Source organism: Lactuca saligna, chromosome 6 (assembly GCF_052625555.1).
Source record: "Lactuca saligna cultivar CGN05327 chromosome 6, ASM5262555v1, whole genome shotgun sequence".
Classification (NCBI taxonomy): domain Eukaryota; kingdom Viridiplantae; phylum Streptophyta; class Magnoliopsida; order Asterales; family Asteraceae; genus Lactuca; species Lactuca saligna.
This window is the reverse complement of record NC_136422.1, coordinates 171,436,262-171,508,350: the sequence shown is the minus strand read 5'-3', so window position 1 is coordinate 171,508,350 and position 72,089 is coordinate 171,436,262. Positions and strand designations below refer to the sequence as shown.

At 36.5% G+C, this 72,089-nt stretch overlaps 2 protein-coding genes and 1 long non-coding RNA gene across 4 annotated transcripts; 2 read left to right on the top strand and 1 right to left on the bottom strand.

Moving 5' to 3' along the window:
- The first annotated feature begins 41,100 nt into the window (after positions 1 to 41,100).
- On the top strand, positions 41,101 to 42,516 carry LOC145002094 (uncharacterized). Its single transcript, XR_013661801.1, has 3 exons — positions 41,101 to 41,271; positions 41,361 to 41,581; positions 41,654 to 42,516. It is a non-coding gene; the product is annotated as an uncharacterized LOC145002094 (long non-coding RNA).
- Positions 42,517 to 42,825: 309 nt separating this feature from the next.
- Positions 42,826 to 46,910, bottom strand: LOC144999943 (endo-1,4-beta-xylanase 1-like). Of its 2 annotated transcripts, none has more exons than XM_078959091.1 (7): positions 46,458 to 46,910; positions 45,821 to 46,183; positions 45,608 to 45,758; positions 45,183 to 45,529; positions 44,811 to 44,988; positions 44,184 to 44,720; positions 42,826 to 44,090 (listed from the first exon to the last, which is right to left on the bottom strand). In XM_078959091.1, exons 2-7 carry the CDS (start codon positions 46,150 to 46,152, stop codon positions 42,972 to 42,974), a joined length of 2,664 nt encoding a protein of 887 aa, XP_078815217.1. In that variant the 5' UTR covers positions 46,153 to 46,183; positions 46,458 to 46,910; the 3' UTR covers positions 42,826 to 42,971. The 2 variants fall into 2 exon arrangements, with proteins under 2 accessions (XP_078815217.1, XP_078815216.1); XM_078959090.1 differs by having other exon boundaries at positions 45,821 to 46,170.
- An 8,392-nt stretch (positions 46,911 to 55,302) lies between these two features.
- On the top strand, positions 55,303 to 56,411 carry LOC145001289 (uncharacterized). The gene is made up of 2 exons (XM_078960661.1): positions 55,303 to 55,670; positions 55,893 to 56,411. Exons 1-2 carry the CDS (start codon positions 55,608 to 55,610, stop codon positions 56,205 to 56,207), a joined length of 378 nt encoding a protein of 125 aa, XP_078816787.1. The 5' UTR covers positions 55,303 to 55,607; the 3' UTR covers positions 56,208 to 56,411.
- The last annotated feature ends 15,678 nt before the right edge of the window (positions 56,412 to 72,089 follow it).

The window sequence follows — 72,089 nt, the reverse complement described above, 5'->3', positions numbered from 1 at the left end:
TTGGATGAGGGATTACAGATTATAGGTCTGTAAATATGAATAAATGTTGTAAGGATTATATTATACTATTTATGCTTTTGATCTGTATCGAACATGAAATCCTGAGGTTTTTAATGAAATACATTTCTTAGGAAAAGCTTTGATAAATCTTTATCATATTTTCTTTAGGAACAAATTCCGCAACACTTTTCTTTAAAATGTTACTCTGGTTTTTCAACAAGTATAAACAAAATCGGTATTTTCTGGCCGTGAAAATAGGGATGTCACAACTGAGTCCTTGTACTTGGTGGAAGTGAAGACTTGAGTGTGATAGGGTATAGTGATGCTAGTTTTCAGACTGATAGAGATAACTTCCACTCTCAGTCGGGCTGGGTATTTACACTGAATGGAGGAGAAGTAACTTCGAAAAGTTCCAAGCCAGAGATTGTAGCTGATTCAACGTGCGAATCAGAGTACATAGCAGCGAGTGAAGCATCGAAGGATGCGATATGGTTGAAGAAATTCATCGGAGACCTTTGAGTTGTACCACCCATAAAGGAGCCTATGGAGATTTTCTGCGATAACGAAGGAGCGGTTTACTTGACCAAGGAACCAAGGGATCATGGGAGATCCATGCACATTGATAGAAAATACCATTTCATCAGACATCGGGTAGAAGTGGGACTCCTCTTGAAATGAGATTTGAGTATTGGATTAAACCAACGTTCATATGAATCACTTCATGGATTTTATCACAAGAGATTGTGAGACGATAATATCGTATAGTCTTTAAACCGAGATATATTGTAACATCCCAAGTTCAGATATCTTATAAATCCTTGACCTTTTGAGTACTTGAACATTTTGGTCATTATTAGAGAAAGTTTGATAAGCGAGTATGTGGGGTGTACTAGAGTGTACGCTCAGCGTACTCGAATGTGTGCATGAGATGCGGATGCCACCTAGTACGCCGGGCGTACGAGTATATACGCTAGGCGTACGTGGCCCAGAATGAAACCCTATTTGTGAACAAGCCCCATATTTAAAGGACATGATGGCCTCATTCCTGGCCACCATTCCCATACATAATACCCACTTAACCCAAAATATTCATTCTTATAGTTGGAGAGTGCATTTGGGAGCTTGTTAGTGTGATTGTGTGATCTTGAAGAAGAGAAGAAAGTTGGAAAAGAAGAGAGAAAGAGCTCCTGGAGTTTGGATCTGAGTTTATCTTTGAGGAAAGCTTCATAAAAAGGTATAAAGCTTTAAGCTTTCTCATTCTTTGATTAGATCCATTCATATGGAGTGTTTTAGGGTTTTGGTCCCAAAAGGTGGAGACTGTATGCAATGATGAACTCCAGAGGTCTTGATCTACCCATATTCAGTGTATTCTGTGAAGTAGAGTCATAAAAATCTAGTCTTGGACGTTAGGGATGGTCCATGCATGAACTATGAACTTAATAAGGAAAAGGGATGAGTTTTTTGAGTACTTTTGACCTAATCAACCATGGAAAGGCTTAAAGTGATCAACTTTATGGATTAAGAGACATTAGGAAGTCCATATATGTAATATGAGCCTGTGTCTTAACGGATTAAGACCAGAAACGTGAGAAGAGTGAAACTGGGAGGTACGTCGGGTGTAATCCCAGTACGCATAACGTAGGGGGCGAGCATCCCACCTCATACGACTGATCCTATCCTAAGGCCTCGCCTATCCTGGGCCTCGCCCTTGTCCTGCTACTGATGAGTCATGGAACCCCGTCCACATCCTACTGGTAGTGAGATACGGGCCCAACCAACTCTCACTCCTTCCCTAGCTTGGGCCTCGCCCCTGTTCTGCTACTAGTGAGATGTGGAACACCATCCACACTCTGCTATTGGTGAGATACGGGACCTCGCCCACACTTACCTCCCTACCAGGCACATACATGTATCACACAGACAACAAGTATAAACTATCATATAATCAAATCCTTGGGCACCCACCCGCTATTAATGGACCTCGTCCTGAATATCATAGTAGCATACTGTGCCTAGGGCTAACCCCCAGGTCTTCTACTCATAACTACATGGGCCGACATTGTAGCCTTAGATCCATTCACACAAAGGGAAACTCACCTGCACAGGCTGAACTTGTTGATGATCTCACTAGCTGCTGCCCAGTAACTCACTGAACTCCGGCTCCCCGAACTATTAATATCAATGCAACACTGAATCTAACTGACCCCTGAAAGACAACCAAGTCAACCCTGGTCAAAGTCCAAGTCCTGGTCAAGGTCAACCTTACTCGCCGAGTCACCCTACTGACTCGCCGAGTTCATATATTCAGAGTCCTTCCTTTCGCGTCTCGACTCGCCGAGTCAGTCCATGACTCTCCAAGTCTACCGATTTCTGAGTCCTGACCTGTCCAACTCACCGAGTCTCCACCTGACTCACTGATTCGAGTCTTAACTCGAAGGGTTCTGGGTTTCGCGACCTGACTCGCCGAGTCCAAGAACAGACTTGCCGAGTACATGGAAATCTTCAACAGACTCGCCGAGTTGTTCTTCCAACTCACCAAGTTACTGCCCAGCTTCATCCAACTCCGCGAGTCCACCCATGTGACTCGCCGAGTTTCACCAGTTCTTAATCCATATAGTGGCTTTTCGAGCCATGCACGGGCTCCAACTCATAGATCCATACTCCCAAAGCTCAATTCTCATGTAAAGTTGCAAATTTTACGTATAACTAAAGAGATCTAGGCTCAAAACACTCTAGGGCTAGGTTTTGGTACAAAAGGGCTTCACCAACTCCTCATCTTTTGATGCTTTATGACATATTAGACCATCCCACTACTAGATCTGAAGTGGTAACAACATATCTAGGCCCCAAACTCGAATTGGGTCTCAAACAACCATAAAAACCCCTAAATCTCATAACAAAAATAGATCTAGATGTAAAGGAGGGAAGATAGCAGCTTGTTACCTCCAAGATGAACAGAACTGAAGTAGATCTCGGATCTACACCTCTTCCTTTGAAGCAACCTTCTTGATCTTCAAGTTCCTTTCCAAAGTTTCCTTCCTCCAAGCTATTTCTCTCAAATGATGGAATCTCACACGAAATCAAGGGTTTAGTGGTTCTCTAGGATGATATGGGGGCTAAGGGAGGGACATAACACCCTTTAAATAGGATACAACTCCCGGGATTACGTTTTTCCTCGTTCAGACCAGACTCGCCGAGTCACCTTGGCTGACTTGCTGAGTCGGTCACTTACTCCTCGACCCGGATCCCGCTCGGACTCGCCGAGTTCCTCCTTGGACTCACCGAGTCACTCCTTAAAATTAGGGTTTTATTTCCTTTCTTAGCCTTCCAAACTTTGGGTGTTACATGGTGGCCCTGTATGAAGAGGGATGTTGTGTGGGTAGTCGAGAGGTGCCTGACCTGCCGTCGGGTCAAGGTGGAACATCAGCGACCGCATGGTCCTTTGCAGCCGTTAGAGATTCCCCATTTGAAGTGGGAACAGATTTCCATGGATGTTATCACCAAACTACCGAGGACGGTGCGTCGTGTCGACACGATATGGGTAATTATATACCGACTGACGAAGAGTGCTCACTTCCTTGCTATTAGTGAGAGCTCTTATGGAGAGATGTTGGCTGAGATTTATGTGAGAGGGGTGGTAGCACGACACGAAGTGATGATCTCATCAGTGTCAGATCAAGACGTGCGATTTACTTCTAGATTTTGGAAGAAATTTCATGAGGAGTTAGGCACTTGTCTACATTTCAGCATTGCGTATCACCCACAGACAAGTGGTCAGAGTGAGCAAACGATATAGACACTCGAGGACATGTTGTGTGTGTGTGTCATGGACTTTGGAGGAAGTTGGGACACCTACATAATATTGGCTGAGTTTTCCTACAACAATAGCCAACATTCGAGCATTGGTATGCCCCTCTATGAGCTTCTCTACGGGAGAAGATGTAGAACTCCCATTTGCTAGGGAGAAGTGGAACAGAGAGTCATGGGTGGCACCGAGAGATTACTGATGGCACAGTGTCTCCAAAAGAGTTACTGACAGCACATTGTTGCGAAAAGAGTTATGCGGACAGGCAATGATCTGAGCTAGAGTTTCAGGTCGGAGATTTCATACTCCTGAAGGTATGCCCTTGGAAAGGAGTGATCCGATTCAGGAAACGGGGCAAGCTGGGGCCCCGGTACATAGGTCCTTTTAAAGTGATAGCTAAAGTGGGAAAGGTGGCTTATCAGTTGGAGCTACCTGCGGAGTTAAGGCAGATCCATAACACTTTCCACGTATCTCAGTTAAGGATGTGTGTAGCCGATGAGGCGGTAGTGGTACCACTAGAGGATATTCAGTTGTATGCAAGCTTGAATTACATCGAGAGACCGATCGCGATTGTAGATCAAAAGGTTAAGGTTTTAAGGAACAAGGAAGTGCCTTTGGTTCAGGTCAATTGGCAACATCGGAGGGGGTCCGAGCTGAATTGGGAGCCGGAGTCAGAGATGCGAGAGCAGCATCCCAAACTATTTTCGAAAGCATGACTTCAAGGACAAAGTCCAATTCTAGTGGAGGAGAATTGTAACATCCCAAGTTCGGGTATATCTTATAAATCCTTGACCTTTTGAGTACTTGAACATTTTGGTCCTTATTAGAGAAAGTGTGATAAGCGAGTATGCGGGGCGTATTAGAGTGTACGCTCAGCGTACTCAAATACGTGCATGAAACGTGGATGCCACCTAGTACGCCAGGCATACCAATGTGTGCATTGGGCTTAAGTGGCCCATAATGAAACCCAATTTGTGAACAAGCACCCTATTTAAAGGATATGATGGCCTCATTCCTGACCACTATTCCCAGACACAATATCCACTTAACCCTAAATCATCGTTCATATAGTTGGAGAGTGCATTTGGGAGCTTGTTAGTGTGATTGTGTGATCTTGAAGAAGATAAGAAGGTTGGAGAAGAAGAGAGAGAGCTCCAAGAGTTTGGATCTGAGTTTATCTGTGAGGAAAGCTTCACAAAAAGGTATAAAGCTTTAAGCTTTCTCATTCTTTGATTAGATCCATTCATATGGAGTGTTTTAGGGTTTTGGTCCCAAAAGGGGGAGACTTTATGCAATGATGAACTCCAGAGGTCTTGATCTACCCATATTCAGTGTATTCTGTGAAGTAGAGTCATAAAAATCTAGTCTTGGATGTTAAGGATGTCCACGCATGAACTATGAACCTCATAAGGAAACAGGATGGGTGTTTTGAGTGCTTTTGACCTAATTAACCATGCAAAGGCTTAAAGTGATCAACTTTATGGATTAAGAGACATTAAGAAGTCCAGATCTGTAATATGAGCCTGTGTCTTAACGGATTAAGACCAAAAACGTGAGAAGACTGAAACTGGGAGGTACGTCGGGTGTAATCCCAGTACGCGCAGCGTAGGGGGCGAGCATCCCCGATGCTTGCATAGCAGCCGAGTACGTCCAGCGTAGAAGGTCCTTACGCGTAGTCTACTCCCTGACCAATGACTTTTTGTTGACTTTTAGGGTTGGTCAACTTTTTATCTATTAAGCCCATGGACGGGTAAAATGGTCTTTTACCCTTCTGTGAGTGTATGGGAGGGTTAGTCTAGCATTGAGAAAAAGAGAAAGAGATTCGTTATTAATTAAGATGATCATTGTATGTGTAAGGCGGAGGCTAGATCGGTGATTTGAGTTCAAGATTATTTCGAGTTAGTTCGAGGTGAGTCTTCTCACTATACCATACCAAGAGTGGTAATTATGTGTAACTAGAAGGTCTTATGTGCTTACATGAGTTATGTGATATTATGATGATTCTGTTTATGTGATATCTATATGTTATACTTTGAGCTTGCAAAGTAGGGACCGGAAGGTCAACATGGTTGGGACCGGAAGGTCAGTATGGTTGGGACCGGAAGGTCAAAATGGTTGGGACCGAAGGTCAACAAAATTGGGACCGGAAGGTCCATTAGCGTTGTGGGACCAGAAGATCCCACTGAGACACAATGCCTAGAAGGTCTTATAAAGTTATGGCCTCAAGTGGCTTACGTTTTGTATGTGGTATTTGGGGAACTCACTAAGCATGTGTTCTTACCGTATTATGTATTTATGTGTTTCAGGTACTTCTGAGGATCACGGGAAGGCGCCGGCATGATTCTACTCACACTGTTCGAGATGGAGCTATGCTTATGGATCCTGGATTTGATAATTACTTTTGAAAACTATTTTGGAAAAATGTTATGACATTGACACCTGTGATTTTGAGAATTTTTATAGGTGATATTGGTAATTTAACTTGAAAAATTTTGTTTGAAATTTTTACGTCGTTACATATATTAGTTATTGTTTACAAGTTGGTTGTGCATTGATAATATGTAAACGCATCTGTAACTTGATGTTATAAAACGTATTGTTGTGTATGATTTAATGAGTAAACAATACAAGCATATAAGTCAAAGTTTATCTGTTCCTTTTATCCTAAGAGGATTTAAAGCGATATCTTGGGCACCTCGATGATTTTGTGTTGACTTATGTGTCGGGCCCGGTCAGGACTGAATTGATGTGTTCAATTAAGTTCTCTATTAGACAAATCATAAATCAGGAAACAAACTGTTGGAAAATGAGTATGACTTTATTCCATGTCTTTGTCCACACGATATCTTGAGAATGAAGCACTACATGATCCCATATCTAAAGGACGCGTTATTGACCAGGTTAGAGTTCACCAGCTGCTTTTGAGAGCTAAGATTGCTAATCGGATTTTGAAGTCATACTTGCTGTTATAGTTATTAGACTTATCAAAGTGGGAGACTATTGGATTAGGTGTCTAATCTCGTAACTATAATTGGTATGTTCTTGACCGGATAGTAGCATGGTCCTTTTGGGTTGCCTTCACCATCGCAACTTGATTGGATGAATTAGAGAGAAAGAGGTTACTTGTAATTTATTAATATATTATAGGAATAATATGTTAAATGAGAAATCATATTATTTAATTGGTATTGATTAGAAATTAATTTGGAATTAATTTGGTGATCAAAAGAGACTAATTGAATTAAGGGGACTGATCTTGTAATTATAAGATAATTGCAAAGTTGGGATTATGGATCCCTAAGGAATGGATGGATGAATTCTATGAGGAAGCCCACATAGATTTCATCTATAGGGCCTTCTGGAAGGATCTTGTGGGCTGCTTGAGGGTTAAGCAACCAGATTAGGGTTTTACCTGAAACCCTAGTAGCATAGCTATATAAGGAACCCATTGGATCCCTAAAGTCGACCACTTGAACCCTAGAAGGAATACCAGTTGATTTTAAGCCTCCTAAACCTCTCTCATATTATTCCAACTTCCTACTTGGTGTTTTTGATCCATTTGAGGTGCAACAATTGAGGCACTAGGCTCTTGAAGGTCAAGATCTATAAGCTACAATCAAAAGGTATTCTTCTTAACTTGTATTATGTTATGATTTATGAAAATTGTATGCTAGTTATGGTTCATGCTTTGGATAACTTGATTTGCATGCATAACTTGAGAAAAACATAGATCCGAAGCATTAGCGTTGCATGTACACCATAGGGATGTTGTAGTGCTCAAAACCCATCAATACCAAAGTGACAGGAGATGCCACCAAGTGATAATATATGCCATTCATGATGTGGAAGCATCGTTATGGATGAAGAAGTGTGATCCATAATGCGGAAGTGCCACTCATTGTCTAGATATGCCATTCTGGAGGAAGAAATGTCATTTTGAAGGTAGATGCACCACTTATGTTCCTTGATGAGTCATATGATATGAAGTCCCTTATGATGCTCAATATTATTCAAGGAAGCTCAAAAGTTAAAGATGCTCAAGGGTTATTGCTTGATGTGCCACCATGATGGTTGATATGCCATGGTGATCATGAAGTGCCACTCTCGCATCTTGTTATGCCACTATGGATCAGGATGCTTAATCATGTGTATTGTTGATGCTTATACTAGGATGAATGGTCCAGAAGATGTTGCATGGTAGATTGTGATTGCTTGACACCTTTCATTAGCCTATGTGACAACCCTAAAGTTCCGATCAAGTCAAAGTCAAATAAGTCAACAAGTCAAACCGGTCCACTCATCTAACCTTTGTATATTAGGGTTTACATTATGTTACTATTGTACAACCCATTATTTTAATAAGAAGCTATCACTTGGAAAGTTCATTCGTTCAGAAATTTTAAACCCTAATCTGGGTAAGTGATGAAACTATTCGATAAAACGTTATTCCGTACCCCTCAGGGGCATATAACCACCATAATGAAGCTTATCGGGGTGTATGCACCTTGCATTGTGAAGCTAAACATCCAAAAATGTCACAAACGAAGTCTCTCCCAATATCTCTTTATCAATCTCTCTCACTGCCAAAACTCTCTCATAATCTCCCTCAACTTTTTATAGTCATCCGGGTCATCCCGACCCTTAACTTGGCCAAAAATCACTCAAAATGGGATGAAAACTTGAAAAACAGCCCTTAAGGACTGAAACCCTAATTAGAACTGAAGCTCCTATAGGAACCGAAACTTAGAACCGAACCTCCTATATGAACTGAACCCGAAGGTCCAGTTCAGACCTGAAGCTTATACGACCGAAGGTCCCTTTCGGACCAAACCACTTCCTTTCGCTAGTTCAGATCCGGGTTCGCTTCCAACACCATTCTTTTTCAGACCCAAAGGCTTGGTTCGCTTCTCCCCTTGGACCAAAGGCGAGGTTCGGGTCTCACCCACTAAGGACCAAACCTTCGGCTGGATTTCGGATTTTCACCGTATATCCCGGTTTTCGACCACGACTTCGTTTTAGGCTCGTTTTTCATGAGTTTAACGCAGGATTTTCACCCAATCTTGTATTTTGACATGTAAGACCCAAAAATTCCATAATCTAATCACATTTTGAGGGTAATCATTATCTAAGATTAAAATATAGTGGGTAAGTTATTTAGGTGGAGTGTTGACTTATCCTTTGGGCAAGGACACAAGTTACCTCCCATACCCACTCCATGACCATCCCCCTTCACTATTCCACCATACCTGGCCATTCCATCATCCTTATCCCACCATTTTCCTAGCCACACTCTTGATCAAAGGGTGGAAAACTCTTATCTCTCCTCCCATTTCACTCATTCTCCACCAAGAAGCAAAAAACTCATTCTCTCTCACTATCCCTCTCTAATCTTGAAAATTCAAGGTTGATTACAAGTTATTCATCTACTCCTAGTAAGTTATATCACTCCTTACATGATTATTTCTCTTTCTTTCTACTTAAATAATGGATATCTTACACAAACATCATCATATTTGTGTTAGATCTTCGAATCTTCAAGCATCTTCTAAAGTGTTCTTGAGTTGAACACTTCCTTTCCTCATCATCCACCTACTAAAACCACGAAAGGTGAGTTCATACCCTCATATTTTAATGTTTTCTTCAAGTTTTAGGGGGAGAATACAAGTTAAAACACCAACTACTTAACTAAACTCAAACATCAGCTTTCAACAGAAAAGTTAAAGTTCATTCATGAACTGTTTTGGACATCTTAAACTTTTTAGTTTTCAAAATTGTATTAGGTGCAAATATTTCAGGTTTATACCTTTAAAATGACTACTTGCACAAGTCCATACGGTTTTTCTACAATCTATGGTGATTTTTACAAAACTGTCTATCACTGTAGCTACGAATTCAGAACTGTCAGTGATTATGGACATTTTCACACCAGTTAGGGGTTTCTAAAAATGATAACAAAATTTTTGAACAAACTAGACACATTTTCTAAACACTCAGAGTTTACGGATCTAGTTTTCGATATCGTGTGATTTTTTTGTGATTTTTCTAAATCAGTGCAGAAATGGTAAAAACGAATTTATAGATTAGAACTTTATTAACACTTTGTAACATGTTAAACAAAGTGTAAATCTTGGATGGCTTCGTATTTTGCATGTGTTTTCTGTTGGGATACAATTATAATATAGAAAAAATTTCACTAAATTGTAAGAACTCCTTTTTATTACAATTAATGCATTATGAGGCATGGTAAACATAGTATTGTTTTGTTATATATATATATATATATATATATATATATATATATATATATATATATATATTAATATATATATACATATATATATAGGGAAAAGTGAATATACCCTTAAGGGTATATAAGTTTAGGTACCTATACACACCATAATACGTTGTTTTGTTTGATATATTCATTATATTGTTCTTAAACTTCAACGCTAACTTGATTTGCTTTCAAGATATTCAAAATTTCATTATTATATTTCTCTTACATCACATCTTTTTGCCGAACACCTTCTAGGTTATATATATTGTTGTTGAAAATGAACATTATTTAATAGGAACATAAATGTATAATTTATAAAATTTTTTTGAAGTAAATCAAGTTAGAAGTTAAATTATAAGAACATTGGACAATTAGAATGTATTATATGATAAAAAAAATGACGTAGTATGGTAAGTTTGGGTACCTAAGCTTATATACCCTTAAGGGTATATTCACTTTTCCCATATATATATATATATATATATATATATATATATATATATATATATATATATGTGTGTGTGTGTGTGTGTGTGTGTGTATATATATATATCGTACTTACACAGAAAGTGAATTCTACACATTATAAACTTTTGGATAAACTATAATAGGTATAGTTTTTGTTACATGTACATTACAAAAGAACAGATTTCTACAAAAAGGGGGGTTTTCCTTATCACACAACATAAATCTGTTAATGAATAAATTTGTGAGACATTCACTTCACGTTACTTCCAAGTAGCACAACAAAAATCCTTTAATTATAACCAGAATCTCTTGTAAGGAGAACGTGATAGTTGTGTATAAATCTATATTGGGTTTGACAAACCCACACCTTAGCTGCATGCAACAGCTAGACCGGAAGGTCTGGGGTGACAAATGTCATTAACATTCTGACGCCTGAAGAACATCGTATATAAGGTCAACTAAGTCATAGTATGGCTATAATGACTCACATGGGGTATTTACAAACATAAGATTTATGGGATTTCCATTTAACTAAAAAGTTTATGTCGACTTAAACTTGCATTATTCACGTGTTTATATGGAAAAAAAATACTAGTACACTATTAGTCTTGGCATTTTAGACTACCATACATTTTAAAGAGAAAATATTGGATTTTCTGGAACAAACATTACTTTTATAGGAAGGATTTCAACATTTCATTTTAATAGTTATTAATGGACCTCGTCTTGAATATCATACTAGAATATTGTGCCTAGGGCTAACCCCCGGGTCTTCTACTCATAACTACATGGGCCGGCATTGTGGCCTTAGACCCATTCACACAAAGGGAAACTCACCTGCACTGGCTGAACTTGCTAATGATCTCACTAGCTGCTGGCCGGCAACTCACTGAACTCCTGCTCCCCTTGCTCCCCGAACTACCAATATCAATGCAACACTGAGTCTAACTGACCCCCGAAAGACAACCAAGTCAAACCTGGTTCAAGTCAAACTCCTGGTCATGGTCAACCTCCCAGGTCATCCCTACTCGCCGAGTCACCATACTGACTCGTCGAGTTCATCTATTCGGAATCCTTCCTTTCGCATCTCGACTCGCCGAATCAGTCCATGACTCACCGAGTCTACCGATTTCTGAGTCCTGACCTGTCCAACTCACCGAGTCTCCACTCGACTCACTGATTCGACTCTCAACTCGAAGGGTTTGGGGTTTCGCAACCTGACTCGCTGAGTCCAAGAACAGACTCACCGAGTACAAGGCAATCTTCATCTGACTCGACGAGCTGTTCATCCCACTCATCGAGTTGCTCCTGCTCTTCATAATACTTGCCGAGTCCACTCAAAGGATTCGCTGAGTCCATTCATATCTCCTTACATGTAGAGGACTTTTGAGTCATGCATGGACTCCAAACTGTAGATCTACCCTTCCCAAGCCTATTTCTCACGTAAATTTGCAAACTTTACGTGTAGAGAAGGAGATCTAGGCAAAATAAACCATGAACTAGGGTTTAAGGCAAAAAGGCTCCATAATCAACTCAAGGGCTACTACTTTATGCTTCTCAAGACCATAATATGCTTAGATCTGAAGTAGCAACTTCATATCTGGCTTCTAACTTGAAAGAATAACATTATGGCTAAAAAGCCCCAAGAACCACACATAGATCTAGGTGCAAAAAGGGTCCAAGAACTAGTTTATTACCTCCAAATTCTCAGAGATGAACTCACAATCCCATATCTATAGTCCTTTCTTGCTCCTCCAAGTTCCTTCTTCCTTCTCCAAGCTTTAATGCGCCTTCCATGGCAACAAATGGCTCAAATAGAGGATATGGCGGCTAGGGTTTAATGTTCTGGGTGAAAGAGGCAGTAAAGGAACCTTAGGGGAGAGAATGAGACATTTAAATAGGCTCCAAGTCCTGATTTTAGGGTTTTCCTCGCACAGACCAGACTCGCCGAGTCCCTTGGCCGACTCGCCAAGTCGGTCACTTACTCCTCGACCCTGATCCCACTCGGACTCGCCGAGTTACTCCTTGGACTCGCCGAGTCGCCCTTTAAAATTAGGGTTTTTCTTTCCTTTCTTGGCCTTCCAAATTATGGGTGTTACAACTCTCCCCCACATAAACTAAACGTCGTCCTCGAAGTTTGCTATGATCCACCGCCTGCGATCTGTCTCCAATACTCCACCAATTAGTCTAACACCAGCTACCTAACTTCGCTGGCCTTCCGCTCAATCATTCAGACTTACATCAATCCTTACGGATAAAAGTCTCGAGTCCATCCTAACCCTGAACATTCTGGAAACACAACTTACTCAACCGACAATCCTTATGGTACTCTCCGAGTACTGCAACATAGGGATTCACCCCTTCTTTCCTTGCACGATTTCCTTGCCTTCCCAAGGCAACACTCCATAACCATCTATCTCCTCTGCCACTATGAAGACCCTGTCTTCACCCAATCTATTACTCCCGCTACTCCCAATACGGGTCATCATCGCCAGTATCCACTGGGAATTCTTTCTACTATCATTTGGTTTCGAGCACCCCACGATCGACTAACTGAATTCCACCATACGCTGCATACTCGTACTGCTACTGACTAGAAATTCTGCTATTCCTCATCTAGCTTCCGGATGAACTGAGACCACCCTGGTCCCTACCAACCTATCAATATTTGGATTACCGGCTCCCACCAATCGCGGACCCAACACAACCACTAGTCGCTCCCTAGCGACATTCGAAGAAACTTCCACCACCTATACTGCTCAATCTATTCTACCATGCTGGCACTACAATTTCCTGGGATCCTCGATCCCCTATCTAGACACTAAGATCCCTACCAGGTCCTACCTGTGCTGCTAAAACTCACGGGCCCCGCCTACGGGTCTCACCCGCCCATATCCTTCTAGTCTCGCTTGCCTAACTACCCTCGCACGGGCCTCGCCCACGGGTCTCACCCAACCATACTACTGAGCAACCCTGCTCTCAGACCTCACCTATACTGTTATTCTCATACGGGCCTCGCCCGCGGGTCTCACCCAACTATATCCTAGAGCATCCTATCCCAAGGTCTCACCTCTCAAGGGCTATACAGGCAATCTCCTTACCATTCTCATTCATTACCCATTCCTGATACCTATCTGAAAGCTAGGAGATAAGGGCCTCGCCCCAACTCCGCCAACGAAGCTACTACGGAATGCTACGGTTTACCCGCAGTCTTACATCACCCTCTATCGTCGTCTACTAGTGAATGCTACGGTTGCCCCGTAGTCTTACAACACTTTCCACCACTGAGTGCTAGCAACGAAAGCTGAGGCTCTCCCGCCACTCTTCCATGCTCTACATGCTGTCTCTGCCACAATCTACTAACACGAAAGCATCTCATGCTATCTATCCTCGAGATCTTCATTCCGACTCACACGAGTCCTACAGGCAATCCTTCAACCTGAATTCCGAACCACATACTCACCATCACCACTACGCGCACGACTGATGGGGAGTTTCTCAAACTCCCAACCCTGAACTACCCAATCCATCCAACGCTAAACTACCTCTTTTCCTTCTCAGAAATCGCATACTCGTTCTGGATTTACGTGCTCTTACCCTTGTACACTCGGAGAATTCTCCCCCACTTCCATCCTGCTTACACCTCGATGCTCAATGAATAGAAATCCCAATCCTTGCTACCATTCCATAATCAATCTGTTGAGGAATCCCAAGCTTACCATAGCTAGGGATCTAACCTATCCATTTCTAAAGCTTATACGGCTCTAAACTAGCGAGACATACCAAGTCCCTCCAAGGCATGCTACAGCTACTGCACCCTAAGCAACCTCCCTCAATAAGGCAAATCCCCTAACTACCATTCAAATATCCAAGGTATGCAGATGGCATATAACTCAATCGCAATCAAACCGCTCAAAAATAAAATACTCATACTGATAATGATGCAGAACCATAACAATATAACCATGCACAAATAAAAGAATTGAAAACGGAAATCGCATACCTGCAACATCCGGTGCTGCTCGCGTCTCCAAGGTAGCCATCTGAAAAGCCCTGCCTCCTACTGCAGGCGCCTCTGCACGGCCCTGACGGCCATCTGTGATCCTCAAGATTGTAGGGGCAGGTGCCATCACCCGTCGTGCTGAAAACAAACTGGGGCACTGAGCCTTCTTGTGGCCACGCTGATTGCAGTGAAAACATATCAAGTCTGATCCCTAAGTGGTGGTAACACTACAATCCCTGCTAAAATGACCAGTCCGACCGCACTTGAAGCAGCCAGACTCACCGCCGCTACCACTCCTGCACGCGCCCCCGTGCATCCTGCCAAACTTCCCGCATCGACTGCGGTCCTGATAATCCCTTGATCTCGAATCCGATCCCTTGGGCCTTTTGCCCGAACTCGCGGCTACCAGGACCTCAACCGGCTTCCTTTTCCAGATCTGCTCCAAATCAATTTCCCTTTCCCTGGCCCAAGAAATCATATCTTCTAGCGTCTTACAGCCGGACCGGCTCACGAACTCCCTGATGTCATCCCTCAGCATCTCGTGATATCGGGCCTTCTTCATCTCCTCATCTGCAACATATTGTGGAACAAGAATGGCCCTCTCCCTGAACTTGACGGTGATCTCCGCCATAGTCTCAGTGGTTTGCATCAAATCCTGAAACTCTCGGGCCAACTTCTGCACCTCAATAATTGGCGAAAACTCCGCCCTGAACCTATTTGAGAAATCGCTCCAAGTCATTGCGTCCAACGCGGCATCATCACCTAAAGCATGACCAATCTCTTCCCACCAATCCCTCACTCTGTCCTTCAGAAGACATGAAGCGAGTCTGACCTTTTCCTCCTCAGGACACTGGCTCGTACGGAACGCGTTGGCAACATCAGCCAACCATCTGCTGCTAGCGATGGGGTCCTTAGCCCCATGATAATCTGGTGCCCCGCAAGCCCTGAACTCCCGAAATGTCAAGGTATGCGCTCCCATCAATGCCATCATCTTAGTAAGGAAGGCTCCCAGCCTCTCATCCAAAATCTCCAATATACCCTCCTTGACCGTGCCAAAGATCACAGGAGTCTGAGCTAGAATATTGCGCGTAACTTCAGCTGATATCAACTCTCTCATCCGCTCCTCGAGCTGCTCGGCCCCTGAACCCGAGCCCGATCCCTCTCCGGCGCCTGATCTGCCCGCTGGTCTCTCTCGCAACATCACCATACTGAAACATATAACATAACCACTATCAGAATACTCCTCACTGCTGCGAGACCAAACATACGCACTACCAGGTTCCCGGTCTTGTCTCGGCCTTTCCAGAATCGAGTACGGATCCTCTGCTTTCAGTAGTATGGGCCCGTACTACCTTCCACATCTATCCGTACTTTCCTCAAGAACTGCTTCGACTCCACCAGGTACCTTTTCCTACTACCACTGCTCCCAGCACTACCTCATTCTAGGCTTGCCCTAGGGAAACCTCTGACTCAACTCAAACCAGCCCTCAACCGCTGAAGGTCTCCTTGTGATGCCAATTAGGCATCACCTGGATACCATCACATGTGACGAGGCTCAAATAATCCTTCAAGTAAAAGACTCGTTCCTACAACGGTTGGACCCAAACAAGAGCTGCGCAATTGGACCAAATCCAACACTCTGAGATTATTCAACCCTGATCACATGTGACGTGTCGTATCCACCTAATAGCTAACTCCCATCACTCAGAATCCCACAATGCACAAAGCAAGCAGCATTCAGACAAGGGAAAATCTAACCATAACATACTCAAGCAATCATATCCACATAGCAAGAATTTGACCTAACAGGCAACACAAACTCATAAACTCAGGCATAACCTAAACAGGCTATCCTACCACTATATATTCAGCACTATCATGCAGATCAAAAGCACATATAACAGGCACATAAGGCATCCTCCCTAGATCCTTAGTCCTAATCTAGCATGCTGTTGTATTAACTGATAATCCAAACATAGACTTGTATGGGTATTTTGGGGTACTTACTTGAGCTCGGTTGATTGCATGCACCACACCTCTTTTCTCTTTTCAAAGTTCTTTTCTTTCTGAATTCTTTTTGCTTTTCTAAAACTGTTTTCTTTCTCAAAACTCTCTTTTTACAAAACTGTCTTTTCATTTTTAAAACTTCTATACCAATTCCTTAGTTTGAGTTCAAACACACCCAAGAGCATGTCCAAATCCCTCAAACCAAGGTTCTGATACCAACTTGTAACGACCTAAAATTCAAGACCAAAAATTTCTTTTAATAAAACATTACTTTAAGCAAAGTCATCATTCCAAAACATAATCAGAGTATTAATTTTATAAACACATGTTCATTATCAGAGTAAACATTCACAGGCTGTCTAATCAATGGTGTGTGGCATGCGATCACCCTGAGCTCTTCCCTCGCTACCGGAAGTACGTGAAACCAAAACTGAAAACCTTAAGCATGAAGCTTAGTGAGTTCAACACCCTACCACATACAATGCATAATCACATACTGCACATACTAGGCCACGCCCGCTATCTTGGGCCTCGCCTGCTACAACGGCCCCGCCTGGCTTCGAGCCCCGCTCGGATACAGATCTGTTTCACTTAGGCCCCGCCTGTCACAGGGCCTCGCCCACCAACAAGTAATAACACATAAACATATCACAACACATAAGCTAAACTCATACGACTGATCCTGTCCTAAGGCCTCGCCTATCCTGGGCCTCGCCTCTGTCCTGCTACTGATGAGCCATGGAACCCCGTCCACGCTCCTACTGGTACTGAGATACGGGCCCAGCCCACCCTCACTCCTTCCCTAACTTGGGCCTCGCCCCTGTTCTGCTACTAGTGAGATATGGAACCCCATCAACACTCTGCTATTGGTGAGATACGGGACCTCGCCCACACTCACCTCCCTACCAGGCACATTCATGTATCACATAGACAACAAGTATAAACTATCATATAAACAAATCCTTGGGCACCCGCCCGCTATTAATGGACCTCGTCCTGAATATCATACTAGCATACTGTGCCTAGGGATAACCCCCGGGTTATCTACTTATAATTACATGGGTCGGGATTGTGGCCTTAGACCCATTCACACAAAGGGAAACTCACCTGCACTGGCTGAACTTGCTGATGATCTCACTAGCTGCTGCCCGGCAACTCACTGAACTCCTGCTCCCCTTGCTCCCTGAACTACCAATATCAATGCAACATTGAGTCTAACTGACCCCCGAAAGACAACCAAGTTAACCCTGGTCCAAGTCAAAGTCCTGGTCAAGGTCAACCTCCCAGGTCAACCCTACTCGCCGAGTCACCATACTGACTCGCCGAGTTCATATATTCAAAATCCTTCCTTTCGCGTCTCGACTCGCCGAGTCAGTCCATGACTCGCCGAGTCTACCGATTACTGAGTCCTGACCTGTCCAACTCACCGAGTCTCCACTCGACTCACTGATTCGAGTCTCTACTCGAAGGGTTTGGGTTTCGCAACTTGACTCGCCGAGTCCAAGAACAGACTCGCCGAGTACAAGGTAATCTTCATCTGACTCGACGAGCTATTCATCCCACTCGTCGAGTTGCTCCTGCTTTTCATACTACTCGCCGAGTTCACTCAAAGGACTCGTTGAGTCTATTCATAGCTCCTTACATGCAGAGGAATTTTGAGTCATGCATGGACTCCAAACTGTAGATCTACCCTTCCCAAGCCTATTTCTCATGTAAATTTGCAAACTTTACGTGTAGAGAAGGAGATCTAGGAAAAATACACCATGAACTAGAGTTTAAGGCAAAAAGGCTCCATAATCAACTCAAGGGCTGCTACTTTATGCTTCTCAAGACCATAATATGCTTAGATCTGAAGTAGCAACTTCAGATCTGGCTTCTAACTTGAAAGAATAACATTATGGCTAAAAAGCCCCAACAACCACACATAGATCTAGGTGCAAAAAGGGTCCAAGAACTAGTTTATTACCTCCAAATGCTCAAAGATGAACTCACAATCCCAGATCTATAGTCCTTTCTTGCTCCTCCAAGTTCCTTCTTCCTTCTTCAATCTTTAATGCACCTTCCAAGGCGACAAATGGCTCAAATAGGGGATATGGCGGCTAGGGTTTAATGTTCTGGGTGAAAGAGGCAGTAAAGGAACCTTAGGGGAGAGAATAAGACATTTAAATAGGCTCCAAGTCCCGATTTTAGGGTTTTCCTCGCACAGACCAGATTCGCCGAGTCCCTTGGCCGACTCGCCGAGTCGGTCACTTACTCCTCGACCCGGATCCCACTCGGACTCGCCGAGTTCCTCCTTGGACTCGCCGAGTCGCCCTTTAAAATTAGGGTTTTTCTTTCCTTTCTTGGCCTTCCAAACTATGGGTGTTACATGGGCTATGAAGTCTTGTCTAATATGGATCACCTAGAAGTGGAATGGAGCATCCTGGTGCATGGATGCGCCATCTATTATCAAGATGTGCCATCCTATGTGTGGATGTGCTACTTTGGAATTAGGATATGCTATGAAGTGTATTGATATGCCATGAAGTGACTTGATATGTCACTAAGTGACTTGATATGACACAAAGTGACTTGATATGTCACTAAGTGACTTAACAGGGGGATGATGTGACAACCCGAAATTTCCATTCGGTCAAACCCTAAAAGTCAACCACTTCGTGTCATAAGTCAATGTCATTATTTCTTATTTTTAAGAAAAATAAAGTTCGTTTGATTATTTTAATATTATTTTTAAGCGAACGGGCGTAAGAAAGTGTTGTCTCGGGTTTTGATTTTTGAAAACCGCAAACACTTCGCGTATTAGAAACACTCGACCAAACTTTTATGTTTGGGTCAAAAAATCATCCAAAAATCCGTAAACTCATGCTTATACATGAGTTTACTCCTCATTTGTGTTTACTCCCCAAAAGTGAAAAAGAGTAAACTCCAAGTTTTCTCTCAAGTATCATCCAAGATTTAATTCCAAATCTTCAATCTAGTAAGTGTTTCTAGCCTTTCAAGTTGGCATATCACTTAATCTAGTGATTGTACATCCTTTAATCCATTCATTTATGTGTTTTGATTAGTTTTTCCAAAACACCAAGAACACACACTATGTGTTCTTGGCGTTTTAGCTCAATTCAAGCTTCCCAATGTAAGTACTTCTATCCTAGAGTAATTTTAAGCTAGGTATGCATGTTTATACCAATGAAATATGTCAAGAACACAAGGATATGAGTGTTCACGGTCCAAGAATGTTCTTGGGCCGTAAACACCCCAAAATGCACCAAAGTGTGCATAAGTCCCAAATCCAAGCCCTAGTTGATGTATAGAACATCCATGACATGTTTAAACCTTTCCTTCTTGTATTTAAGCCTTGAAAAGTCCCAAGAACACCAAAATAAAGGTGTTCACGGTTTTGGGAGGTCCCAAAACCGTAAACACCAAGTATAGGGCCAAAATGGTGTGTTAAGGTGCTTAGATGCTTCCTTATGCCTTAAGGACTTGTCTAGATTCATCCTTTATGAGTTTGTCACCCAAAATCCACCAAAATCTTCATTTTCATGTGTTTACGGTTTAGGGATGTTGCAAAACTGTAAACACCCCAAAAGTGGGTAAATGTCCATTTAAAGTCCCATAGTTGGTTCTTATGGCTAAATCTAACCTAGACTAGTGCCATGGTTGAGCTAAGGACTTGAAAACCCCAAATACCATAAACTTTGGAGTTTAAGGTAGTAAACTCATGAGTTTAAGGTAGTAAACTCATGAGAAATGGTCCTTATAATGTAAACTCCATTTAGGAGTGTTTTGATGCCACACAACACTTCCTAAGGTTAATTCGTGAAGTAGGAATGCTTGGAATAGCCTAGAAGACTACAAATCACCAAATGGTCAAAAGATTTGGAGTTTACGGCCGTAAACTCAAGATTTTACGACTGTAAACTCAAGGGGTGTTGATCCTTAGGGAGTAAACTCATTTTAAGAGTTACCCTTGAACCCCAAACACACTAGCGTTTCCCTACAGCACTTAGATGCAACCCTTGAGACTTTTAACACTTGTATAAAGTGTTTAACATGTCCTAGAGTGTTTTAACTTTGTTTATTAGTTGTTTAAAGACTAATTATGTATATATATATATCCTTATATGTTATTAGGATCTTTGTGCGTGTCTAAGTCTTCACTTGACACCAAGCACTTATCCGACTCTTCTTTCCGATCCACTTACCACAGGTGAGTTCATACCCCTTAACTAATGTTTATAATGTTTTTAAATGTTTTATGGGGGGGGATACAAGTAGAATCATGCTAATTATTGTATCAATCACAAGTGATTAATAAGTAGAATTATGCTAGTTATTATATCAATCACATGTGATTAATATGCAGCATTCAAATGATTCACTTCACTTTAACCATTCTTACCAAACAGGTTCCTCAAATGATTTTCTTAAATGTTTTATATGTTTAAAAATCCTTATTAAACGGTTCATTACACACTGTATGATCCTATTTTAATCCATTTTACTCTGATCTGTTTTACTCCAAGCTGTTATCAAAACATTTTACTTCAAAATGTTTTTACTTCAAACTGTTTTATTGATTGACATCAAGTCAATCTTTTCTTAGGTAATAATTATGTTCAAAGGTTTTACAAAACTTACTTTATGCTTTTATATTATAAATTGCATGCCTATATATTTATAGTTATATGAGAAATGTTTAAAAGACTTATGAAGGCTATCCACCCTATTTCCTTTTCGCGCTTGAGATGTGGTCTGGTGGGATATCGGGTATCCGTCCGAAGGTCGTTTAAATATTAGTTATATATCATATGTACATATATAGTCATAAAGGCCCTTCCAGTTCATCCAATGCCCTTGGGTAGCAAGGGTATACACCCATGTTCATACGTACCAATTATATTACTAGTAAGCTACCATACGGGTAGTTTAGGAAGATACTAGAACACAATACTATACAATGAGTCAGTTCATTCATGAGTCATACTTTCTAGAACATTACAATATATTACTATACTTGCTAGATAGAGACCACGTATACTACAGCTAGAACATTACAATATATTACTATACTTGCTAGATAGAGACCACGTACACTACAGCTAGAACATTACAGTATATTACTATACTTGCTAGATAGAGAGCACGTACACTACAGCTAGAACATTACAGTACCTTACCATACTATTACATAGATAGGGTCACATGATCACATGTACATGAGTACACTTACAGGAATTACTAGTACATTTTATATTTATAGATTCTGTTATATAATCCTCATTCTATTCTTTACCTTGTGATTCAATCACATAATCGATGAGATAGATTGGATTTAATATCCTAGTACCCAAGGATACATTGTGGGACTAACCATTCCTAGAATCTCTGTTAGCTACAGAGGTAAAAGCACATCCACGGATGTCAACGGTTGATACCATTACAGGTATACTTTTGGGGACTGACTATTCCTATACCCAGCTGTTAGCAACAGAGGTAAATGTACATCTACGGATGTCTTCAGTTAACATTGTTATTTTCCCTAGTACCCAAGGGTGATACTAGAACAATTAGGTCTTGGTAGAAGACTACATTCAAAACAGTTAGGTCTTGGTAGAAGACTACACTCAGAACAGTTAGGTCTTGGTAGAAGACTACATTCAGAACAGTTAGGTCTTGGTAGAAGACTACATTCAGAACAGTTAGGTCTTGGTAGAAGACTACATAAGAACAGTTAAGTCTTGGTAGAAGACTCCTTTTGTTACTAATACGAATCATAGGGATTTCTAGGGTTTTCAAACGTTTACAGTTGTTTTACAAACCTCTTCATACTTACAATTCATATACAAATTCTTACATACAAATACTTACGTACAAATTAAGACACTAAATACTTATGATCTCACCAGCTTTAAAGCTGATACTCTCTTTCAAAATTACTTGTATCCTCAGGTCATCATAGACAGGTACCGATGCAAGGACTAGGGAAGATGGGGCTCGTTGAAGATTCATCTTTCATTTTGATTTATGCTTTAGTGTTTATCAAAATTTGGCAGAACACTTGTATAATAATTATATTATTAATGCAATGGATGATGTTGTTGCTTGTTTACGACTTTTAATTGTTGTGATACTGTACATGACGTCCTCCGCCCCAGAACGTTTCCGCCATTCTCGGTTTTAGGGTGTGACAATTTTCAAGGTGGGGCACTCATTTGTTTAGTTAAAAACTCAATAGAATCCTGGATCTTGGATTATGGTGCATCATTCCAGAGATGTGATGCAGAGCTTGAAGCATTACCACAGGAAGGTCAGATTGGCAAATAACAAGTGTTTGGATATCATGGGTGTCAGAGATGTGGTTCTCAAATGACTTTGGGTACAGATTAGACTTTGAAGAATGTCAAGATCATTCCTGATCTAAGGGGATGCTGATTTCAATTGGATAACTTGATAATGAAGGTCATCATGTTACATTTAGTGATCACAAGTGGAAAGTAAAGAAGGGAAACTTGATCATTGCTAAGGGTTAGAAACATGGTAAACTATATATGGTGGAGGTTTCTAAAGAGGAAGCAAACACTATTGAAGGAGTTGGAACATCCACTCTATGCCACAAAATATTTGTTCATATGAGTGGGGAGTGAATGAGGAAGCATGTATCTAGTGGTAGGATGCTAGATTCAAAGATTGTGATAGATGCTTCTAAGTCATGTTTGTTTGGTAAACAAAAGTATGTCAGTTTTGTGAAGATAGGTAATCCGCCAAATTTTGGGAGGTCGGGTTCAGTTTATTCTGGTGTTTGTAGTCTAACTTCAGATTCTCCAGTGGGAGGATCCTAGAACCATGCAAAACCTATCTCTGGTCAAAGGATAGGCACATGTTTAGGAAGCAGTAGGAGCTCTGATAAACCTACAAATAATGGAAGTTCTGGTGATAATGGTTTTAAGGGTGGAGTTATAGGTGTTTCAAAGATGAAACCACATATTTTCCAGAGGACCGCTAAGCAAAGTACTCTAGTAAGGTATTCTCCATCAACCAATGACACGTTTATGTGCGAGAATGGGTCAAAACTAGAGGCCTTGAGGATGAACTCCATATAGTAGGAAAAGGCTATGGATGACAGCGGACTGCAAAATAGTAAGATGTTTCAGGTTAAGGATAAGATAGATAACATTAAAACTTGCAAGGGAAGATTGATGGTCAAGGGAATCCAACAGAAGGGAGCGGAAAACTCTCCAGTTGCGAAGATGACTACAATAACTTCTATGTTGAATGCAGTGGCCTTTGAAAATAATCATCTAGAGCACCTAGATGTGAATACAACTGATCTCCTTGATGATAACATAGAAGGAGACATCTTGAAGGCACATCCAGAGAGTACTCTTACAACTAGTAAGAAAACGTCGATGTTCAATAAGAAAGAAAACAGGTATGGCATAAAGCAAACTTTTAAGAAGTGGTACTTAAAGTTTGATAACTTTGTGAAGAGGATTGGATTTAGAAGACTTGAGGTTGATAAAGGTTGTTACTTGAAGAAGTTAAGATCATCGTACATCGCTATCGTGTTAAATGTTGATGTCGTGTTGATTGTTGGTTCCAACACACAGAAGATCAATGAGCTTAAGATGCGACTGACCAGAGAGTTCAAGACAATGAACCAATGGGATAATAATTTAAAGAAAGTCCTTAGTATAGACAACTCAATAGATAAATGTACTAAGGTGTTTACCACTGAAAAGTTGAAGCTAGGCATGGCTTTAGCTGCCCTTCTAAGATTTTGAGGATGGGGATTGGCGTAGAGCGAACAAGAGAGAGAGAGAGAGAGAGAGAGAGAAAGAGAGAGACAGAGACAGAGAGGGGGAGAGAGAAAGATTGAGAAGAATGATGAAGATGAATGGCAAATAAAGTTGTTCAAGCCTTCAAGTGGGAGATTTTTGGGGTATGATGTCTTATCCAATATGGAGCACCTAGAAGTGGAATGGAGTATCCTGGTGCATGGATGTGCCATCCTATGCTTGGATGTGCCACTTTGGAATTAGGAGATGCCACGAAGTGACTTGATATGCCACTAAGTGACTTGATATGTCATGAAGTGACTGGATTTGCCACAAATTGACTTGATATGCCACCAAGTGACTTGATATGCCACCAAGTAACTTGATATGCCACCAAGTGACAGGATATGCCAATGTGACAAGAGATGTCACAAAGTGACAGGATATGCCACCAAGTGAAAAGATATGCCATTCATGAGGTGGAAGCTGTTGGATTAATGTCTAAGTCCATAACTATAATTGGTAAGACTTGACCCGACCCGGCATGGTCCATTTGGGTTGCATACCATCATGCACTTGGATAGACTATAATGAGAGAAATAAGACACTTATGGTTATTAATATATTATAAGTTCTAGTATATTAATAATAAGAATAATAAGATAATTTAATTAGTATTGATCAAGAGTTAATCTAGGATTAATTAAGTGATCAAAAGAAGACTAATTAAATATATGGGTTAATTGTGTAAATCATCCATACTTATATAGTGGGCTAATGTTCCATGCATAATCAAGTTGGGCTAAAACCCATAGGATGGTCCATGGATGCTCCATGGTGTATTTGAACCCATGGATCCAAGGAAATGGAAAGCCATGACAATTAAGGATTTACCCTAATTGTAACACTATATAAAGATCTTATTCTTGACAAAAATCGGCCACTAGAATCACATTAGAAAGTGAAGAAAAGGGCTAGCCGATTTCATGAAGTGTAGAACTCTCTCAAGTTATTCTAAGTGTTTTGATGATTGTGATTCCATTTGACGCTTCCACACTATTGGGGCTAGGCACTCAAGCTTCATGAAGACTTTCTACATCAAAGAGGTATGTATTCTATCTTGTTACACTCATTGTTCTGTATGCTAGATTAGGATAATACCTTGGATGTTCTTATTTGCATGTATAATAGAGAAAACATATATCCAAGGGATTTAGGGTTGCATGTACACTTAGGAGTGTTAGAATGCTCAAAAACCCAACAGTGGTATCAGAGCCTAGGCTTGTTTTCTTGTTATACCTGCAATAGAAGCTGAAAAAACAAATTTGTTGCTGTCTGATCATCAGACTCGGCGAGTCCATGCCTAAAAATTGATCAAAACGATCCAACTCGCCGAGTCGGTTCATGCACTCGACGAGTTGGACCCCCAGACAGCATATTTTCGAGGTTTTTGGCTAGAAATGGACTAGGAACATTACCCTAAGTTGTTTTTGAACTTATAAACTTGTTTTTAATGTGGTAATGTTCATGCTAATCCATTTTCAAAGATAATTGTCAATAGATTCATGTTTTGTATTAGTTTAAGGTTTAGACTAATTACATGAGAAAGTTTGATTTGAATTATCTTGTTCTTATGAGTTGCTTAGATTAATAGAAAAGTTAATTGAAATAGTTGTTTTCAATCCATTTTAATCTAAGAGTTGAGTATAAAATGTGTTTGTGTAACTTGTCCTCAAGTTACATGAATAGTCACATTAAAGACTCATAAAACTCATAAAAGTTGGTAATGGTTACAAAATGAAGAGTCTTGTGTCATTGAATTTTTTTTATGACTCCATAACTTGTCCTCAAGTTATGGAAGTTCAAGAGTCACTTCATTAATAAATAAATAAATAAATAAAGTGTAACCTTAATTAATTCCATAAGTTATAAAAATAAAGAAAAGTTAATTCTTTTATTTGTTTAAAGTCTTCCATAAGTTATGGAACTTGAAGAGTTTTGGATTAAAACTACTTTAAACACATAAGTTATGGAATTAATTAGTTTTGAATAGTTTCAAAACTTGCCCTCAAGTTTTGGAATTTGAAAAGTTTTCTCTTATGAATACTTTAATTCCAAGTTAGCCCTTAGAATTCTAAAGAGTTAAAATTCAACACTTATACTATTTATAACATTAATGGTTAATTATATATATATATATATATATATATATATATATATATATATATATATATATGTATAAGAACAAGTCGTTTTACCGTTAGTAGGCCTCATTCACGAAACCGGTCTATAAGGTGCGTATAAGGTTGTTGCCTATAAAATGGCGACTTAATGGGTGTCCACTCTCACCCACCGCTTGCTTGACTGGTGGAGGGTCGTTAGCCGAACGGGTAGGACAATGACTTTAAATTCTCCCTTCATTAAAAGTATTAATGATAAATACTAAGTAACTAAAATCTTAATAATTCCCAATCTTAGTTACTTTAGGAAAAATGTGAATTTGGTGCTAGCCCATGGAATTCACACTTTGTACCTTACCAAGTCGTTGGTGGAGCGTGTGTGGTTAACCAGCACACTAACTTGGACTAGTAAGGACCACGAAGGGTGACTTAATGTTTGTCATAGATCAATGGAGCGTGTGTGGTTAACCGGCACATTGATTAGGTGATAATATTAAGGGTACCAAGTGAATTGGTATGGTTATTCACACCTTGTTTTGTGATCCTCGGCATCCTAGTCACAAAATTTGAGAGGGCACACTCGAGATTGAAACATGACATTGAAAAGTTCAATGAATCTCAAAAGATCTAGGAATTTCAAATCCAATTAAAACCTAATAAATTATTTCGTTTTTCATGGTGGAAATTGGTAAATCGTCATTCGCCTACCTTCAAATATTTTATAGCTTGGATTACGGTATCCCTCTTCCAAATTATAAAATATTGTGTTGGGTCCTGGCCTTAATATTTCATATTGGGTGTCATATTAAGGACTTTAAATCAACTATCTTGAATATCTCCCAAAACATGTCTGGTTTAGACATTTATGATCTTCCCAAATCTCTTGAAGATGATGTTCCTCAACATCATGCTTCACTTCCTCTATCTCCTCCAATTATTCTCCCTCACCCACAAGTTCTTGAAAAGTTTAAAGTCACTCGAGCCCTATTGGCAAGTAAAGGTCTTGGTGTGGTCACATCTTGGAGATGTAGTCACATATTGACAAGCCAAGAGACTTGGGTGTCAAAGTCTTGAGAAAGTTGGTGGTTCAATCACTTTCTAAGTCACATAGTGAGTTCTTTTGGAACACCTATGAAAAAGACTATGACAAGACCCTTAATGATTTTATATATTTGTTAAGATCAACTTCCTCAAAACTTGATGGACATTGAAAATAGTGGCACAGGAAATCCAGAAAAGCATTATCTTCCCAATGGAAAGGGACCGGTCATAGTCAACTCGGTTGACCAAATGGTAAAGAGAAAAACTGAGTCTGTGATAGTCCCGTGTACCATTATCAAAGGGTCCATATGTTTATATTGCCAAAGAAAGGGGCATTGGTTACAAAGCTGCCATAATTTACCTAAGGATGTTAAAGTCGATAAGTATGACTCTACTTCATGTAAAGTCCACTATCTAACTCTGCTAAGTTTCTATTCTGAGATTCTTGATACATGATGTGACTGGGTTACATGGTGATGTTTTAAGAATCAAAGAAAAGGTAAAGAAACTTAAAGAAAGAATATGCTGAATCTGATCGCGTAGATGGATTTCTATCGCGTAGTTTGAAGATTGGATTCTTGAGCTACTTCTTAGGAGTTATAATATATTGCTTGTGAATAGATAACAACAAGGTTTTCATGTGGATTGTAAGGATAAGTTTTTCCGCAAAGTTTTAAAATAAAAGAAAAAAAAGGGTTTTAATTTTATTTATTTTAAAAAATATCCTTACAATGGCATCTGTGGAAAATTGTTGCTTATATGTTTCCAGTAATAGCAATATTGGAAAGTGGATTTGATTCTTTCATTTGTGGTAGTGTCTGAATTTACCAAATGAAGAAAGTTTTTCATCACCCAAGTTTCAATTGAACAGAAACTTGGAATCATACAAGTTGTATTGTATGATGAATGAAAATTTTCATCTTTGAAAAATTAAGACTAATTCTTTGATCACATGTATATGTGAGTCAATTGAAGGACTAATGAATTAGGTACACTGGGTGTGCACTGGTCAAGGTCCACCACAAAGATTGATTTGTCATGATTTACTAAAGATTAGTAAATATGATTATACTTATAAGGTTAAGTATAATTCTGTAACATTGGAAAGGTTCCAATGTATGGCAGAGCAAATAAGAAGAATCAAATTAGGCAGAAGGATAAAAGTTTCTTAAATCTGAAAAGATGGGAGAGTACTTTAGTATCAGTTTTATGATCATCTTCATGATTTAGAAACCATATCACAAATTCATACTCTAAGGACGTCTTAGTGCATTGTTATGGCTAAGAAGAGAGGTCATAAATTGTTGGATTGGTTAAGATCAAGGAGATGAGTCATACTTCGTTCCAAAACAATTCTTAGAGTCATACTCCAAGATTGTAACATTGAGTGACATAAAGGTTTAAAACACTTATCAAATGTAGTGTAAAATGTTTCTACTCTTGTATATTTGAGATTGGTAAGTTGTGATGTCTTCGATGAGACAAAGACCAACTAAGACCAATTGTGTGAAGTGTTAGTCTTGATAAGAATCCGCACTATCCCTTGAATATTTGTTTTGTCAAGGAATGGTTCTTGACTGGGGAAACTTATATGTCAAGGGGACAGTGGGAGCCTTAAAGATCCTGAAAGAGTTTCATGATTTAATCAAGAGTAAAACCTGTAATTTATCACTAGCACACGACTTAAGGCTTGCAACCTATCGTGTTGACATAATTCTCATTTCTGTACCTACTTCAAATAAGTTGGATTTGCATGTGAGTTATCAGAGTTCAACTTGGAAGCATTGGTGGGCCTTGTGCTACCAAGGTGACAAGAAAGTAAGATTGAATAAGTTTAATCCATGTAAGGCTGAATTTGTCACTAACCTTATCTTGTGATTATGGTTTTGACAAATTCGCATGGATAGGAACTCATACACTATAAAATCTAAGTGTCATAAGGTTTCTCTCCGATTCATGAAAATGATGGTGAGGAAACGCTTTCACTAAGTAGATTTTACGTAGATAGCAATTGTGTTATTTGCATTTTCAAAAGTCGTTAGTGGAGCGCGTGTGGTTAACCGGCACGCTAACATGGACTTGTGAGAAATGGCAAATGCCTACGCAATTGAGACTATGATTACGGCATCCCTTTTCATAGTTCTGAAAATTGTTTAGACACACATGTGAGCTATCTAAGAAAGGATGTATGAATCTAAATTTTAGAAGTCCATCAGATTTCTGAAAATATGTCAGAGCTAGTGGGAGCATAAGTGTTATGCTGATAATCATCATGTTAGTGGGAGCATGATTATTATGATTAGTATTGCAAGCTAGCAATGTTAATTATAGAAAACAAAGTTTCAATCCGTGAAGTTGCAGGGGTTGAAAAGTTGTTTTGCTATAATTAAGGGAGAGGAAATTATACTTCATTTCAATTCTAAAGCTTAGATTAAGATTTTAATCATCTTTAGTCAAGTATATATATGAATTTTGTGTTGGAATGGTTCAACTTGAAGAAATTCTATATATATTGCGTTTTCAAATTCGATTATGATTACGGCATCCCTCTTCATAGTTAAATTTTGAAAAACATGGCAAACAAAAATATTGTAGCAAAAGACTGGTCTAGTATCATGCCTTTATGTCAAACATCATGAATCGTATCCCATATGCTTCGGATATAGGATCGATTTCATGTGCTATAATATTCATCCTTTCTAAATTTTCCAAATGCTCAGGTCATTTAGAAGGGAAAAGTCTAGAACTGGATATGACTAAAGTGATTAAGCAATTGTCGAGGAAAATCTGAGGTTTTCCAAAGATTGGTTGCTCAAGGACATTTGGAAGTATAGTGTTAATTTTAGCAGGACCATATTGACATTTTCTGAAAAGAAGTAACTCTTGTTCGGAAGTGATATTCAAAATGGGACTATGGAAATGTCTCCATAGGTGGAAGTTATTCAATCTATGTAAGATTAGAAAACCTTAATGCAAGAAGGATGTTCAAAGCAATGTACTTTGAATATGAGACTTTCGTTCCATAGAAGTTGACCTTCTTTGGAATACTCTGTAATGACTAGTGACAAGGTTTTGGTGACTTTGTGAATAATCATTACAAGAGGAACATTGCATAAAAGTTTAAATTCTAATAGTTTTTTTTTTGGTAAATGATAGGAATTGGGGATTCTCACATTTACAATAAGGATTTGGGATTGTGAAATGAGTATCATTGGAATCATGTTCAATTGATCTACATCACAATGTAAGGATCATAGACAAACATAGTGTGCATACTTGGAGTATGGCATAACTATTGTTTAGAAAAACAAAGTGTACATGCTAGGAGCATTGGATAACTATTGTCGTATTCAAGTCTTAAGTTGATTATTTGAAATATTGAATAATGTGTAATCAATATGGTGATAAATAAAAGGTGGTTTTATTTATATTCAAAAGGGTTCTGAGACCATATTGGATTCGATTATTATTGTGTTTCACTTTGCATGTTTTGACTTCCAAAATAGCTAGGTTATTCTTTCCGAGTGACTAAGTTATTTAAACACTCCACAGTCGTTCATATGTTGGAAGTAGGTATGAATCAAGACTGTCATGAATCGGGTTTGTAGATGGCTAAATGGGTTTAGTCATGGCAATGGTTGCTACAACATTCATGAGTGCTCATAAGTTATGAGTATTGGAATAAACCCACGCTCACTTGTATCACTTCATGGAATTTATCTCGAGTGATCGTGAGACGGTAATATCATATAAATTTTCAAACCTAGAGATATGAGTTGTTACCTATGAGTTGGTTGTGCATTGATTGCACGTAAACGCATCGGTAACTTGATGTTATAAAACGTGCCTTTGTGTACAATTCAACAAGTAGTAGAACAAGTATATGAGTCGAAGTTTATCTGTTCCTTCTAGAAATAGAAGCGATATCTGGGCCCCTCGATGATTTTGTTGTGACCTATGTACCGGCCGGTCAGAACTGAATTGATGTGTTCGATTAAGTTCTTTGTCAAACAAATCGAAAATCGGGAAACAAACTGCTGGACAATAAGTACGACGTTGTTCCATGTATTTGTCCGGATGATATCATGAGAACAGAGGATTATATGATCCCTTATCTAATGGACAAGTCATTGACAAGATCAGAGTTCATCTACAAGGTCAGAGTTCGACAGAAGCTTTTGAGAGCTACGATTGCCAGTTGGTTCCTGAAGTCATACGCAATAAATAGTTTTAGAGTTATCCAAGTGGGAGACTGTTGGATTAATGTCTAAGTCCATAACTATAATTGGTAAGACTTGACCCGACTCGGCATGGTCCATTTGGGTTGCATACCATCATGCACTTGGATAGACTATAATGAGAGAAATAAGACACTTATGGTTATTAATATATTATAAGTTCTAGTATATTAATAATAAGAATAATAAGATTATTTAATTAGTATTGATCAAGAGTTAATCTAGGATTAATTAAGTGATCAAAAGAAGACTAATTAAATATATGGGTTGATTGTGTAAATCATCCATACTTATATAGTGGGCTAATGCTCCATGGATAATCAAGTTGGGCTAAAACCCATAGGATGGTCCATGGATGCTCCATGGTGTATTTGAACCCATGGATCCAAGGAAATGGAAAGCCATGACAATTAAGGATTTACCCTAATTGTAACACTATATAAAGATCTTATTCTTGACAAAAATCAGCCACTAAAATCACATTAGAAAGTGAAGAAAAGGGCTAGCCGATTTCATGAAGTGTAGAACTCTCTCAAGTTATTCTAAGTGTTTTGATGATTGTGATTCCATTTGAGGCTTCCACACTATTGGGGCTAGGCACTCAAGCTTCATGAAGACTTTCTACATCAAAGAGGTATGTATTCTATCTTGTTACACTCATTGTTTTGTATGCTAGATTAGGATAATACCTTGGATGTTCTTATTTGCATGTGTAATAGAGAAAACATAGATCCAAGGTATTTAGGGTTGCATGTACACTTAGGAGTGTTAGAATGCTCAAAAACCCAACAGAAGCAACGTTATAGATGAAGGAGCGTCATCCATAATGTGGAAGCACCACTCATTGTCTAGATATGCCATTCCGGAGTAAGAAGCGTCATTTTGAAGGTAGATGCACCACTTATGTTCCTTGATGAGTTGTATGATATGAAGTCCCCTATGATGCTCAAGATTGTTCAAGGAAGCTCATAAGTTGAAGATGCTCAAGTGATATTGCTTGATGTGCCACCATGATGGTTGATATGACATGGTGATCTTGATGTGCCACTCTTGCATCATGATATGCCACTATGGATCATGATGCTCCATCATGTGTGTTGTTGATGCTCATACTAGGGTGAATGTTCTAGAAGATGTTGCATGGCAGATTGTGATTGTTTGACACCTTTCATGGGCCTATGCGCCAATGGGTTTGACCTATTAGGGTTTTAGGTCTGATCCATCAAGTATAAATAGGTACATATTCCATGATTGAAATGTGCAGAAATATCAAGAGAGTAATCATTGTGATGTTGAGAGCACTCCTTTGGAGCATATAGTAAGCAAGATAGATTCTTTTGTTTTGAGAGCTCAAGTAAGGTGTAACATTTGTGTGTGATTGTAATTGTTCTTGGAAGTTAATAAAATACTCCTTTCTCTCTCTCTCTCTCTCTCTCTCTCTCTCTCTCTCTCTCTCTCTCTCTCCCGTGGATGTAGGTCACCTAGATCAAACCACGTTAAATATTGTGCTCACTTTATTTACATTTTCAAAAGTTTTATTTCCGCAAGTTCACCGAAGTTTGGTTTGATATTTTTCTGAAGTGTTTAACTTGTTTTGTTGTCACCCAACATTTTGTGTGTAAGAGAATGAATCTATGCGCTCTTATTGGGATAAACTTTTCCTAAATATTATGAAAGGGGACAACATTTTGTATGTTAGATTCTTGTTTTTTGTGATATGATTAAATCAAAATTTCAAAAGAATGATTTTGTTTTACCTTTTTATATTCATGATAGTGTCTCTTGTCAGTATAACACATGTAGTTTATATTTGCCAAACAAATTAAAAATTGCTAAATACACATATATACATATATTTAGTGTATTATTATATGTAGCATCGGGTATGGAGAAAGGATACATAGAATATGATTAGTTTGATTTTCATATATGTATATATATATATAGCTTAGGGAATATGTGGCTATTATGTACCTAATATTAGGTATAGAACCATCAAAAACTACATACTTTTAACAAAATGTAATCAAATCTCTCTACCATCTTTCTTCTATTCTCTATTAGACTAGATGATAGACTTTGTACACATTTTTATGGAGTTTTAAATATTTAATTTTGCACCACAAACTATGTATAAAAGTACATTATCAACTACCTCTAAATCTTCATATTTAAATTTAATATAGAAAACTATAGTGAAACATTGAAATTGTTCATAAAAACCCAAATAAACTTCTTCCCATAACAAATCAAAAAGAACCATCGAAGTATATATATGGTAGGTGTCAAAGAAAGTTATGAAGCCTACTAGAGGTCTAATATAAACAACTCATTCGAAATACGTAGATGTTGGAGATAAATTATGAAATAAGAAATAATATGAGCTCAAAAGCAATAGGAAGAAATTAACAATGAAATAAATTGTATTTTTTGATCAAAATTGAAGTCAATTTTGATGGTTCTATACCTAATATTACATACATGATAGCCACATATTCACTTTTCCCTATATATATATATATATCAATTACCTATACGTAAGACCCTTTTCTGTAAGATTAGGGTGTCTACGTCGGCTCCCGGTTTCCCATAGACCGCTCCTCATCCCTCCATCATTTGTTGGTAAGCTGTTTGCCTGCTTAAACTCTTCTCAGCCATACATCAGGCTGACATGACATTGGGATTACAGAAACGGCGTCGTTTGGCTGTGTATGAAAGCATCCTGCCTACTTGCTTCTGGTCAGCCTGATCTCATGAAGAGGAAGAAGACTTAGCAGTGGGTTTTTCTTCTTGATGGCGTTGTTTCCCCTGATGCCGATTGCCACTCTTGGATCTCCTTTTACCGCCACCTCCCCTTATTGCGTCCGAGTCATCCTCTTGACTTCCTCTTCACGTCGACTTCATTTGACTTCCTCTCTTGGCCGACTTCATCTTCATTCTGTATTTAAGGTGCATATAATTTGTGTAATTGATGTTTGTGTTTAATTGTTTTTTTTAGGATTTAAGATAATTTCAACCGGGTATCGGTCAAATTTCTTCATCGATTGCCAAGATCCCTAGGTCAGGTACTCGCATAATTTCTTCCCCAATTGGGTTCTAAATTGCTATACATGTCTTGCTTGCTTCCAGGTTTGTCGTCCGTTATACCAACTGGTAAGTTTCTTTCTATTAATTTAAGTTCCTTTCTACCCTTCAATATGTTATTGGTTTTCAATCCAAGTTGAATTGTTTAGGGTTCGTCATACCACTTGGTATGGTTGTAAACTGAAAATGGTTTTGTGTTACAGAACATCGGTTGCATTTCAGACTTTTGGTGGCGAGGTGAAGATATACTCCCCCTATCAAAATACATATTTTGGATTTCTTATTGAAGATGCTGTGGTGGGGGTTAGGGTTAGGACCGTAGATGAACAGGTTAACGACACACACAAAGGATTTTGCCAAATAAGACCAAATTTAGCTGATTGTCTGGTAAGTGAAAGAGGTTTTCTTTCCCACTTAGACCGAAAAAGAAAACAGGCTCCATTCTTTTTATTTTTCTCAGTCCTAGCATACAAGACGAAGAAGCTGAAGACTAATATTCATTTTTGAATAAACCAAATGTTTATTCGATTTGGTTTTTTATTGGGTTTTGGAGTCTGTTGTATCAAGTCAAACTAATTGAGGTATGAACGCCATTCTTCCCATGTTTTTCACTCTCAACTTAATTTTCACCCATATGGGTAATTATCGCCTTTTAGCAATTCATATACACTATTTGAAAATGAATACCTAAGTTGAGTATAGACCAACTCATACATGTATAACTTTGCTTGTAAAGTATTCAAGAATAATCAAAATCCAAGTGTCATTAAGGATGTTATCGAGGCTCACTATTGATCAATATGTAGTAAATTTTAAAAGCTATCAATTCTGTTTTGAATCTATGCAAGGACGTTGGAGTCGCCAATGATGGTTTATGGTTGTTCAAGAAATGAACTGACATCAAATGCTAACCGGATACAACAACTTATGATCTTGTGATTAAGTTGTTTACTGATAAGTGTAAGATGGATGAGGCCTTAATTGTTAATGGATGAGTTTCAATAATCTTCATTATGATATGGTATATTTGTTAAAATGGTTAAAAGGTTTTGCGGTTTAGGTAGGATAGAAGATACTTGCAGGCTGGTCAAGATTGTAAAATAAAGATGTTCCAGATGTTGCATATTCTACTTCTACGACCTGCACAGATGTTTGTTTTGAGAATGGTGAAACTTGGTTTTAATATAAACGTTCATATTTTCTGTGGTGTTGGGCTATCTTTTGACATGTGATCTCAAAGAGGCCTTCTAAGAGTTGGAAATAATGTGAGCCAGAGATTATTGTGGTTCAAATGAGGTAAACTTCCATGACATTGGTTCGTTGCCTATGTGAAATGTCTAAGCTACAGATCTTTGAGGACTTGAAGAACACCTTATCACATATTATACAAAGGTATTTATGTACCTCTTGATGATCTACCTGATCTGCCCCTGCCATAATTTTTGCCCATTTGAATGCCACAACAAGAATCTATGATTTTAAGTTATTCCTTTACTGTGATTATTTTATGTAATTATGATTCTTTTATTGGTTGTCCATGGAAAGTTTATTGTCAAATTGTAATCTTTTTAAAGCAGATTGAAGTTGGTTATCAAATAGACCATATAAAACACAAACAACGTTATCATATAGCAAAATCAACAATAGAACATAATTGAGCCAATGATTATACTCCACCCTTAGAACTAATTTGGCAAGCCATATTTTATAATATTAACAATTGACTTTTTTTTAACCTTATGTAGAATTGTTATTACTGGAGCCATAGCAAGTGTAAAAGAATTGTTTAAAGGGTACAATAATCTATCTAATTTTTTAGTTATGCACTTCCTTACATAAAGGCTGTGAAATGAATGTTAATGAAGCTGATGAGGCTCCACCAAAAAGAACCTTAGACTTTGTAGCTATAAGCTTTGTGAAAAAAATAAATGTTAAACTAATATTCTTATTTTTAAAATTACTATTTCTTTCTCATGCATTTTTTTAATTCTGTTATTTCAACCATTTGTAGTGAATTGAGATGTTCGATGGTAAAAAAAAATAGGTGGAAAAATAGATTATGTTTGATGTGAGACATTAAAGATTCATTATCCGTTTTCTTTTTTGTTTCACCTGCTTTAGAGCTCATGTAATTTTTTTTCCTCTTCCTCTTCTGCTCTATTTTCATTTTCATTCTGGTACATCCTATGTCAGACAAAATGATTAACTTCATTTTTATATTTTATAGATGTTGGCGATACATAATAAGGGTTAAGGTTTCCAAGAATTGGATAAATAAGATGGTGTTAACATGCTTGTTGCTGCTAATGCTCTAAAGGTAAGTTTTATCATGACCATAACCCATTGAAAAATAAATAAACCTTACATTGTATGTTACTTGACTATTCTTGTAACCTTTACTTTTCCTTGTGCTGATCTTGGTGAGCAATAGTACATTTTCCAAAGTACAATGCTATAAATAGAATACATAAAAATGCAAGTAGGGTGCTATAATAAGCACGTTGTGAAAATGCATTAACTCTCCGATGAGAAAGTAAACTCGCCATGGGATAAGTGGAGGAAAATTGGAAGAAATGTTTTTTTTTCAAAAATATTTTCTTTACCCAAAATAGCATCCAACTTGCATTTTTCTTTTTACTAATATAAGCAATTTGTATCTTGAAAAATAATGTCATAATTTGCAGTAGGATACAACAAAAGAGGAACTCAGGAGGCGGAATTGAAAGGTGGGAATGGAGTGTCGGACCATAATAAATGCTTTTAGGTTTTGTTTGTTCTTGCTAAAAGTATTGTTTTAGATTCGGTTGTTGATCTTGATCTGAATTGTGTAAATGTATGGATTTTTTTTCTATTTTCTTGTTTAGATTAGTAGCAAACCTTATAAAATTTTATATTTTTCTCATTAGGATATTACATTTGAAAATTCTACCATGTTAATAGTATTGTCTTCCCCCCCCCCCCCCCCCCCCCCCCCCGCCTAAAAATTATACAAAATTATAGTTTCTTATTAGGTTAGTTTTTACCCATAATTGCGTTTCTTACTTAACAGCAATGTACTTTTAACTTTTTTGCGAATAATAGCAACACACTTGGTGCTTTACCGAAGGAAATACCTAAATTACCCTTCGAGGGTCGTGCTTCGCACGGCCCTTCAAACGTAACTAGTATATATATATATATATATATATATATATATATATATATATATATATATATATATATATATATATATATATATATAAGCTTAGGTACCTAACCATATTATACTACATTGTTTTGCATTATATTTCCATTGCAATCGTCTAAGGTTTTTAAACTTCAACCCTTAACTTGATTTACTTCCAAGATTTTCAAACATTCACTATTATATTCCTCCTACACCATTTGATTTGCAACGGTAGTATATGAAGCCCACCAGGAGGTCTCCGATAGAAAGACGTCATTTGAAGGAAGATAATGGTGAAGGTCCAAAGATTTTGGAAGCAATCAAATTATGAGGTTGAATTTTAAGAACTTTGGGTGATTACAATGCATATATGATACAAAATTACGTAGTATGATGTGGTTAGGTACCTAAGCTTATATAAGGTTGTTAGGTATATTCACTTTACCCTATATATATATATATATATATATATATATATATATATATATATATATATATATATATATATATATATATATATATATATATAAACACTTCGTACTGTTTCAGAAATTAAAATAAGTCCAATTCAACGATTTGGGGCTTAGCCGTTAACTTAACTAAAGAATGGGCCAAAAGTTTTTCATAATTCGAGGTTTTAATATATATATTTACACATTTAAATTTTTTCTCTTATCAGTTTTACGATATTTTTATAATTTTAAAATACGAACAATAGTCGTTACATAATCTTTAGCTTTATGTTATTTTTTGTAATTTCAAATTCTGTAAGTAATTGGTGACTAAGTTATGTGGAAAATACGTGGAATTTTTATACTAACGAACCTTTTACATCGTATAAAACATAGACTTGCTCGTTTATAATATTGCTTTTTTGTTGTTTAGTAGTATGATTATCTTACTTCTACTTGCTAACAGAGTGAACTTTGCATATACAGAAGGGACGGAATCTTGAACAAAACTGGTGGCTATTAGTATGTTTGAATTCATTACTTAAATTGGACCTGCACATCAAAAATTAATGATTCTCTCAAATTCTTGTTAAAAAAATTATATATTCAAATTTACGTATTCAATGAATACGAAGTGAACTTTGGTTCATGAGTGTTCTTGATTTTTTTTTTTTTCTTTATTGCAAGGAATGGGAGTTCAACAGTTGACGATTTTTAAGTATGGGTCTCAAATTTGAAAGAAATCAATATGCTTGATTTTTCTTATCATATTCAAAATAATGCGTCCCTTTTACTTTTAATTCATAAAAGAGTTTTGTTATTCAATTCATAAAAGAATTATGACCCATCAAAAACTTGTTTACTCCCTTAGAACAAATGCCCATACAGGAAGGTATATTTTTAAAGTTTTAAAGGTAAAATGTTTTAATTTATCAACATATATAAATTAATTATTATGAGAATAAGAACTTGTTTATATGGTTATTTTCTTAATTTTTGTAGCTATTTTTAAATAGTTTTAAATGTTAGTTGTTCTTTCAAAATGTTTGAAGATAAGGTTGGTTGACGAGAATTAAGGTTTTGGTGCTTCACAAAAAGATATAATTCAAATTCAAGAATCCAGAACAAAGGACTAGAATTCAATATCATAAATTGTCATTCTCATTGAATGTATTCCCACTTATTTTTAAAGAAGTACTTACGATTTTTTAAGAATTACAGTATTAGAATAGATAATGTATTTTTTTTTTTAGAATTTTATAGTTCAAGCTACATATTTTTAAAGAATGCTATATGTTCATTATTTTCATGTAGCTGAACCGACTTCGCGTGTGTGTCTATATATATATATATATATATATATATATATATATATATATATATATATATATATATATATATATATATATATATATATATAAAAGAATTTATTCACTTTACTTATTTGTGTTTGTATTCACAAAGAATATTGGAAATTCAATGTAGTGTTTGTTCAACTGGTTTTGTCGATGCTGGAAAATAGAAGACTAAAAGCAAGGTATATTTTTAATAATGAAAGGCTAAAAAAAATAATATCTAACTTTTCAAGAATGATACAAGTATTAGAAATTGAGGCATGAAAAAATCATCAAAAAGCAAAGACATGGGCATGAGAAAACCATCAAAAAACACAAAGAAATATTCTTCAAGAATATATTATATATTATAATTTTTTGTATGTTATTCGGAAATGATAAAAGATTCCTAAAGAATGTAGAACAAAAGTTTGTGTATAATCTTTAAAATATTGTATATATTCTTGTATTAAGTTATAAAAATGGTTCTTATTATGTAATATATTGTTTTATATACGTGATGTATTATTTATGAATGTGACTTCTCAAAAAAATTATATTCTTTAAGACCGAAAGACTAAAAAAATGATTAAATAAAATTATATCCTTCAAGAATAAAATAATCAAAATATATGTTCAAGTGATAAATGAAGACCTATTATCAAAAAAATCTGATTTAATTTAAATATGTTAAATAAAATATGAGATTTGATTTATCTTTATTAATTAATTTTACTTTGTTGCCTAAAATATAGATAATTATAATTTCTCTCTCTCTCTCTCTCTCTCTCTCTCTCTCTATATATATATATATATATATATATATATATATATATATATATATTAAATATCATAATTGTCTTAATAATTAATAACTGTAATTATATACTACATGTTAGTTCATGTTAGTAACTTGTAATTCAAGATCACTTCCTTTCATTCTTTTTAATTGAATGGTTAGAATTTAGTTACACATTCACAACATACTTGTGATTTATATTTAATTATATATATATATATATATATATATATATATATATATATATATATATATATATATATATATGTGTGTGTGTGTGTGTGTGTGTGTGTCTGTCTGTCTGGGGGTTTAACATTTTGACTCTTATGAGTTGAATCATGAGTCAAAAATTACCTTTTCAAATCACGAGTTGACAACTATGCTAATAAGTGTATATTTAATGTAAATCCTTCGTTAAACCCTTTTAGTGAAAGATTTTGTAATGGAAACTACCATCGAAATAACTTTTTTTTTCTAATGTTGCATCCCTTAAAAAAATTAGGTAACCCTTGATTTTTTTCTACCTCTGCATCTAAACCTGTCTACTTTCCTTTGCAAAGACTGAAACCTCCCACCATCGTTAAGTTCAAATTGGCTTTGGTGTCTTTGTAGGGGTTACTCAAGCTTTATCCTCAAATGGTTTATGTGTTCTTCCTTTACCCTTCTATGTTTTTCTGTATCATTTTTTTATTCTACTAAAATGTTTGTGTTCGTATTGAATTATATAGGTTTCTTAGGAAGGATGTGATGGGAATGACCCTAAAAATTGGATTGTATAATCCTATAACGTGCTCAAGGAAAGTGTGGATACAATGTTTGTAGAAATATCCAAGAGAGGACAACATGTGAATATGAGCACTACAGAAGTTAACACGAGTTTTCACAAGTTTATCTCTATGAGATTGTTAAAGTTTTCTCCTTGATATTCCTTTGGTTACTCTATTTGCAGGTTTATCTAATGGAAATTATGTATATGCGTGAAGTTTTATCTAAGGTCTTGATACAATTATTTGTTTTGCAGCGTCTCATGGCATCATTAACCTCAGTAAGCTGAAAGCAAGCATCAGAAGAAGCTGAAGAGGAGGCTAAAAAGGAATCTGTTAAAACTTTTGTGCCTAGTGGTTCCAAGTGTCCATGGAAATCTAAAGAAGAAGAGTCATTTAAACTAGTGGGCCCTACACCAGAGCAAATTATAGCTATAAAAGGTATCCTTTCCTTGACTTTATATATTAAGTAGTTCTTTTCTGCATTACATACAGGGCATGTTCGGCGAAACCAGCTGGTAGCGGTTAGTGGGTAGCGGATAGCGTTTGATTTTGGAACGTTTGTTGAAAGCTACTCCATTTAGCTTTTGATTTTGAAGCATTTTGTTTAGGCTAAAAGCTAAACGCTTATGTCGCCGAACAAATTTTTTTTTTTACTAGCGTTTTCTTAAAAGTTAGAAGTTCACAAACGCTGCGTGCCGAACACGCCCACAAAAAAAACAGGTATATGTAGCTTGCCAGATCAAGTTTGTCCCCACCATTAAGTCCATTATATTAAAATAAAAAATAAATAAATAAATAAAACCTCCCATATTTCCCAATCTCTAATATTTAGCTACAACTAATTTATTTGATTGGAGTTATAGTTGTAGAAAGCAATTGGCATTAGCATCTTATTTGCAGGCTGCCATAGTTAACTCTCAAACTCTTGAAGTGGTAGCAAAGACTTGAAAAGGTTATGTTTTCCTTGATCTTAAATGGGTATGTGAAGGGTCTTCCAAATATTTGTGATTTTGTGTTTGAGTTTAAAATGTATTTCTAATTTGATGGGTGGAACATGCTTTAAAATATGGCCACGTTCCAGCATATCTTAATTTTGGGAATATGAGTAATGCCATGAATATCTTTGTCATTTACATATCAAATTAGAGGCATTTTATGTTGATTGGTGTGTAATTCTATTTTTAAAGTTGAACATCAAGTTAATGAGATTTCTTGACCTTTTCTAGGTTAAGTGGAACATCTTAATTTACCCTTCTATTTTTAAACTTTAAAGTTCACAAACTGCATTTTTCTATTTATTTCACTTTATGTGTGTTTTTTATTCTATCCATTTCAGTATTTCACTTAGACGTGAAAATCTCAGTAGTACTCTTAATTTTTATTAGTATGAAACGAATGTATAACATATAGTCCACATTGCACAGCATTTATGAACACAAATTTCAGATCTTCCAATCCCCCCAACACCTATAACCAAGTAGGTATTGCTTAGTTTATGCTTTTTCACAAATCTCGAAATTTCAGATACAGATACAGATATTTCTTTCTATTTCATTCAATTGACACAACTTATTACAATCCAATCGACACCACCACAACCTCCGAACCACTCTTCTCAACCACAAACGTCTTCACAATCTTTTCACAAATCCCAACAATCTCCACCTCATAAGTCCCTTCAAATCCCCGAAACCGAAATTCATTTTCCTCATCAATAAACCCATGAGCATGCGAAAGCCATTCCTTTTTAACCTCAATAAACCTCTTCCCAGCTTCATTAACCTCCCCTTCCGCATTAACCAAATGTGAATTGTCTCTACTCATAAACAACTCCCAAAACCCCCAAAACACAATCCCCTCAACACCCGGGTTCCCAAAAGCTTCCCACATCATAACCTCCAAATCATCCGCCCTCACGTGCTCATTTACAGACGAAACATCGAGCTCCGTGAACCAAATCGGGAGTCCGGTTAGCCCCAATTTGTCAAGATTCGAGCCCACAATCGAACCCACCGGAGAATCAATGTGCCCTTGAACTCCGATTCCACCAACTGGTGCACCGTGTTCTTGAAGGTCAAAGATTTGGTCAATGTATTTCTCGGGTGACGATCTCGTGTCACACCCGTCTTCAACATGGTAATCATTCACGAATAAAACGGATGACGGGTCGAGTTTATTTGCAATTTTGAACATATTCGGTCTAATTTCGTTCCCTAATCGGTCACGGTAAAAAGACCCGTGAAGCATCTCGTTGTTTACATCATAATGTTTAAATTTACCTTTGTATCGGTTTAAAAGTCCGGTTAAACGATTATTTACAGCTATTGCTAGGTCGCTTTTACTTAGATTTTTTACCCAATTTTGGACCGTGTCTTCTACCTCCCAAAAGATACAGTGCCCGCGAACGGGAATGTTGTTACGGTTACAAAATTCGAGAAGATCGTCCGCGTCTCGGTAGTTGAAATTGCCTTGTTGTGATTCGGTCCAATACCATTTAAGTTCGTTTCCAAACACGGCCCAATTGAAATGTTTTAGAAAAAACGAAACGAAATCTTCGTTGTCGATGTTTGATCTACTAATGCATGATCCGATTGGAAAACTATTTTGTATTTGTTTGATTATTACCATTTTTCCTTGCATATTGCTTTCATCCAAGTTTGAGAACTTCAGCGTGACATCTTGTTTACGAATCTGTAAACAAAATGTATTTCTGTTATCTGAACAGAAACATGATATGACAGAACAGGTTGTACTTGTACTTGTACTGTAAAGTAAACAGATTACCTTATCGGTTTGTTGCTTTAATTGTTTAAATCTTGCTTTGCGGTCAACGGGAAAGATTTGGAATCCGGCAAGCATAAAACTGATTCCGGGAGCGGGCCCTTGAACATAAACCATAATTTTTCCAAATTCCTTTTCGATCCGAAAAGAACCGCTTATTTCATGCCACCTGTCATCATTGACTTCAACTTGACCACCGTTGACCCACTGGCTATCCACACCAAGAGCCACGTTTACATTATGGGACCCACTCGACCCATGACCCAACCGAACCCAAGCCGATACTTGGTACGTGACAAAAAGCTTAATTTTGTCCGTAATCATTTGGGCGGGACCCATCCAGGTCTGGGTCCGATTGGTTGCATGAATACCGTGTCCACTTAACGGCTCATGTGGGCCCAGGGTGTCTCGAGCTGTTGGAGGGAGTACATGAGGGGACCCAGTTGTCACACCTAACGCACAGTTCCCCAGAGGAAACCAACCGTTTGTTCCTTCACGAAGATCGCTGTTTGTAATAATATTAACTCCATAATCTACATTCTGAAAAACCAAATAACAACATAAGTACATTGCTACTATAGCTAAAAACAAATAACATATTATGATATTATTAATATTTAATCAACCAACCTCGATATATGGTGGAGGTGAAGGGGGGTTTTTTTCAGCATGTTTAACCACCATACCGTTTAGGAGAATATCAACGCCAGGTGGCGGGCCTTCAAGATATACCACTACCTTTGACGCGAAACCATTTAAAAGAAACTTTCCTTCCAACTGCATCCATTCCTTGTCATTTGCTTGCGCACTTTCCAAAAAAAAAAAAACAAATATTAGTTTCTGCAAAAGTTGTCCTGGCCCCACAACAGTCTGTTAGGTGGCTGACATGACATAAAAGTACAGTAACCCAATCTACATTGGAATTACTTAAAACTCTCATACTGCAGCTGCTGAGACTTTAACAGATGAACTGTATATAAAAATAAAAGAGAGAAAACGAACGTGGCGATGCCGATGTATTGTTCACGGGAATCGGGGGTTTGGACCCATAAAGTAGCTCGAATGTCGGCACTTGTAACATTATTGCCAAAGATTCTAACTGTAGCAATAACACTATAAGCAAGCTTTCGTTTAACTCTTCCGCTAATATCTTGTTGAATTCCATTCCAATTTTGTGTGCGTTGTGTTGTCGATGCGAAAAACTTTCCAAATTTTGGGACGATTTTGCCCATGGAGTCATGTCGAGCAATCGTACACCCTCTTCCAGACCAATTATTAACACCATCTTCAAAGTTAGGGTTCAATATGATGTTTTCATCTTCAACAACATTACATCCTTCAACTATCCCCTGTAAAAATTACTTTATTTGTTGAAAATATATACGATTATAATTGTTAAAAGTGATTTAACAGAAGGGTGAATTTACATGAGAAGTAGCACAAGTGACCACCAAGGATTTTATGAGAATGTTGACTCCTGGGGCAGGCCCTTCTAAATATAACACAACTCGGTCAGCCTTCTCGGGCAGCACAAATGTCCCCTCTAACTTCTCCCACCTCTCTTTTGAAACAGAAGTCCTAAAAAAAAAAGGGTTATTCTTCTAACAGATATACAGTGGCCCACTAGATTAAGTATTTACCTTGTGATTTGCATATACTTTGTTTCTGATCCATGATATTCAAGTTTAAGGGTGGCGATGACATCAGCATGGGCATGGAGATGGAGATGTGGATGTTCAGCGGAAACTCCAACATGAGCGATTAGTGTGTAAGTTAAACCTGGTGAAATTCTGGTTGTAATGTCTTGTTCTAATCCTTGCCAAGTTTCTTTTCTGTTTGCAATTACTGCATAACGATTGGATTGTTTTTCAACCACAACGCCATCACAAGAGTTTGTGTACCATGAATGCAAGCCATTAGAGAAATCATGATTTTGAATGATGTTGGTAGACGTGACACTGCTGCTAGCCATGTTCCAGTCCTTCGATTTCTGTGAATTAAGTCTTTGTGGAATCAAATCACTTCGAAAATGAGGACATGCCCATAACAGATGGATTATGAGAAAGGGGTGGGGGAGAAAAGCCACGAAAAACCTCATCAACCAACAATGAAAGTAGGTGATGTCGATGAGGAATTAACACAAACACCTGGTGGGCGAAACTGATGGCTGATGGGTTCTTCATAGTTTTATTGTTTCAATCTCTTATAAAAATTAAGCGCATTTATTAAGAAACTGAAACGGCCTAATGTGAAATTTAAAATCAAAGAGAGGTTTACCTGCGATCTGTGGAGCTTTGTGTGATCTTTCAAGAGTGTGAGCCAACCTCCCGACTTCTTTCCCATTTATATGAGCAGGTAAAAGTGAACGTTACGAAAATACCCAACGACCAATGGAGTTCTAATTTCTTTAAGCGATTTACAAAAGTTTCCAGAAAGAAAAAAAAAAAGGGGGGGATTTGTGAATAGAATAGTTGATGGGGGGTTTCTTTGTCTTGCAGATTGGGTTATAGGGTTGAACGCTAGCTAAGATTAGTGCATGCTTGAATTGAAATAGAAGATTTGATTTCAAATAAGGTTCTTTGATCAGATTCAGGACTTGGTCTGAAAGCCAAACCATGGCTGATAGCGCGTTAACGAGTTGAATTTGAAGGATTCGGTGAACTATGGCTTTCCTTCTTTTTCTTTGAATTTTCTTATGTGGTGAAGTATAGTTTTTTAAATATTAAATTTAGGATGTTTTAGCATAAATGTTTTTTTTTTTTGTTCCATATCCTATCATATATATATTACAAATTAAATATATAATGGTTTATACTTTAGAAAGAAAAAAAATGGATGTTCGAATTTATGAAGTATCTTAGAAATGTTTTTTAACTAAACAAAAACATGCTACACATGTTTCATCAAATCGTAAAAGAAACACGCTTAAGAAATCCTCAAATTGTATGTCGCACATAACACAAGTTCGTTTAAGAAATACATAACATAACATAAACATTTTATGCTCCATATATCCAAAACCCAAATATTTTATGCCGAATTGTATGGCTTCCCAATGGTAATGGTAAGATACGATTTTTTCCAAAAATAAAAAAACTTTAAACTCCCATACTTTTAATACTTTTGCAGTTTTACTATAATTAGAAATTAACCCTCCAACATAGTGACATAGTCAGCAAAATATTTTCATGTAAAGGATGATAGCATGAGCAGGAAACATAGACAATCAACATGAAAAGTTGCATAATCGGACTGTTGAATATTAGCATGAGGATAGTCAGTTTGAAGTCATGTTGAAGGTCGATTAGCGTGCTTGTAGAATGTTAGATAAAGCCCATCTTGAAATTTTATCCAACAAGAACTGAATGTATAAACTATAAAATTATAATCAAATTTCAAGATTTATAAAAATGGATTTTCGAAATACACTATGCATAATCAGAATCTAAATAATTGCTATTATATCAAATTAAAAAGACGAGTCTCTGGGATACCTAAGACCAAAATTGAGGGTTTCTTCATATATCTCAATATCATCTTAACAACTACCAAAGGTGATTCTTTGGGGGCGTATTAGTGGAGTAATAAAAACTTAATTGGGAAAAAAGTTAAGTGGTGGGGTCTTAATAGGCGTGCGGATGAAGGATACTTATTGATCAGATGAAAATGGAAATAAAAGATATGGTTTTTTTTAATTCGATTGGTGAGGAGGTTTGGATTCTTTTGATGTTTATCAGTCGATACAAGATCAAGATGAAAGGCGGCATGGGTCTTGAACTTGAAGGGTTTTCTTATTGGTCTGAGGACGTTAGGAGGCAAGGGTATTTTGGGTATAAATCAAAAATTGGAGGTGTTCGGTTCTGGTTTATTCAAGTTGGAGGCATGTCTGATGTGAATAAGCTCAATTGGTTCTTAAGTAACTCCCCTTTAATTCGTGATTTTAATTCTTGGAGACAGGGGCAATTTGGTCCACACGCTGGAAATTTTTTATTTATTCAGATCTATATGGTTTAGTTCCTGGGATATGAATATCATTGAGGGAAGAAAGAAGGGTCGATTAGGGGCTGTGTGGCTGAAGAATCTTATGTATAGGAGTAATTGCACTTATTTTCTTGAGGGGCAATTATGGAATTTTTGGTGGTGGAGGAGTGCTAATTTTGTGAATGGAGGCTTCTCTTACTTTCATTGTAAAGAAATTGAAGGGTGTAAGGTTTTTTTCACTTTTACTGTCAAAAGTGATTTGCATCTCGGTTTTATCCTGAGTTTCATAAGATATTTTTCTTATGAAGTGGATTTTATGAATCTACAAATGGGTTTAATCCCCATTAATTGTTCGTTTCCTTCTAGGCAACAAGAAGTGTACATAAAAAGAATTAACGGTTGGTTTTTTATTTTTTTCCTTAAAAAAATTGGCTTTCATGTGTTTAGCCGGTTCAATCCTATTCATTTAGGATCCTTCACTTTTATGGGTGTTACTACTGGTTCGATCAGTAAGTGATGGGGTATTCACCCGGGAATATGCGGGCTTGAGTGCGTCGTTTTTAGACTGTACTACAATAATTTTGATATTTTTTGTTTTACAAAATATCACTTTTTATACGGTTCAAATCCGGAAATTCTAGTTGTTTGGCTTTCTTACTTTTTCCAAAAAAAGAAAATAAATTTCGATTCAATTCCAAGTAGTTTAGTTATGTGGTTTTACCGTTTTTTCCAAAAAAAAAAAGATGTCATGAATCTTTAGTTGTTTGGTTTTTCAACTTTTTCCATAAAAAGTTAATCGCAAGTAATTTAGTTGGATGGTTTTACCATTTTTTCCTAAAACTGTTGTGTTTTCCCGGTTCAAATCTGGAACTTATAGTTTGGTTTTCCAATTTTTTCTATAAAAAGTTGTGGTTTACCGGTTCAAATCCGGATCTTATAGTTTGGTTTTCCAACTTTTTTTGTAAAAAGTTTTTAAATCTTGGTTCAAACCCAAGTACTTTAGTTGGTTGGTTTCATGATTTTTTTCTGTAAAAATTCAAGGCTTGATTTGTTCTTGATGATTATTTGGATGGTGGATGAAGATAGTGACTTTTGGATGGCTAATTTGACGAATTTATTCATTTATAAATGGGTGCATGAAGATTGGATTGCTTTGAAGATTTTGAAGAATAAGGATTTGTGTGGGATGAAGACCGGATACATTGAAGATATTTTTGTTGATATTGAAATTAGGATTGTTCTTTTCAAACCTTGGTTTGTTGAGATTTTTGGCAAATGGAAAAATGATGATATAAAAGCTTACAGTGGTTTACTCTTTTTGGGCTATTTGAAGAATAAGAATAAAAGTATGAGGTGTATAGTGTTGGTTGCTAATTTGGATACTATTTTCGGTTGGAAGTGTTGCTACATGAGATTGAAGATGTTGATATTTTTTGAGGATAATAGTGATTTTTTGATTACTTGGATTGGGTTGAAGCTTGAGGATACCAAACTTAGAAGATGCATGAAGATTAGAAGACAAATGGATTGCTTGGTTCATTGGAAAGATAAAAACCATTCCGGCTTGTGGAGTTGGATAAAAATAATGTGTTGTTTATTTGTTTTTATTGTTTTTAAACCTAGTCTTTGGTTTTGGTACCTTCTTGATGTTTGGCTTTGTATCATTTTTGGGGTTTGTCCAAAAGTGATTTAAACTCCTGTATTTTCTTTTTATGTTATAAAATCTTTGCCAAGGTTGTGGCCTTTTTCCAAAAAAAGGTGATTCTTTGGGCTAGACAAGAAATTTTGTAAACAAGTTGGTGGCAAACATTATGTCAGCTCCACTAGCTTTTTTGGGCAAACATTATATCTCAATATCATCTTAACAACTACCAAAGGTGATTCTTTGGGCTAGAAAAGAAATTTTGTAAACAAGTTGGTAGCAAACATTATGTCCGTTCTACTAGCTTTTTGTGACATCTGGTTTTGAAACATAAAATCAGTGCTAGGAAGTAAAGCGGATAACAAGCAAAAACTAAAAGCACACAAGACACAATATTTACATGATTCGGTCAATGTGACCAACGTCTATGGGTAGGAGGGAAGTATTCTTTATTTCAAAGCTTTCAAATTATAACATTTGTTCCAAGTACGAATCAACTTTTTATGTATTAACTTTAATTTGGGTGGCCACGGCGTGGTGGAGCATCACCACGATGTGGTAGAATGTTTTAGACCACGGGATTTAAATGACCCATCACGATATGGCACATATTTTCAGTGAAAAATCTTAATTTCAGGCTTTGGACCCTATATAAAGAACATTAAGGCTAGGGTTTCGTGATCATTCAGCCTCCATCTCCCTCTCAAACTCAGAAACCCACACCATACAACTTGCTTTTAAGAAGATTGATTTTCAGAATCGAGGCTAGAAAGAAACATCTGAGAATACGAACAATATTAGGAGCATTCTCCTGATTCCAATCAGTCAAGAGGACCACATCATCAGCATATAGAAGATGGGAAATAGTAATTCCACCAATATTGATTCCCCTATAAGCACTAACTAGCTTAGCCCTAGTAAGTGCCACATGCAAACCCTCCATGGCCAACACAAAAAGAAAGGGAGATAGAGGATCCTCCTGTCTCAGACCTCTGAACATATGAAATTCCCAGGATGGAGAACCATTCACCAGGACTGAGACCATAGCAAAAGACAGCATCTCCAAAATCTAATTACACCACAAAGTACTAAAGCCCATAATTTGCATGATTTCAAGCAAATATTCTCATGATAACGAATCATAATCCTTTTCAAAATCCACTTTGAATATCATAAGCGGATTCTTAGAAGCTTTACTCCAAACTACAATTTCATTGAGAAGAAACGGACCATCCAAAATCTCTCAGCCTTTTATGAAAGTCGATTGCTCTACACTCACCAGACTATCAATAACCTCGGCCAATCTATTAGCAAGAAATCTACCAATAATCTTGTATTGGCAACCAATCAAACTAATAGGTCTATAATCTTTCACAACCTTCGGGTCTCTAATTTTTGGGATCATAGTGAAAAATGAAGCATTACATCCGTTTGGAATAGACGAATGTGTATGAAAACGAGACACCATATAAAAAATGTCACCCTGAAGAATATCCCAATACTGCTTTATAAAACCAAAATTGAACCCATCAGGACCTAGAGCTTTTGAAGATCCGAAGTCCCACACTGGCTTTTTTATTTCCTCTCGAGAAAACGGAGCATGAAGAAATTGGCTTTGAGCAGACGAAAGATGAGAAAAATGGGAATCCTAAGTTCGGGGTCGAGTACCCGCTTGCTTAGAAAAAAGAGTTTGAAAATGACAATGAAATTCCTCCTTAACCGTATTTGGATCATCAATCCAGCACCCGTCCTTCAAATCACCTCTAATAGCCATTTGTCTTCTCTTATTATTTATGACCCCATGAAAAAAACCCGAGTTTTCATCACCTTCAATGCCCCACTTGATTTTCACCTTTTGGGCTAACTCCAAATTTGTAACATGGTCTAACTCTGTGATCTTCCTAAGAATATTGACCCGTTGCTCCCGTAAAGGAGCATTCCCCTCGTCATCCATAAGGAGAGAATCTATAGATTCTAACATTGTTTGGAGCTCCATGTGTTTAGAGCCCATTTTAACACTAGTAGATGTGTTCCAAATACGAATATTTGCTTGAAGTAGTTGAAGCTTCTTCTTAAATTTAACCCAAGGATGTGAAACCCTGGTTAAATTCTGATCTTGGGACCACGCATTTCTGACAACATCATCAAACCCCTCCTAGTTGAACCACGAATAGAAGATACGGAAGGGTGTAGGCCCATAATCAACTCTATGCTCCAAAAGCAAAATAGGTCTATGGTCCGGAGTGTACTTCTCCAAAACCATACCTGTCAAATGGGGAAAAGCATCCAAGATACCATGAGAAGTTAAAAATCTATCCAACTTACTAAATTTTGAACCCTACTTGTCACTCCATGTAAACCGAGGACCACCAAGAGAAACGTCGAATAAACCCACCTGCTCAATAAAATTGTTGAATCTCCTGGCTGCATTAGAGTTAAACATAGTACCAAATCTTTCTGAATCATCCCGAACCTCATTAAAATCACCCATCAAAACACAATCACCTTGGAAAGAATTAATAAGTTGGGTAAAGTTATCCCAAAGAATTCGCTTGGAATCAGCCCCTTGCGGAGCACAAACCACAATAAACATAACCGGTAGACCCGAAGAAGACCATATTGCCTCTATAGCCGTAAAATAATCAGTGACATGTGAGGATTTGAAAGAGATGGAATCCAAATCCCAAATAGAAAGAATGCAACCCGAAGCTCCACAAGAATGAGAGAAAACGTAAGAAAAATAATTATTCCCCCAAAAAGATCGGGCCATACAAACATCAATAACTTCCATCTTCGTTTCTTGAATAGCCAAGAAATTAACCTTATGCTTAAGACACAACTTCCGAACCCATGTTCGTTTATTTTTACAACCCGCTCCTTGAATATTGATTGAGAGGTAGTTCATCTCAACACCATTTTATCGTCGGTCCCTTCAACAATTTCTTTTACTCGGTCATAACATCCCTCCAAGTTATATCCCATTGCCTTTCCCATCTCCATTGTTTTTTGGATCTCACTTAAGAAGGACCCTTTATTATATGAAGTATCCGAACAACCAGCAAAGCTATTACAATTTGAGAAACCTGGAGGGTGAGTTAAATTATCTTCTGAATCTACAATAACTGATAGCCTTCCAAAGCCTCCCGAAAATCCAATTGGAGTATCATTACATTTAGCATTCCTTTCCTGATTAGAATCATGGAACCTAGAGTCCATAACCGAGGCCAACGAAGGAGCTGAACCTGCTGTCGGGTTGCATTCCTTATCCAAAACACTTGCTGGAACTGAAACAGTGGCTATCGGGCCCTGTTTTGATTAGTGAACAACCCTCAAATTCTGAAGTTGAGCAGCACCATTTAAGTCTTCAACATTGTGCTGCTGATCAGTAGACCTGTCATGAGAAAAAAAAAATTGCTCCTTTATTTTTTCTTGAGAATTCCGAAATTGCCCCTCATTATAAATAGGAATTTTGCTACTTTCATTAGCCCGTAACTCTTCACAATTAACATTTGAATTGACTATTCATTTATTACTGTATTTAACGTAATTACTATATTAAAATATTGTCTGGAATTTAATAAAATAAAAAAACTCATAAAATGACATATGGAAAAAGAATTAATTCAAAATAACTAAAAAATGATATTTGACAAATTGAATGAGAGTGTGACAAGTGACAAAAAAAAACTTTCATTTATTAGAGAAGATATTACGTCTGTCAATCGTGTCGTGTTCGGGTTGGCGGATTAAAATATATCAACCCAAACACGACCCACTTAATTATACAGGTCACGGGTTGGCGGATTTGGAACATAAACTCATATATGACCCGTCAACCCACTTATTTATATGAGTTCACATGTTGGCGGTTTCGTGTGTCAAATTTGAATTCGTATGTCGGATTTCATAAATAAAATTGATAATTGAACATGAACAAATTCTTGATGCAAACATATTTGAATTTTAGAAACTTAAGTCTTAAACATCCAAATGAAAATTAAAAACATTCATGGAAACATGTTTAAACTAAAGAATTAATAAAAACATAGATAAATTCAATCGTAGGCATCGACGTTGGTCGATAGCAATTCAATCGTTCATGTCGCGGTTCTTCTGAGATACTGAGATTATTTAGGGCAAACGCCAAATGCGTTGCAATGCAAATCAGCAGATGGTTATCCACGGATCAAATGATCAATAATATTGGGTATCCTATCTTAGTATGAAGTATAAAATGTATAGAGTATAATATTTAATACATTTAAAATATATATAATTTTTTTAAATTAAAATACTAAACGGGTTGGCGGGCCTATAGCTTTTTTGAGAAACTCATATATAACATGTTTAATAAACGGATTGATAGGTTGACGGGTTGAAAAAGTCAACCCAAAACCGTTTATTTTGTATCGTGTTACAGATCGTATCGAGAATTATCAGGCCTACTTATGGGCCAACTAATCTATAAGTCACATCTAGCAATCTCTCTCTCTCTCTCTCTCTCTCTCTCTCTCTATATATATATATATATATATATATATATATATATATATATATATATACAAGTAGGATCATGCGAAAACATAAATATCTTGCGAAAACGCGAAAACAGATTTTATCTTATAAAAACCAAACACAAGTACTATAAAAATTAAATTTATTAGCAATAAATTAAATATAATAAATTTACATTTGATTGTGTTATGATAATATAGATTTAAAGACGGTTTTATCAACTATTTGTTTTTTCATATCCTTGACCACTTTTAAATTCATGTTTTATAATAAAAATGTCAAATATCATGCTTTGCTAATATGAAACAATTTCTTATGTATAATCGATTATAATCATGTAGTTCAAAGTTTGGATGGATTATTGTCCAAAATATAAAGTTGAGGTGACAAAATATCATAGTTTTTTCTTGTTTTCACGTTTTCGCAAATTATTTGCATTTTCGCATGAACCCTCCCCTATATATATATATATATATATATATATATATATATATATATATATATATATATATATATATATATATATATATATATATATATATATATATATATATATATATATATATAAGTGAGCCTATATATCTCAAGATCGCTAGTAGTTGGAAGGATCTAAGAGAAAGGCGAAAGTTTAGCCATCAACCAGCATCTTTTCTTAAGTTTTGTAATGTAGCGATTATATGTTCCTTTATTATATATTTAAATTTGTAATATAATCCGGTTCGAAAATCGAATTGTATCATAGCAAACTCAAGTCATGTTATCTCCCCGACTCACCCGTTGATGTTATTGAGTTGTTCAATTTATCTTTAACGAACTATGATCATAGATAACATAAAATCTATTAACAGTTCAAATATTGTAAATGTCTAATTGATTTTAGAAATTATCAAACAAATTTTTTTATTATACACTTTAGAAATGTTGTAGGGAAATGTCTAAATTGTCCTTGTGTTTTAGTACAACGTAGAAGTCGGGCGTCCCCCCCGCCACCACCTTCATTTATGAACAAATCACGATCAATTACAGTACGGTGGACCATGAATTAGTTGTGCTGCTGTCTTTTATTTACCTCCGCCGTACCTCCGTCGCTCCATGCCCATCCCATCCGCCGACAGTCCTGCTCCTCCTGCTCCTCACAAACACGCCACCTACACAATCCTATTCTTCTTTTTATTCTGGATCCTCATAGAAGCGCTGCAATGTCGTAATCGGAGAGTTTCCCCACGTACTTCATTACTTGTTGCTCTCCTTCCTCTCTGTTGTTTAATCATGGGCTATACCATTGGTTTATGGTGATTTCGCAATCGATTATCCTCTTTATCAGAATCCAGCATTTGCTTTCTGATTTCCAGGTATCATCATTCCATTTCCACCTCTGTTCATTTTCGATTTCAATACCTAACTTGTTGGTCTTGTCGGATTTTGAAGCATTCGAATATGCTTTACAACTTTTGTAATCATAAATTTGATTCATACCTGATTGATTGAAATTAAATACTGTTTCGATTACTAGATTGTCTACGAACTACGGATCATTCGTTATTCAAATTGTGATTCCTTTTGTTAATTTGTAGGCGGATCATATGTTGAAACAGTCGGCGAGTAGGAATCAAAGGGCAAAAGGATTCAAAGTGAAACATGCAGTTCAGATAAGTGTTTTGCTTCTGGTTTGCGTATGGTTAATTTACCAATTGAAGCAGACTTACATGAACAATAATCCAGCAATCCAAGTCTCGGTGATTGGGAGGAAAGGGTTGATTGATTCGCAAGTGAAAGAAGGGAATGACGAAGAACAAGATGTAGAAAAAGTAGATGAAGAAGAACCTGATCAGTTAGAAGATCTGATTGATGAAGACGATAAAGATGAAAGAATTGGCAAAGTTATTTGATAACAGCCAACAGGTATAGTGATGATCATTCATGTCAATTGTCAAATGTAGGAGAATGCTTTATAGTTTATACATAGTAACTATGGTGTATAATGTAAGTTGATATATATTCATGAAAGGAGAAGTCCCAATAAAAATTTCTAGTGTGTGAATATCAATGAATTGTCGAAAAGAAAGAATGAGAAATAATTTTATAAAAAAATAGTTACCATTATTTTGCTTTTGCGATAGTTTGAATGAACTTAACGCTCGATTACAATCACACATTTTTTTATTCGATTCCAACACAACATCATTCTTTATAATCCAAACAATTTCTCTTTTCATTAATCTCGAAGCTACCCAACTACATCTTAAAGAATTACCAAGTGTTAATGTTAGTTGAATACATAAATTAAGAATAATAAATAGTTTTGTATCATTTCGTTAGCGAATAACTACAACAAAAGTTATTATTTTAACAATCTGTTTAATATATTATGGCGATTCACACTTTAACCATTTTACTCCTCTAAACATAGTCAAAAATCAATAAATCCTTAGAAAAGTCATAATGTTATGAAAAAAAAAAATAACAAAAAATCCCAAAAAAATTTTGAATAAAAAATCCGAAAAACCAGCTAACTTATTCACTTTAACCATTTTAACATTTTCAGCAAATAACGTGACATAAGTTGAAACTAGCTCATTTGACTAACAATGTGTCTAACAAGAAGGTCATGAATTCTATCTCACACATATATTAAACCATCGTTCTAAAAATAAAAATAAAATAAAATAAAACTAAAAAAACAAAAACAAAATAAAACAAGTAATCTACTTATATGACGCACCTACGTGGACATTTTGTTGTCGACGTGGGATATCACATCAACCTATTGGAATCAAACTCATGACATTCCACTCATAACTCATGCCACATACCATTAGCCTACACACATCTTGTTGTCTACCTTTTTAAATCATTTTATTAATGTCTAAAATTAGAGGTGAAAAAAAGACCGATCCGAATCCGATCTGATTTGATGACGTCAAATGCAATCCGGTTTCACCTAAAATCTGATTTGGTTTCAGACCGGTTTTTCCTTTGTTAGAGCCGAATTAGTTTAATCTGATCCGAAATTTGATTTTTTTTAAACATTTTTTAACACTCAAATATAACACAAAATGCAACATAGATTCATTAGAATACTTAAAACATACATCAAATGTCGAAATAGAAAGAGTTTTGATGATAATATCAAACTAGTTAAATAATAATAATAATAAAGTGGCGTAATAACATTTTGCCAAACAATCTTCAATTTTTGTGGCCTTCCATTTCGTGTCGCTTTCACTAAATTGTTCTTCAACCGTCAAGCAAATGCATATGGGACTCATCAATACCCTCTTCTTCATGTTTGTCTTCGTCTTCATCGTCATTGTCTTCGTTTTGTTCCAGAGATGTTCCTAAGCCTAGTTCATATTCTTGTTCCATTATCTCCGGTTCAACATTCTCCGGTAGTGGGCCCTCTAGTGATGGTGAAGTGTTGTTTACGTTCTACCGAATCCAAGTAATCTTTCAAGCAAAAGCTAACCGCCACCGCAATCGGGGTAAGATTCATTCGCAACTTTGATAAAACTCTAGCACTAAAAGAAAAAGCGGATTCCGAAGCTACTGTGGAAGTTTAGACGGTTAGTAAATCGCGGACCATAACGGAGAGAATAAGGAATCATGTTTCCTTTTCTCTCCACCAAGCCAAAAGATCCAAAATTTTAAATTGTGGTGCACTCATGAATTTTAAAAAGTTTAAGCTCATATAAATTTCAAGTTCGCTAGCAGGGGTTAATAGGCATGTTCGTTTGTTTTGTTCCTCCAAAAGGTAGTTATAGAGGTCGATATGAAAATATGTTCAACCTCCACTTCTACCCGATGCACCATTAGTAGCGTCGGATACATCGATAAAAGTGTGTGGCATTTCGCCATATTTTCTAGCGTAAATATCAAATAAATTGTTGGAATCCTAAATCGAGTAGGACTTGGAGACGAAGTAAACTTGGGACTTTGACAGGTTGGTTATAGAGTCCTAATACAATTTTATTTACAAGTTGGTAAAATAGAATCTATATATATATATATATATATATATATATATATATATATATATATATATATATATATATATTGTAACAACGTAAATTTTCAAAACAAATTTTTCATTTTTGCAAACATCAATACCGTCGTTTAATATTCTGAAACCAAATGTGTAACAATATCATCATAACAAAATACATCCCATAATCATAAAAACAGTTCCTTCGTCAGTGTGTACAAATCACGTTGGCGCCTTCCCACGGTCCTCGCTAGTACCTGAAACACATAACACAACAGCTGTAAGCATAAATGCTTAGTGAGTTCCCCAAAATACTACTTACGCACATACGCCTTTCCAGGCCCTGACCTTCCGGTCCATGTGTCTCAGGGGACTTCCGTCCCGACTCGGTAAACCTTCTGGTCCTATCTGCGTCAACCTTACGGTCAACATCACAACGCCTTCCGGCCCATATCATATATGTCTTCCGGCCCATAACATAATGCCTTCCGGCCCATATCAAACATACATACATAGCACATACAAACGATTAACTTATCATATACACCACATACAACTCATAACATATCCGACCTTCTGGTCACACAATAAAAACCCTTCCGGGTACAATATAGTGAGAAAACTCACCTCGTGGAAAGTCTAAAATCTCGCGCACTCGCTATCTCCAAATCCCAACGAAGACTCAACCTCGCCTAATCACAACGAATATTAATTTAATTAATATATATTTCCACAACTAGACTTTACCCCTTATCATCATTCCTCAGAGGGTAAAAGACCATTTTACCCTTCCTTGACTCAAAGTCCACATGTTGACCAAAACCCTAAAAGTCAACAAAAGTCCACATTATAGTACGCGGGGCGTACATCGCCAACCCACAAATCGGGGTCTCCACCCAGTACGCTGCGCGTACTGGGAGTTACGCCCAGTGTAACCTTCAGTTCAATACACTCTTCATTTCTGGTCTTAATCGATTAAGCCATTACTTTAACTTCTAGATCCGGATTTATTTAAGCATCTATACCAATAAAGTCGAAACCTTTAAGCCTTGGCATGGCTGTAAAGGCTCCTACACTCCTTAACATTTTTCTATTCCAACTCAAGGATCTAGATCTCATGCATGGTGAAACATTCACGTCCAAGATTACATTTTTATGAGTCTACAACTCAAATAGACCAGAAATATGATGGATCTAAGCTTATGGAGACCATTTACTCATAAAGTCTCCACCTTTGGGACCAAAACCCTAGAAAATGGTACTTAAAGCATAACACAAGAACTATATGTCAAGATCCGAACTTTTTAACTTAGAATGAAGCTTCAACCTTTGCAAAGCTCGAATCCACACTTGAACACCAACTTCTAGCCTTCCCAATGAACTCTTCTTCTCCTTTGCTACCTTGAAATGGCACCACCAAGCTTAGAACACTCACAAATGGGCTAAGAACGAATAAACACTCTCTTTAGGGTTTCTTTCTGAGGGATGGCGGCTGAGGAGTCGATTCACACATTCCTTTTATAGCCATCTGAAATAATTAGGGTTTTTAGGTCTGGACCGGTTACGCCCAGCGTACCCGAGGGTGAGCGCGTTCAAATGAAGCGCGCGAGTACGCGCAACGTACTGTACGCCCAACGTACTCGCCTAACATGCAAAACCCTAAATGGCAACAAATCAAAGATGAAGGGCTAAATAGAAGGGTACTTGGATTTCGGGCTGTTACACACACACACACACATATATATATATATATATATATGTATATATAAACATCCTTTTATTCTGGTGCGGTCTAAAGAGCGTTTATAGGGGTAAGACACCTTTTTTAATAAAAATAAGTTTTCCTTTTTCGTGTTTCTTGGGGATGCTTCATAGGTTGTGTACGGGAGTAGGGTGATTCTTATTATAGATGCTCGATATCGTTTATGTATGTGTGGTTATCTTACCAGGTCGGGCTCGTTGGCTGGCTTGGTATTATGTGGGTTGCTGCCCATACACCATTAATCCCCCAGCCTAATTATTATAAAGTGCAGCAGGTTTATAATAATTGGTCTTAAATGGTTGTTGTTTTTTCCAGTTTGAATAACAATGATCAGTACGTGTTGTCTTTCCCATGCGCCTAGATCCTCGTGAAGGCCTATAGGAACTTCAGCATTTTTGTAGCAGTTGGCTTTCCCGTTTCTCCTTTCATAAATGCTAGTCACATGTTTGACAGTAAGGAGGATGGTAAGGAGGACAACCACCAAGACTGTAACGAGGATGGCCACCAGGATGGTAAGGGTCTGATTGGAAAAAGTGGTAACGTCCAATTACATGACAAAACCGTCCAGGATGGTGACGAATGTTTCTGAGGACGACGAAACTCCACTCTTCACTAGAAAAACTTTTATCTTCCATGTCTTCCACTCCAACTTCTGTAAGCTTGTTTTTAACGTTTTTTTACATCGTTTTTCCTCATTTTTTTTTATCTTGAATCACATAATACAAATACCATCAAAGTAGGTCCATTCTTAACATAAATTAATCCAATTATACTTATAAAAACAATGAATAAAGCATCTAAATTTGACAGATCACTAGCTTTATGCTGAAGGCCATTATTTGCATGTGTGGACTAGAATAGTCTTTTGTATGATTGGTTGTTAGTTTATATGGTTTGGTTATATGTATATATGAAGATTTGATGGCGAAAAAGTAACAGGATGTGAGTTTAGAGACTCATGTTGACAATAGAACAACGATATGTCGTGAGTCCAAATACACACGTTATTGGTAGGATGGCGAAAGGTCATGAACCACTGTTTGTATGCATAAAATCATAATATATGTATTGTGATATATAGTATTTTGGTAAATTCACTAAGTCTTAGCTTACAATAATTGATTAACTATTTTGCAGTTGCTCTTCAAATCGTAGGAAGGGTAAAGTTTGACTATACACACACATCAACACCATGTTTTAGTTTTCCGCGTGTTCTATTTATACTCTAAATGAAATAGTTAGTACCATGTTTTGACAATGATTGAATAAAAAGGGATTTTTATATTACCGTTGGGTACGAGTATTATCAATATACTATACTTTAAAAATAAAAATTTTATGTTGAAAATCGGGACGTTACAAGTTTGACTCAAATAATATACAATAACACAAATCATTTTCCAAAACAAATTTCTCTTAATTTACATGTATAATATATGAGTTGTAATTGCATGCGTACAACAAAATGATGGTCATTTTTTTATTTCTAAAGAAGTAAAAGTGGTTACTTGGCTCATACTCTGTAGTCTCTGGTACAAACAGTTTTAGGTCATTATTTTTAAAAACATTTGAATTTTGGCTTATTATATAACCATATTTGAATACATGTTCATACAAGAAAAAATAATTATAATCATATTGAACATGTATTAAACGAACTACATACAACTATCAACCAAAAATTATTTCATTTCAATTACTACATACGGGACAACACAAATTTTGAAGACAAAACAAGAAGTTTTTATTCGAAATAACAACTATCAAAAGAGTCACAATTCTTCCAAGACCTTATGACATCTTTGTTGAGTTTGCCTACTTGAAAGAAGGGTTCTCCATCCCACATCGGTATAAGGATGAAATCTTTGATGGACTCCATGATTATAAAAGGAGTCTAGTGGTTTGGTTTCAAAGCACCCTAATTAGTACACTTGAAGTGTTTGATTCTTTCTTTTCTTTTTCTTGTTTTAGAGTGTAGGAAATTTCTAGTCAAAACTTTGGAGTCTATGGGTATAATTTATGGGGAGACTTGAGATATGAGTCTATTTGTTTATGAATGGTACCATAGATGTCATCAGTTGTAGAACTCTTTTGGCTCTAAAGTTTTTATGTGAGGGAAATGATGTACAATCATGTTTATTGATCACAAAAATCTCATATATTTGATTTAGTGGAATAATACTTGGCAAATCAACAACCAGGGTTTTGTCATCCATGAGTTTAATTGCTTGAAAGTTAGCATGACCAATACGCTTATGCCAAAGCCATTCTTGATCAAACTTTTAGACAAAAAGTACATTGGTTTAACTGTTTTCATGATATTTTTATAAATTCTATATGAACCTATTTTTACCTTGATAAGGAGCTCATTCTTGCTTCCGTAAACCCAAAATAAATAAATAAAAAAAAATCCATGCACGATCACCTTAAATATTTCTTTAGCAAGTTTCCCCAAACTAATGATGTTTATACGGAGGCTTGGAATGTAGTACACATCACATAATACCCTCTTTTCTCTATTTTTTTACACTGTAAATATATTTCACCCTTTTATATGAATATCATAGAGTCATACATAAACTTCAAATGCCCTCTAATACTTGTATCCAAATCGTAGAACTTTTATTTATAACATGTCATGTGGCTACTTGCTCTATTATCTAAGTACCATAAATTCAAACTAGACCCATATGAGATCGTATGGTTAAAATCTTCGGTGTTGCATTATATTTATACAAAAGAATCTCTCCATGTATCGCTAATAATATGGGTTAGTGTTGGTGATTTTACTGTCACCATATCATTTTAAGTAACTAGAACTAACATGTGAGCTAAGGGGCTTCATAAATTGTACTCTAATATATATACGAGGTTGTACGGATTGCACGCATGTATAAGATCGAATTAGAAGCCGGTTCAACGACTAGTCGGGGGTCCGGGGGTAGCACCCCTGGGTTCGGGGTGTCCAAAGGGGCAAGGCCCCTAGCGGGGTCCAAGGGGCAGAGCCTAATCCAGGTTATAGTGGAAAATTCAATTTTTTGAGGGTGATTAGGGTAAAACCAACGAAATTCATTAGTTTTGGTAACCCTAATCCGGATTATCTTGACTTGCTTTCAAAGCAACTAATGACGAACCAACCCTAATGAAACCCTAATCTCGTTTAATATATAAACGGTTCTTCCTCTTCAGAAGAAGGTGACAAATTTGAGCTCTTGTTTTCATCAAACTCTCACAGAATCTCTCTAGCAAATTGGCTTACGATTTTTGTGCCTAGAATCGTAAGTGTCCACTTGGATTATCGTAGGCTGAATTTCTTGCAACCAGGCATAGGGTAGAAATATGAGTTTGGAAAGTGTACTCACGATCCAAGTTGGTATCCAGATCTCCACTATAAACCCTATAATTTCCTACAATTGGTTCATCTAGGTCTGTAATCATCACGATTAAAACACTCAACCTTGCTTTTATCCCTATATATAACGGAACCACAAATCTCGTGATTGGTTTGACTTAAGCCTCCTCTATGATGACTTCCTCTCCAACGACATGTTCAACTACTTACATTAAATGTATAATGCCTTTGATTTACCAAGGACTCACCATGAACCGTTTTATTTGATATCGTTCTCTACTCATTATGGGATGAGCAACAATGTATTTTCATCATTGTCTCATAGTCCTTTGATCATTTCTTCGTATGTCTTTAATACATAGACCACTTACTAAGCAAAAATCGTATCAAAATCTTGAAATTACTCGATTGTGGATGCAATTTGAAGAAAATCCAATTGACATTATATCAAAATCTCCAACGATGCAACTTCTTCACGATGTATGACTCTTCAATTTTGTCTCCAAATGACCTAATGTTATTAAATAGGTTGTTCAACTTCATAGAGAAGTTGTCAACTGAGTTAAATGAAAGATGCTAAGAATACCTTGAAGTTATTTGGAAGCAGGATTGTTATATTAATTTTATTTTTAGAACTTTGAAATATTATTGATTAGGATGTTGGCATTGTTATATTAGTTTTAAAATGTTTTTATAGGTGATGGATATGGTGGATTAAGTTCTTGTTAATACATTTTGTTAACATTTTTCACTAATCAAGCTTATTGTATTAATTTTATTTTTAAAACTTTGAAATATGTTTGAATAGGATGTTGGAATTGAGGTGGGTCTACTTGGGGACCTAGACACCGAATCAGAAAGAACATTAGGAAAATTGGTTTGAAAAGTATGTTCAAATTCTCAAACTATTGACATATCCTGTATTTTTCTTCCAATTTTGCCCATGAAGAGGTTTTTCTTATTCTTATCATTGTAGGTATGGAACTGAATTCTATGTACTACATCGCTTCCCTCTCACAGTTCGACCTTTCTATACAATACACATGAATAGTATTAGATATTTTTAAACATTACTTTGTAAAATAGAAACACTAGTATACAAAACTCGGTCCCTACTAATAAAATAAAAGAACTAAACCTCGACTAGAGGTTGAATACAAAATATATAAATAAATAAAAGGATATAAAGGTTTGGGTTTGATTTTAAGTTGATTTATGTTATGTAATGTCCTGATTTTCAACTTAAAATTTTCATTTTTATTTATTCAAATATATCATAGTATAATTGCATTATGCAAATGCGCATGTGTACAGTCCAACCTTTTTCTTCTCACAGTATGAATAAGTACCTAAAACATTTGTAATGAACTGGGGTAAGCACAAGCCTTAGTAAGTTCCCCAAAATAACATATACCACAATACATATGCATGCATACAAGCAATGGCTCACAATCTTTCGTCGATCCACCAGTAATATGTATATCTTAGACTTAAAGCCTACCTGCCATTTTGTCTTTAACACTCGGGTCTATAGACTCCTGATCTATCATTGTTCCGCCATTAACCCCTATTCTATCCGTAACAAATAATTCAAGTACAATAACATTTAATCACATAGAGGTTATACTGCGACTCTTATAGGACATGTACATGGGAACTATCAGCTCTACTCTACTAGCTCTTAATTTCTAACATACATGAATATATATATATATATATATATATATATATATATATATATATATATTGTAATATATAGTATAATGAGATCATTCGCATCGACATTTACTCAGACGATTAACAACTATCCTTCTGACTATCCAATTGGTGGGTAACGTGCCTATTAAGTATTAACCTATAATATTATAACTTGTTTATATATATGGAAATCTGGTAAAAGATAGATCATTCTCTAATTCCAAATATACTTTCATTGCAATCAAATAAGGATTAGCCAGACATGATAATTGGGAGGCAGGACCATTTCGGTGTATAATTTTCTGAAATCCAACAACCAAGCCAACATGTCCATTTTAGACACCTCGCCGGTAAGCAGACCAATCATAATACTTAAATGGAATTAGTGATTAATCTAGTACTTGTAGGTTCCCAATAACAACTATAAACATAATTATAAGTTACCCTAAAAGCCTAGTAATCGTAGCTTAACTTACAAAGTTTCTAACGAAAACCGGGAAATCGCGCAGGAAGAACTCCGACTCAAGCACTAGGCTCTCTGATGCTCCAGAGCTTTGCTAAGCTAAGATATTTCAAAACCTCGAAGAAAATACCTCAAAATTGGCCTAAGTTTTTGAGAGAGAATTCAAGAAAGTGTGAGAAGAAATGGGGAGCAATTGAAGCATTTATAAGTGATTTTAAGGTGGCCACACTCTTATCCATAGGACGCACCGCGCCCGGTAGGTAGAATGCGTGGTTCCAGCTTGTGCCACGTGTTAGAATATGGGTGGTCGAGTCCCACCTTCTAGAAGGTGCGTGTCGCGCCCTACGCACCAGATTTTAGCATTTTCCAAAAAATTTATCTTCCTCATACGAACTCCGTTTTCGACTTTTTTTAAATCCACACTACAACTTCCATTTAGAGTCTGTTGGCTAATTCTCATTTTATTTTTAAAATTATATTTTAAAAGGGCTTAGACTGTTAAAACTTGTGTAAAAATCATAACTCTTTCATATGACACTCATTCTCGACTGTCTTTATATTGACGAATTCTTGAGACTTAACCTAATAAGCAACCTAATTCTGATTCAATTTTTACGACATGCTTTTCCGTATAGGTTTGAACTCGAAAATTCGAAGAATCATAGCTTCTTCATACGAAGTCAGATTCAAGTATTTTATATATCTATCGAAATCGTATTGATGTCTACTAGATATTTATGATGATTACTTTGGATAAAAAGTAATATATCTCTACTTCGAATTTTATAAAAAAACGATTATATTGAATTCTACTGTATAGTGAAAACGGGGTGTTACACGTTATCATTTTTTATGGTATAAATACACCAAATAACAATGCACTTTTTATTTCTTCTTGATTATATTTATAGACTTGTACTTATATGTCTTTTTGTTACAACTTAATCATAATCCACACAAAATACCCCATCTTGTTCAAAAAAATGGGTTAGTCATTGTTACAGCTAGATCCAACCTAAATTGAATTGTTAAACCAAGTTAATTTGCTAATGTATGAGAGATAATTCATGTGATTTTCATGATTTTTGGATCGGCCACCGCAGTTATTGCGACCTCTTTTATGTCCACCATGGTAATTATTATTTCCATGAAAATCACTGAGAATTTTGATTAGCACTTGAATGATCAGTGGAGAGAGTATTAGGAGAAGAGGAGTGATCAAGATGCATACCCGAAACCGATATTTGTTGCAATTGGTTCATAGTCTATTCTTCAAGGACAAGAATCTAACGAGATTCCAAGAAAGTCGGAAACAAGGTTCGATGACGAAGAATACTTGCAATATGATGAAAATGAGAGTGGAACCATTAATGGTGTAACTTACAAGATTCTTTTCAGGAATAGGATCTTCAATGTTTTCAAGTAAGTCAGCGAGATTTTGATTCTAGAGAAGTAAGTGTTAATGGTGGTAGAAACGTTACACAACTCTTGATCTCATTGCATGGCGCTTGCATCCTTATTATCACGGAAAAAAATTTCCAATGCGACTCATAAATCACACGCCGACTGGTTTCTATTGTGAACTATATGAGTCAAAGACTGAGTCATCGTGCCAAAGATCCACAAATTTAAGAGAGCATCAAGACGATCCTATTCCTTCTTTTCGGCCATGGAAACAGCTTTATGGACTGGTGGACTGAGTTGATCAATTACTTCAAATGCAGCACAATGAGTTTCGAAAACATCGACCCATGCATCATAGTTCATACGTTCCAAATCAAGGGTGAATGGAATGTAAGCCTTAATGTTGGTGATACCATAAGGTTTCTCAGTAGAGGGTGTAGAGAACTCGATGCCACTATAGTGATGAAGATGGTGGAACGAACAAAAAAGATGAACGAGAGAGGTGAGGCCGACGACAAAGGAAGGAGTCAGGGATTGGGGTTAGAAAAGGAGAAGATAAGGGTATTCTGGCTCGGCGGCTCTAATACCATGCAATAGATATAATTTCACATAAAAGCATTTCTCATTCATTAAACGAATATATATATATATATATATATATATATATATATATATATATATATATATATATATATATCCGGTAAGAAATTTTTTTTGGTAGGAAGGTAAGAAGTTTTTTTTCTACATATTGTTTTGACGTACAAAATAAATGAATCACTAGCTGATTCATTTGTAAGATGATTCATAAGAAAAAATTCTAAAAAAACATTTTTATGATTCATTTTTAAGTAAATTAAGAAAAATTCATTTTTATGATAATTTTAGTGAATAACAACAAAATCATTGTATAAATGAATCATCGAGATGTTTTTTTGAGAATTTTTTCTTGTGAATCATCTTACAAATGAATCATCTAATGATTAATTTTATTTGTTCGCAAAAAAAAATATGTAGAAAAAAGACTTCTTACCTTCCTACCAAAAATTTCCTTCTTATTTGATCTTGACTATATATATATATATATATATATATATATATATATATATATATATATATATATATATATATATATAAACATCATTTTATTTTGGTGCAATCTAAAGAGCGTTTATAGGGTTCCAATGACACACGTCACCCAACATTGGAACGACGCCACAATCCAAAGGATTAAGGTGAATCGGCAATTTTTTTATAAGTTCCAGAAAATGATGCATTGAATCGACACAACCCCTAATACAACGCTTCTTGAACACAAAGGGTATATCACGACAACGTTAGATTTACACAGGTTAGGGTTGGCCGAGTTCCACCACCGCTCCCACGTTTTCACTCCAAGGTTAGTTTGCATATTTAATATTTCAAATGTTTGATATGTTCTTTGCATTGGAACCAAAAACACAAAGATACAATTTTCTTCTTGTCCCTCTCTTCACTTCGTGAAAACCTCACAAAAAAATTCAATGGAGATTCATATTAATCGCCTCACCATCTTACTCCCATATTTCTCCAATTTTGTGTTAAGATCTCCTCTAACATACCCTTTCTTCTTCAAACGTACTCAACCACTTCCTATGGACTTCATTACTCTTCCTTCTTCGTCACCACAACCAGATCTCCTATTCCGCTTCATCTGACTTCGCATCCCTACAATTGATCTTTTATTATGTCAATAAATGTTGTGGTCTGTTAAAAGTATGAAATTAGAAATTCAACAATTTTGAAAACGTAATTGGAATATGGAAACAAAAGGAATCCCCCATTCCTATGCTAATATGGAAAATGATTTCATATTGAAGTTTAATCCTCTCTCGTTGAAACTCTTTTACATGTTTATCCCTTTGCTAATATGGAAAATGATTTCATATTGAAGTTTAATCCTCTCTCGTTGAAACTCTTTTACATGTTTATCCCTTTGCTCCAAGCTTTAGTCAATAAATTATGATTTAATTTAGTTATTGGAAATATTTCTTGTTGTCACAGGTCCTATATGACTTGAGTTACCAACAAATTTAAGAACAAAGGATTTACTAATCAATGGAACACAATTCCTGGCTTTGGAAGCACAGGTCAACTAAGAACACCCTCATTTTTATGTTTCTGATTCTATATTGATCATGATTAGTTGGTACATATGCAAAGTTGAGTATAACCTCTTTTTGAGGACAAAAAAGAAAAAAGAATCACATAACTAATCAAATACTTGATGACTTCAAAAGACAAAATAATCTTATTTTTTATAGATAGTTAAAGAAAATTTAACCTTTGCTAACTTATTAAGGATGATAAATTGCAGAGGTTTGAGTTTTTATTTGTCTTTCTGGCAGAGCAACATAGCAAGTCGAATTACACGAAGTGCACAGGCTTCCAAAATATGGCCGTTGATTTTATTTTAAACATGTCCTTTATTTATTGGTTCATTTTAATAACCAAATGCAAGTGTAATTTTTTTTTGTCTAATATAGCACCATCCTTCCTTTATTTGCCGAGCAAGACGCAAACGACAAACGACATGAACTTCATATGATTTGAGTTTTAATATTTTTATTATCTCATAAACATTTGACTGATGAGAGATGGAAAAGCAAATTTTAGAGCTCTTGACTGCTTATAGGAAAAGCAGTTAATGATCTTTCCATGTTTTCTTCATTATTATAGCTTTTTTTTAATCTAATGAATTGTTCATTTTCTTTTTAACAATTTAATGTTGTAAAAGTAAACTTTATAGGTGCAGTTAATGATGCTCCTTGATGTTAATATTACCACAAAAAATGTTATGACGGATGAAGGAGCCAAATATATTTTAAAGTTCCACATTCTTCCAATTCATTTTAACTTTTTAGATACTGAAGAACAAAGAAGCAATGTGCATAACATTAAAGATCAAATTCTAATCACCAAACAAAGTGGATGAAGCCATGAATAGAGAAATTAAAGATTGTATTTTATGATTAACCCCAATATCCCATAGAGTGCTCTACAAAAGATGTTGATAGGTTTTCAATAAGATGAAAAAGGGACTAGCAATGGACCTCATGTATTTGTTGATTATAACAATGTAATTTCACCTTTATTTCTTATTTATAAATTGTAAATAGATAATCCACCAATTTATACCAGTGTATTTTATTTTCTTGGTTATTAGGACAATGTAGCACATATGATATTAGACAATGATATAGAAAATATCTAAATTATCCTCCGTGGGCTGTGCTTAGCAAAGGGACAATGGAAAGGAACAAATGGCAAAGGAAAGGGCAATCAAAACGGAAGGTATTGTAATGTCAAAGATTCTCGTTCTTCTAATGATACGATGAGAAAAGACAACCAAAAGAAAGATTGTTCCAAAATCATTTGTTATAGATGTGACAAACTAGGACATTTTTGCATCTCAATGTCCCGAACGAATCCAATAATTATAAGAGGCAAATTTCACCGATGATGAAGATAATGATGAAACAATATTTCTTCATGAAACTGTGTTCTTAAGTTAAGAAAAAGTAGTACCATCTCGATACAACTCACAAGAAAACGTTGTGTGGTACCTTGACAACGGGGAAAATAATCATATGATGGGAAATTGTTTGTTCTTTTCTAAGCCCGATGAAGAAATAACTGGGCGGGTAAAGTTTGGTGACAACTCTTGCATGAAGATTAAAGGAAAATATGCAATTCACTTTCAAGGAAAAAATGGGCAACAAAGGTTGATGACGGAGATTTACTACATACCGGATCTCAAGACTAACATCATTAGCCTTGGACAAGCAACGGAAGTCGGATGTGAAATCCGGATGAAAGACAAATATCTAACAATGCATGATGAAAACAATTGTTTGCTTATGAAGGTTCAAAGAAGTCTAAATCGTCTCTATAAGATAAAATTAACAATTGGAATCCCTATTTGCCTTCACTCAAAGCTAAGTGAGAATACATGGAGATGACATGTAAGACTTGGACACATCAATTTCGAGTCAATGAAAAAGATGTCTAAGAAGGGTCTAGTTAAAGGGTTACCCCAATTCAATCATGAGAATCAATTATGTGAATCATGCTTGGTGGGCAAGCAAACTAGGAAATCGTTACCCACCATGACAAAGTATAAAGCAAATCATCCTTTAGATCTAGTGCATGGTGATCTATGTAGACCAATTACTCCACCTACCATAAGAGGAAACAGGTAAATTTTCACATTAATTGATGACTTCTCATGATACATGTGGACTTATCAAATGAAAGAAAAGAGTGAAGTACTCCAAGAAATTCAAAGCTTTGGTGGAGAATGAAATGGGAAAGACTTTGAAAATTTTTAGAAGTGATCGAGGTGGAGAATTCACATCACTCAAATTTCGTAATTTATTTGTCAAAGGTACAAGTTTGAGCAGGATTAAAAAATTCAAGATGGAAATGTCAAAGAATTTCGAGATGTCGAAGCTTGGAAGATTAACTTACTACCTTGGCATTGAAGTTAAACAAGAGGAACCGGGAAATAAATTATCGAAGGCCGAAGATTAACCTGAAATCAACCCAACACAATATCAAAAGGTGGTAGGATGCCTTATATATCTCTTGCAAACAAGACCCGATATGGCATATGTGGTTGGAGCTGTTAGCCTATACATGCAAAGTCCAAGAGAATCACATGGTGGTGTATTCAAACACATCCTAAGGTACTTACAAGGAACAACGTGATATGAAATTAAGTATGAGAGGACGACTTATTGGATATAGTGATAGTAGTAAGAATCTTGACCCGGATGACGAAAAAAGCACAACTGGTCACATTTTCTACTACGGGTCATCTCCGATAACATGGTGTTCACAAAAGCAAGATACTGTTGCTTTATCATGTGGAAAGGCGCATTTCATGGCGGCCACGGAGACCGTGTGTCAATCAATATGGCTTCAATATTTTCTCAGAGAAATCATGAACAAAGCGCAATAGAAAGTAGTTCTAAGAGTTGATAACAAGTCGGCTATCGAACTAACCAAGAATACCGTTTTTCATGGAGGAGTAAACACATCAACACAAAGTTTCACTTCATTCGTAATTGTG

Bases quoted from the DNA above. Each gene is read 5' to 3' on its own strand.
- LOC144999943 (XM_078959090.1), bottom strand. From the start codon at position 46,523: ATGGGAAAGAAGTCGGGAGGTTGGCTCACACTCTTGAAAGATCACACA. The intron at 44,989-45,182 runs GTTCGTTTTCTC...TTTTTTGGAAAG, and splicing joins CAATACATCGGCATCGCCAC to TGCGCAAGCAAATGACAAGG. The intron at 44,091-44,183 runs GTAATCTGTTTA...TTTTGTTTACAG, and splicing joins TAAAGCAACAAACCGATAAG to ATTCGTAAACAAGATGTCAC.
- LOC145001289 (XM_078960661.1), top strand. From the start codon at position 55,608: ATGGTGATTTCGCAATCGATTATCCTCTTTATCAGAATCCAGCATTTG. The intron at 55,671-55,892 runs GTATCATCATTC...GTTAATTTGTAG, and splicing joins ATTTGCTTTCTGATTTCCAG to GCGGATCATATGTTGAAACA.